Below are 72089 nucleotides of genomic sequence, written 5' to 3' on the forward strand. Positions count from 1 at the left end.
ATGGGTATTCGAAGCGGATCTTTCATTTGCGGATTTGAAGACCGATGTTTACTTCGAGGGGGAGTTTGGTCATGATTGCGCGTGCTCGTTGGAGATTGAAGATGGACATCCAATCCTAACTTTGAGGGGGAGAATGTAAGGGTGCAAAGTCACTCTTGGATGTCATGAGGGCTTACTCCTTTGATTGTGCATAATGAGTTGTCTTTCCTTTATAAGGAAGTGAGTGACACTCATTTTATCTAATGAACATTTTGAGAGATTAGTTTAGAGAGAGAATATTTGCAAAACCCACTTTGTACTCTTTCTATGAAACTAATGAGAGCTTAAAATAATTATTTACTTCTTGTGTTCATGTTCTTGATTTTACTTGATGATTTACTAAATCATTCTTAATTCCGCACATGCCATCATAATCAACATCACTACAAGATGTCTACCTCAAACAACGCTTCAAACTCAAACTCTTCTGACTCTTTCTCCCTCATGAACTTATGTGGGAGGTTCATTTTCGATGGGTCGAATTTCAATGACTGGATTCGAAACATTTTCATGGTCATTCAATACAAAGAAAAGGAATATGTCCTCAAAAAAGAGCTGAAGGAGATTGATGAAGAAACTGCTACTCCTGAGCAATTGGCTCAGTATAGGGCTCATGAGAAGGACACGACAAAGGTGTCGTGCATCATGCTAGCCACTATGACTTCTGAGCTTTAGAAGTCCTACGAGGACTTCTAGCCTTACGAGATGCACCAAGACTTGATGGAAAGGTACCATCAAAGTGCTTGACAAGAAAGGTACAAAATTGTTGCCTCCATGATAACAACAAAAATGAAGGATGGAGAGTCCATCATGGCCCACTTGCAAAGGATGCAAAGGTATGTGGACTGCTTGCTGAAGTTGAATGTCAGCTTTGATGAAGAGTTGGCTATTGACATTATCCTACACTCTTTTCCTCCTTGTTATGATCATTTCAAGATGACGTATCATATGAACAAGGAGGAAGTCACTCTAAGGAAGCTTCAAGACCTACTAAGAACTGCTGAAAGTAGTTTAAATGGAAAGTCTGTTGTACCCACTCCTGCTATTGCTGCCCCAGTCCTGGCAATTGGACATGGGAAAGCGAAGAAGAGGAAAACTCCCTCAAAGAATCACAAGGGAAAGTCTCGTGATGGATCCTCTTCAAGTGGGTACAAATGTGGTTCTGCTACTCCCTCATCCAATCCAAAGGAAGCAGAGTGCTTCCATTGTCATGAAGTAGGGCATTGGAAATGAAGCTGCCCTAAATACTTGCAGGACATTAAGGATGGGAAGATAAAGCCCACCTTCGCAGGTATTTACAATATTTTGTCTATAAACTCATCACATGATAGTTCTTGGGTGCTTGATACAGGATGTGGTTTTCACATTTGTTCTGATTTGCAGGGTCAAAGAAGAAGTAGGGATGTGGAGCATGGGAAGATGAACCTGATAATGGGAAATAGGAGATCGTCGCCTGTGAACAAGATTGGTGTTTATTCTTTAGTGCTTAGTAATGTGTTAGGATTAGATTTGAATAATTGTTGCTACTCGCCAGAGATGACGAGGAATATTATTTCCTTTCATGGTTTGTACATACAAGGTTTTAGATTTTCGTTTAATAATGAAATTGGTTTTATTAATGCTTTCTATAATGGTACCCTTTATTTTGAAGCATTACCTTGTAATGGTGTAGATGAAATTGTGATGGTTGTTGATAATTTAGGAAATGATGTGTTGCATATTGATTCGTCTAATGGTCTAGACAAAGCATTCTTATGGCATTGTCGTCTTGGACATGTCAATAAGAAACGCATGGCCCAACTCCAAAAGGATGGAGTCTTGGAGTCTTTTGACCTTAGGTCAGAAGATACGTGCGAATCTTGTTTGCTTGGAAAGATGACGAAGTCACCTTTCACTAGTTCTGGTGAAAGAGGTTAGGGTTTGTTGGATCTCATACATACAGATGTATGTGGACCCTTCAGATCCAACACAAGGGATGCGAATCGCTTCTACCTGACTTTTACTGATGATTATAGCAGATATGGATATATCTACTTAATCAAGCATAAGTCAGAAACTTTTGAAAAGTTCAAAGAGTTTAAGCAAGAAGTAGAGAATCAATTGGGCAGGAAGATAAAGATGCTCAGATCTGATAGAGGTGGTGAGTATCTTAGTATCGAGTTCCACGAGTATCTTAAGGAATGTGGAAATGTTTCACAATTGATGCCACCTAGGACACCACAACTTAATGGTGTAGCTGAGAGGCACAATCGAACCTTGTTGGACATGGTTCGTTTCATGATGAGTCGAGCTTCGTTACATATCTCATTCTGGGGTATGCCTTATAAACTGCCGCTCATATCCTTAATCTAGTCCCAACTAAGAAGGTTGCCAAAACACCTCACGATATGTGGACAGGGAAGGTTCCCTCGTTAGCACATATCAAGGTTTGGGGTTGTGAGGCTTTCGTAAGACGAGAGACTCACGAAAAACTTGAACCTCGTAGTGAGCGTTGTATTTTCATCGGCTATCCACATAAATCCTTTGGTTATTTATATTGGATAAGGTGTCTAAGTCCATAACTTTATTTGGTATATACTTGACCCGACCCGGCATGGTCCATTTGGGTTGCACTTCACCCGAACTATTGTATGGTTAAACCTTTGAGAATTGTATGTTTATGATTTATTAATATATTATAAGTTATAATATATTAATATGAAATCATATCATTTAATTAGTATTTGATCATAAATTAATTTAGAATTAATTTGGTGATCAAAAAGATGACTAATTAAATATGGGCTCTTGTATTTATATAAGTGTGGGCTAATACTCATTTGGAATGGGCTTGGCATGCATGGGAGTCCATGGATAGTCCATGGAGCTTTTAACCCATGGATCCTTGGAAAGGAAGAGTCATGGGTATTAGGGTTTACATGGATGTAACCCTAATTCCCCACACTATATAAAGGAGCTTATGATGCTTGAAATGGCACTACTAAGTGTGTGTAAGAAGGTGGCTGATTTCTATAAGCAAACATACACTCTCATAGTTTTTCCAAAGTTTGTGGTGATTTGTGACTTCCATTTGAGGCATCCACATTATTGGTGCTTGGCTCTCAAACTCCAAGGAATCAACTCACTATTGAAAGGTGTGTAATTCATCTAGCTTTTATGTTTAAAGTTCCCCATGCCATGCTAGATAGGTTATGAACCTTGGAAAAACAGATTTGCATGTATTCATAGTAAAACATAGATCCAAGGTTTCTAGTGTTGCATGTACACCATAGGAGTTTTAGGATGCTCAAAACCCTTCAGTGGTATCAGAGACTAGGATTGTTTTCTTGAATACTTGATGCAAACTGTTGAAATATCGAAAAATTGAGTTGTCTGGGCAGTGGACTCGCCGATTCCATGGGGCGACTCGACGAGTCCAATTGAAAATTCATCCTACTCGTCGAGTAGGTTCCTGCACTCGACGAGTAGGAGGCTCTGACTGTAGTTTTTCGACTTTTGCTGCTGGAAATGGACTAGAAACATTACCCTAAACTGTTTTGGTGTTTTAAAACTTGTTTTAGATGGTGTAATGGTTATGCTAATTCATTTACAATGGCTAATATCAAAATTCCATGTTTTATATGTGTTCATATGATTCTTGAAGTTTTGATATGATATTCATGTTCTTATGAGTTATTGTTACATCATAGGAATTACTTGCTAAATTGTTTAATGATTAATTCTTGATCAATTATGTGTTTTAATGGAATCCATAATTTGTCCTCAAGTTATGGATTTCCAAAGGTCACTTTCTTTAATGTACATTTAAAACACATAAGTTACATAAAAATGAAGAGTCTCCACTTTTATGAACCATTAACTCATAAGTTATGAAATGAAAAGTTTTGAATAGTTTCAAAACTTGCCCTCAAGTTTTGGAATTTGTAAAGACACACACACTTTAATTCCAACCCTTAGGATTTTAAAAGTTAAAATCGACCCTTATACTATTATAAGATTAATGGTTAATATTTATATATATGTATAAGATCAAGTTGTTTTACCATTAGTAGGCCTCATTCACGAAGCCGGTCTATAAGGGGGTATAAGGTTGTTGCCTATAAAATGACAGCTTAATAGGTGTCCACTCTCACCCACCGCTTCCTTGACTGGTGGAGGGTCGTTAGCCGAACGGGTAGGACAATGACTTTAATTCTCATTAAAAGTATAATGATTATTATAAAGTAACTAAATGTTTTTATAAATTCCCAATCTTAGTTACTTTAGGAAAATGTGAAAATGGTGCTAACCCATGAAATTCACACTTTGTACCTTACCAAGTCGTTGGTGGAGCGTGTGTGGTTAACCGGCACACTAACTTGGATTAGTAAGGATAACAAAGGGTGACTTAATGTTTATCATAGATCGCTGGAGCGCTTGTGGTTAACCGGCACACCGATTAGGTGATAATATTAAGGATACCAAGTGAATTTGCATGGTTATTCACACCTTGTTTTGTGATCCTCGGCATCCCAGTCACAAAACTTGAAGGGCACAATCGAGATTGAAACATGTCATTGAAAAGTTCAATGAATCTCAAAAGAATGTAGGAATTTCAAAACCAATTAAAACCTAATAATTTATTTCGTTTTCATGGCGGAAATTGGTGAATCGTCATTCACATACCTTCAAATATGTTATAACTTAGATTACGACTTCCGTCTTCTAAGTTATAATATATTGTGTTGGGTCCTAGCCTTAATATTACATTTGGGTGTCTTATTAAGGACTCTATATATCTAATCTAAACTTGTTTTTCTTCTTTTCAGATGTCTTCCAACAATGCTTCGGGTTCTAACCCTACCGGCTCCTTCTTCAATGGTTCCAACTTTATGGATTGGATCCGGAACATCAGGAGGGTCACTCGTTATGAGGACAAGGAATATGTCCTCGACAAAGAGCTTAAGGAACTCGATGAGACTACTGCTACTCCTGAGGAGATCACTGAATACAAGACATGTGAGAAAGATGCCACCAAAGTGGCATGCATCATTATGGCCACAATGACAGCCGAGCTCCAAAAGTCCTATGAGGACTATTACCCTTTTGAGATGCACCAGGACTTGATGGAAAGGTACCATCAAAGTGCTCGTCAAGAGCGGTATGAAATAATATGCTCCATGATAACAACCCGGATGAAGGATGGTGAACCCATCACGGGCCACATGCAGAAAATGCAAAGGTATGTGGACCGTTTGTGAAATTGAATGTGAACTTCCCAGAGGAGTTGGCAATTGATATCATTTTGCACTCCCTACCCTCGTGTTATGATCAATTTCGCTTAACATACCACATGAACAAGGAGGAAGTTACACTCAGCAAGCTTCAAGGACTTCTGAAGACCGCCGAAAGTGGTCTTAAAGGTAAGTCGATTGTTACTCCTACTTCTACAGCAACCCCTGTTTTGGCTATCAGGCAAGGCAAATGGAAGAAGAGGAAGCACCCTTCAAAGGGTACCAAGGGAAAGTCTCTTGATGGCTCCTCATCAAGTGGAACCAAAGGTGGCTCTGCTACTCCTTCTGCCATCCCTAAGGATGCTGATTACTTCTATTGCCAGAATAAGGGGCAATGGAAGCGAAACTACCCAAAGTACTTGCAGGATATCAAGGATGGGAAAGTGAAACCATCCCATGCAGGTATTTACACTATATTGTATAATAACTCACCATATTCTAACTCTTGGGTCCTTGATACAGTTTGTGGTATTCACATCTGTTCTGATTTGTAGGGCCTAAGAAGAAGTGAGGATGTGGAGCACGGGAAGATAAACTTAATCATGGGGAATAGGAAGGCTTCACCTGTTACCAAGATTGGAGTTTATACTTTGTTGCTAAGTAGTGGGTTAAAGTTAGATTTTAATAAAGGTTTTTACTCGTCTGAAATGGCAAGGAATATTATTTATTTTCATGGCTTGTACAAACAAGGGTTTACCTTTTCATTTGATAATGAATGTGGTAGTATTAATGCTTTCTTTAATAATGTTCTTTTATTTAAAGCATTACCTTGTGATGGTGTGTATGAAACTGTGTCGGTTGTAGATAACCTAGAAAATAATGTGTTGTGTATTGATTCCTCTACTAGCTTGGATAAAGCATCATTGTGGCATTGTCGTCTTGGATATGTAAGCAAGAAACGCATAGGCCAACTCCAAAAGGATGGAGTCCTGGAATCATTTGACCTAAAGTCAGATGATAGTTGTGAATCTTGTTTGCTTGGGAAAATGACAAAATCACCCTTCACCGGTACTTGTGATAGGGGTGAGGGTTTGTTGGACCTTATACATAAGTTAGATATGGTTATGTCTACTTAATCACCCTTCAAAACCGCCACAAGGGATGCTAATCGCTATTATCTGACTTTTACTGATGATTATAGTAGATATGGTTATGTCTACTTAATCAAGCATAAGTTAGAGACTTTTGAAAGGTTTAAAGAGTTTAAACAGGAAGTAGAAAATCAATTGGGCAGGAACATTAAGATGCTTCGATCCGATCGAGGTGGTGAGTATCTTAGTACAGAGTTCCTCGACTATCTTAAGGAGTGTGAGATTGTCTCACAATTGACACCTCCCAGGACACCACAGCTGAATGGTGTGGCTGAGAGGCGTAATCGGACCTTGTTAGACATGGTTCATTCCATGATGAGTCGAGCTTCGCTACCAATCTCTTTTTGGGGGTATACCTCAGAGACTGCCGCCCATATCCTTAATCTAGTCCCTACAAAGAAGGTTGCCAAAACACCTCATGAGATGTGGACTGGGAAAGTTCCCAACTTGGACCACATAAAGATTTGGAGTTGCGAGGCTTTTGTGAGACGCGAGACTCACGATAAGCTCAAACCTTGAAGTGAGAGGTGTATTTTCATCAGCTACCCACAGAAATCCTTTGGCTACCTCTTCTACAAACCCAATGATAATGTGGTCTTTGTAGCAAGGAGCGGAGTCTTTCGAGAGAGAGAGTTCATAAGCCAAGGAAATAGTGGGAGGAAAATTAACCTTGAAGAAATTCAAGAGTCAAGTGGTGAAGGAACCTCAAACCATAGCAATCAACCTGAGGAAGAAACTCCTGTTGATTCGACTGACGAATCTGTACCTTAGAGGCGTTCCACAAGAGTTAGGAATGCACCTGAGCATTACTATGGTTTCCATATTACTGCGGAAGGTGATACACTTATCAATGATAGTACACTAGTAAATCTGGATGGATCTAATAGCTACACGGAAGCTATGGCAGGCCCTGAGGCTGCTAAATGGAAAGAGGCTATGGACAGCGAGATACAGTCCATGTATGACAATCAAGTTTGGAACTTGGTTGACAATGTACCTGGTCGTAAGACAGTCAGGTGCAAATGGATCTTCAAGAAGAAGACCGACATGGATGGTAATGTACACACTTATAAGGCACGACTGGTTGCAAAGGGCTTTTCTCAATCTCCGGGAGTTGATTATGATGAGACCTTTTCACCAGTAGCAAAGATTAAGTCTATTTGGGTTATGCTAGCCATTGCTGCATTTCATGACTATGAAATATAGAAAATGGATGTTAAAACCGCTTTCCTTAATGGGAAGTTGGCTGAGGATGTTTACATGAGTCAGCCAGAGGGTTTTGTCAGTACAGAGTACCCTAATAGAGTGTGTAAGCTTGAAAAATCCATTTATGGATTGAAACAAGCACCTCGCAAATGGAATCTTTTTTTCGATGAGAAAGTCAAAGAGTTTGGCTTCTCGAGAAGTGAAGATGAGTCCTGTGTATATGTTAGAGCTAGTGGGAGTATAGTTAGCTTCTTGGTGTTGTATGTGGATGACATACTGCTCAAAGGAAATGACAACCCAACCTTGCAGGAGGTGAAGTCCTGGCTTGGGAAGTGTTTTGCTATGAAGGACCTTGGAGAGGCTGCCTATATGCTAGGGATAAGGATATTAAGAGACAGGAGTAAAAGACTAATTGGACTTAGTCAGAGTACCTACTTGGATAAGGTGTTAAAAAGGTTCAACATGCAGAATTCCAAGAAAGGAGAATTACCGATCCAAAGCAATGTCAAACTGAGCAAGGCTCAGAGCCCGAGTACAGAGGCTGAGATAGCTGAGATGAGTCGATTACCATATGCTTCCGTTATTGGCTCGATCATGTATGATATGTCTTGTACCCGCCCTGATGTGGCCTTCGCTTTGAGCATGGTCAGCAGATATCAAGGGAACCCTGGCAAGGCTCACTGGACTGCGGTAAAGAATATTCTTAAGTACCTACGGAGGACTAAGGATTGGATCCTTACCCTTGGTGGGAGTGATGACTTGAGAGTAGTAGGGTATAGTGATGCTAGCTTTCAGACTGATAGGGATAACTTCCGCTCTCAGTCGGGCTGGGTCATTAGTCTAAATGGAGGGGCAATTACTTGGAAGAGTTCCAAGCAGGAGACGGTAGCTGATTCGACCTGTGAATCAGAGTACATAGCAGTGAGTGAAGCGAAAAAGGAGACGATATGGCTGAAGAACTTCATTGGAGACCTTGGAGTTGTACCAACTATTAAGGAGCCTATGGAGATTTTCTGTGACAGCAATAGTGTGGTTGCCTTAGCCAAGGAACCGAGAGATCATGGCAGATCCAGACATATTGACAGAAAATATCACTTCATAAGACATAAGATAGAAGAAGGACTCCTCGTGGCAAAGAGGGTATCATCAGAAGATAATCCTGTAGATCCCCTCACGAAGGGACTGACGAGGGTTAGGCATTTACAGCATGCGAGGCGCATCGGGCTGAAGGATGATATTAGTTTTATAGATTAGATAGCTATTTCTGAAACTTGTAAAATGTAATCGACATTTGATGATGAATAAAAGGTGTGTTTATTTATGAGTAAGGTGTTACTGTCTTTTGTCAATTATTTACTATTGTTTCAGCTTTGCATGTTTTGACTTCCAGAATAAATTACTTTATTCAAACTTCCACAGTCGGTCATACGTCGGAAGTAGGTATGAATTAAGACTGTCATGAATTGGGCTTGTAGATGACTAAAGGTGTTTAGCCATAACAAACGTTGCTACAACATTCATGAGTGCTCATAAGTTCTGAGTATTGGAATAAACCCACGCTTACTTGCATCGCTTCATGGAATTTATCTCGAGTGATCGTGAGACGGTAATATCATATAAGTCTTCAAACATAGAGATATGGGTTGTTGCCTATGAGTTGGTTGTGCATTGATTGCACGAAAATGCATCAGTAACTTGATGTTATAAAACGTGCCTTTGTGTATAATTCAACAAGTAGTAGAACAAGTATATGAGTCGAAGTTTATCTGTTCCTTCTAGTCCTTGGAGGATTAGAAGCGATATCTGGGCCCCTCGATGATTTTGTTTTGACCTATGTACCGGGCCCGGTCAGAACCTAATTGATGTGTTCAATTTAGTTCTATGTCAAACAAATCGGAAATCGGGAAACAAACTGTTGGACAATAAGTACGACGTTGTTCCATGTATTTGTCCGGCTGATATCTTGAAAACAGAGGATTATATGATCACTTATCTAAAATAGCGCTTCATAGTTCAACAGAGTTTTAAGAGCTACAATTGTCGGTTGGTTCCTGAAGTAATATAGGCAAATATAGTTATTAGACTTATCCAAGTGGGAGACTGTTGGATAAGGTGTCTAAGTCCATAACTTTATTTGGTATATACTTGACCCGACCCGACATGGTCCATTTGGGTTGCACTTCACCCGAACTATTGTATGGTTAAACTTTTGAGAATTGTATGTTTATGATTGATTAATATATTATAAGTTATAATATATTAATATGAAATCATATTATTTAATTAGTATTTGATCATAAATTAATTTAGAATTAATTTGGTGATCAAAAAGATGACTAATTAAATATGGGCTCTTGTATTTATATAAGTGTGGGCTAATACTCATTTGGAATGGGCTTGGCATGCATGGGAGTCCATGGATAGTCCATGGAGCTTTTAACCCATGGATCCTTGGAAAGGAAGAGTCATGGGTATTAGGGTTTACATGGATGTAACCCTAATTCCCCACACTATATAAAGGAGCTTATGATGCTTGAAATGGCACTACTAAGTGTGTGTAAGAAGGTGGCTGATTTCTATAAGCAAACATACACTCTCATAGTTTTTCCAAAGTTTGTGGTGATTTGTGACTTCCATTTGAGGCATCCACATTATTGGTGCTTGGCTCTCAAACTCCAAGGAATCAACTCACTATTGAAAGGTGTGTAATTTATCTAGCTTTTATGTTTAAAGTTCCCCATGCCATGCTAGATAGGTTATGAACCTTGGAAAAACAGATTTGCATGTATTCATAGTAAAACATAGATCCAAGGTTTCTAGTGTTGCATGTACACCATAGGAGTTTTAGGATGCTCAAAACCCTTCAATTTGTTTTATAGACCTAGTGATAACGTGGTCTTCGTAGCACGAAGGGGTGTCTTTCATGAAAGAGAACTCATATGGCAAGAGGATAGTGGGAGGAAAATTAACCTTGAAGAGCTTCAAGAGTTAAGCGATGAAGGAACCTCTAACACTTGCGCTCAACCTGAGGATGAAACTCTTGTTGAACCGGTTGACGAGTCCTTACCTCTAAAACGTTCCATTAGAGTTAGTGTTCCACCTGTGTTGTATGGTTTCCATATAACAACTGAAGGTGATACGTTTATCAGTAATAGTATACTGGTAAATTTGGATGAACCTAACAACTACAAGGAAGCCATGGCGGGCCAAGAGTCTGCAAAGTGGAAAGAGGCGATGCACAGCGAGATTCAGTCCATGTATGGCAATCACGTTTGGAACTTGGTTGACAATGTACCAGGTCGTAAGACGGTCGGGTGCAAGTGGATCTTTAAGAAAAAGACCGACATGGATGGAAAGTGCACACATATAAAGCACGATTGGTTGCGAAGGGCATTACTGAAACTCCTGGAGTTGACTATGACGAGACCATCTCACCAGTAGCCAAGATCAAGTCTATAAGGGTTATGCTAGCCATAGCTGCGTTTCATCATTATGAAATATGGCAGATGGATGTCAAAACTGCTTTCCTTAATGGGAAGTTGGCTGAGGATGTTTACATGAGTCAGCCAGAGGGTTTTGTAGATGAAAAGTACCCTAATAGAGTGTGTAAGCTTGAGAAATCCATTTATGGATTAAAGAAGGAATCTCGCAGATGGAATCCTTGTTTCGATGAAAAAGTCCAAGAGTTTGGTTTTTCGAGAAGCGAGGATGAGTCCTGTGTATATGTCAAAGATAGTGGGAGTATAGTTAGCTTTCTGGTGTTGTATGTGGATGACATACTACTCATAGGAAACGACATTCCAACCTTGCAGGAAGTTAAATCCTGGCTTGGAAAGTGTTTCCCTATGAAGGACCTCAGAGAAGCTGCTTACATTCTGGGGATAAGGATTTTGAGAAATAGGACTAAAATACTGATAGGACTTAGTCAAAGTACCTACTTGGACAAGATGTTGAAACGTTTCAACATGGAGAATTCCAAGAAAGGAGAATTGCCTATCCAGAGCAATACCAAACTGAGTAAGACTCAGAGTCCGAGTACCGATGCCGAGATAGCAGAGATGAGTCAAGTGCCATATGCTTCCGCCGTTGGCTCGATCATGTATGCTATGGCATGTACTCGCCCTGATGTGGCATTGAGCATGGTCAGTCGATATCAAAGGAATCTTGGTAAAGCTCAGTAGTAAAGAACATTCTTAAGTACCTACGAAGGACTAAGGACTGGGTCCTTACCCTCGGTGGGAGTGATGACTTGATAGTGACAGGGTATAGTGACGCCAACTTTCAGACCGACAAAGATAATTTCCGCTCTCATTTGGGCGGGGTATTTACCCTGAATGGAGGAGCAGTAACATGGAAAAGTTCCAAGCTGGAGATTGTAGCTGATTCAACGTGCGAATCAGAGTACATAGCAGCAAGCGAAGCGTCGAAGGAGGCAATATGGCTAAAGAAGTTCAGTGGAGACCTTGGAGTTGTACCAACTATAAAGGAGCCTATGGATATTTTCTGTGATAATTAGGGTGCGGTCGCCTTAACCAAGGAACCAAGGGATCATGGCAGATCCAGGCACATCGACAGAAAATATCACTTCATAAGACATCAGGTACAAGAAGGGCTCCTCGTAGTGAAGAGGGTATCGTCAGAAGAGAACCCAACAGATCCCCTTACGAAGGGATTGAGTAGGGCTAAGCATTTTCAGCATGCTAGGAGCATTGGCCTGAGGGACGATATTAGTTTTAGTGATTAGATAGATAGTTAGAAACTTGTAATAAATAAATGTAATTGACATTTTATGATTAAGTAATAAGAGTTTTATTTATGAGTAAAGTTTACTATCCTTTGTCAATTGTTTATTTTGTGTTTCATATTTGCATGTTTTACTTCCTAATAATAAGATTATTCGAATTATCCACAGTCAATCATACTTTGGAAGTAAGTTATGAGGTTAGACTGTCATGAATTGGTTTGTAGATTATCTAAGGTGTTAGACATAGCAAAAGCTTGCTGCAACATTCATGAGTGCTTTTGAAATAAGATTTGAGTATTGGATTAAACCCACGCTCATATGAATCACTTCATGGAATTCATCACAAGTGATTGTGAGACGATAATATCATATAGTCTTCAAACCAAGATATATAACTTGTTGCTTATGAGTTGGTTGCACATTGATAGTACGAAAACGCATCAGTAACTTGATGTTATAAAATGTATTGTTGTGTATAATTTAACAAGTAATTAGTACAAGCATATTAGTCGAAGTTTATCTATTCCTTTTATCCTAAGAGGATTAAAAGTGATATATTGGGCCCCTCGATGATTTTGTGTTGACTTATGTGTCGGGCCTGGTCATGACTCAATTAATGTGTTCAATTAAGTTCTATGTCAAACAAATCAGAAATCGGGAAACAAACAGTCAGACAATAAGTATAACTTTATTCCATGTCTTTGTCTACACGATATCTTGAAGAACAGAGGATTATATGATCCCTTATCTAAAGGACGCGTCATTGACTACGTCAGAGTTCGACAGCGGCTTTTAAGACTACGATTGCTAATTGGATTTTGAAGTTGCATTGGCAGTTATAGTTATTAGACTTATCCAAGTGGGAGACTGTTGGATTATGTGTCTAAGCCCATAACTATAATTGGTATGTACTTGACTCGATAGTAGCGTGGTCATTTTGGGTTGCCTTCAGCAGAGCAATTTGATAGGATGGATATTTGAGAAAGATGTTATTTGTGATTTATTAATATATTAAAAGAATAATATATTAATTGAGAAATCATATTACTTGATTGGTATTGATTAGGAATTAATTTAGTGATCAAAAGAGACTGATTAAATTAACAGGGACTGATTAGGTAAATCAGTAATACTTATAGTTTGGGCTAATGATCCATATTAATTAAGGATGGACAGAATCTATGTGAGGGTCCATGAAGATTTCATCCAAGGGCCTATCATATGGTTTATTGGATTGCTTATGGCCTAAGCAAGTGAATTAGGGTTTCCAAGTTAAAACCCTAAGGATCCTACATTATAAATAGAACCCCTAGCACTCCCAAAATCGGCCAATGCTTCAAAGAGAATAACCTAGCCGTTTTTGAGTGCCTCCTAACCTCTCTCATATTCTTCCAACTTGCTCTTGGTGTTTGTGACTTATTAGAGGTATCACATTTCAGGTACTAAGCTCTTAAAAGGTCAAGATCTACAAGCTACAACAAAGAGGTATTCATCTAACTTGTTTTATGTTGTAAATCTCGAAATTGTATGCTAGTTAGGGTTTATGCTTTGGATAATTAAAATTGCATGTATAACTTGAGAAAACCTAGATCCAAAGCATTAGGGCTGTATGTGCACCATAGGAATGTTATAGTGCTCAAAACCCATCAGAATTTACCTTGTATGATCTATTAGGAGGTGTGTAGCATCTACTTTTTAACGGTGTGAGCTTGTTAGCATTTGACCGCATTTGCAAGGTGAGTCTTCTCATTATACTATATAGGATGTTAGCTATCTTTACGACTCGTGCATGTACGTTGGACGGGGCCCGTTATATGAATAGGGTGGGACCCAAAACATGATCTGGGCATGGCCCGTATGCGAGGCCTGTTGTGTATGTTGGGCGAGGTTCGTATTGGTTATGTGGTATTTTGGGGAACTCATTAAGCTTTGTGCTTACGGTTTTGTGGTTTAAATGTTTCAGATACTTCTGGTTCCAAAAGGAAGGGCCTTGCATGATCGCACAACATCCCCTAAACTTTATTATGCACTATTTCTTTGATTCACTCTGATGTTTGAGAATATTTTATACTTTGTTTGGTGTTGGAACCAAATGGTTATGTTGTTTTGGTGTTTTGAAAATGAATTTTTTGCTAGTATTTTTGGACTTTACATGAATGAAGTGCAAAGCTGACCAAGAGTGGGGGGGGGGGGAAGTGGAGCATTGTAGTTAGACCTACCTAACTACTAAGGTTAGTACATGGTGATGTTTGTCCAACATGATACATGTAATAATTTTTGAAATGTTATTTATGTATTTTTAAATTGGTATGTGTTAAATTCCATGAAATCTGTAGGATTATCTTGTTTTTATGTAGAATATGTTACTTCATATGAACTATCGCCATAGATTGTCGATTTGTCTAGACATTGTAACACATTATTGGGATGGTACCTCCGTTCATGAAGTAGTGACATATCTCAATGTGGGAAACGTTTAGGAACAATATGGTATACACTGGGAACAAGCTTCGGACTAGGTATAAACCTTGTAGGTGAAATGCATGATCGATAAACGAAACATGTTCTACCTTTAAGGTAGATATGGACCCATTGAGGGGACCGTAGAATCGATATTGACTGGTTTCCTGCATTTTAAGGGGATTGCAAGTTTTGGCTTGGATTTTTTTAATTGTTTGTTGGGAATTTGTATTAATATTTTGAAATAGCATTTTGGGTCTCAAGACCCATGTACACACCAGACGGTATTGTGTCACATATCACTTTTTATTGACATGTGTTCTAGATGAGAATTTGAAGTGAGTTACTATGTACTTTACAGAGGTTGTTTCTTTTGGAAAAGACATAGATCATACGGTTTAGCATGGGCAAACATTGGAACTAATTATTTTTCTGTGGGTATTTTTATACTTATACTATTGTCTATGGTTGTTTATCTTTTTGTAAACCTCAAATAATTGATCATGTATGTGTGACATATATGGACTTTCTTCCATTTTATATGACATTAGTACAACATATAATGTCTATATTTAATTATATTCATTGTAATAAATAATGAAGTGTTGCACTTAACTTGTAAATTTAATAAAAGGATTGTGCCCACAATTTCCATAATGGGAATTCAAGAAAACATTTGAAAACATTGTATGGTTCCACATAATATTAGAAATTTAATTTTTCCAAGTCTCCGATATATCCATATGGTTTATATAGGAACCATATAAATGAACTCATACTTACTTCCTAGGATATTCCATATGCAACCAACAAGATTTTAATGTTCCTATCCATGGAAACTATGATTAACACGATAACCTTGAAGTCACCCTTAAGATGAGCACCATCTATTATGATTGTTCTCCTATATCAATTATGAAACAAAAGCAACTAAAAGTATTGATGCAAGGTTAACAAATTGTGAAAATATACATCCATATATGGAAATATAAATAACACCTACCATGAAACTAGTTGTGAGGAAAATGTACTCAAATTTATCTTTATCGTCCGCCCAAATGTAGGTCATGCTGCAAGGATTCTCCTTCTTCAAATTATAACAAACGAACCTTCTTGGCACCCTTCAAAAGTTTTAGAGTATAACACTTTGCACTCCAGCATTTTTTGTATGAAATATCATTTTTGTACCTCGCGTTGAAATCATGTGATTTTGTTCCCCGATAAACTCTATTATGATTATTTGATAATTTGTCTTTCTAGTAAATTACCAGAAACCATTTTGTTCCTTGACAGTTATTTAGGTGCAACTGCGTTCTTGAACAAGTTTATTCATCAATAAATTTATGCACTTGGAACAGTTCAACGAACTTAAGCAAGGTAGCCGAAATATGCCTAGTAACTACACATTTTTCCTCAAGCCTCTCTTTTTAGAGATATCCATCATGTACCGAAAACCCTCTTCATTACCTTTCAACCTAAGAGTGAATTGAATATCTTTCTTGATTTTAAATGTTTGCAGGTATTTGATTTTTTGTTGTTGGCTTTTGGGTGTATGATGGAGTGTGGTTATAAATGAGGTTTGGACAAGGTGATGGATGAGACATACTCTAAATAACCTTTTTCAAGGTCAAATATACCTAAACAATGTTCTATTGGCTCCCTGTGAGGAACTAAACTTATATCATTAGCATGGGGAAGTATTTGCCGGTATAAGTATCCTTACATGTAAGAACATTATCATCATATATGTATGTATAATTTTCTAAGGACACATACTAAATAGGTTCTACTTATGCTTTTACTGGATCAGTTATCACATGTCCCTCTTCACTAGATGGGTTTGCACCAAACGCTCTTACGAAATCAAAGTATCTACCTACAACTGATTAATTTAACACATTATATTTGTGTATATGGGCACCATGACCGTCTACCATACACATATATAATTGTTTTTATGTACCATGAACATCATCATTTAGGTTATTGATATCATTATCATCAATTATTTATATAACATACTGCAAATTAGGATGTTTGAAAAACAAACTTATAGTATAACTATCTTTTGAACCTATTTTTAATAGAACCGAGTACAACAATCAAATATACATACATAGGAAAAGATACATCATAACCTTCATCTTTGACCTATGATATTTAGTTTTATTATTGATCATCTATCATGAACCTTCCAATGCAAACGACAACGAAAAATGATGAACTCAATTTGTTGAAAATACTTGTTCGTAAAAAAAACATATACAACCCTATCTTTAGTGATATTAATAAGAATATTTTATAGATCGTTAGATAGATTAATAATCATTGGGAAAGAAATTTCGAAGTGCAATTCTTCATATATCATTTTCATAGTACATACACCTATAAATGGGGAGATGATTCATACAACAATTTCTCAATCTCACCTATGAAATCCTAACCTAACCTATGAAATCCCTAATTCCGCATTAAGAATGTAAATTTTCTAAGAGGCCATTACGACATAAGAGACCTCACTCCAAAATGCGCTTAGAACATTGAATTTTATTAAGTATTTTCTCGTAGGTATCCCATTTCACACGGCTCTACGAAATTTGTGGTTATTTATAGAATTTACTAAATTTTTTATTTTGTGTTAGTAAAAGTAAATAAATTAAACCCGGTTATTTTAATATTTTCATTGTATTAAATTATTAATTGAAAGTTATAGAATGATAACATGGACAATATTCGAGCTGTCTTATCAAAAATCCTTTATATGGACCAAAATATGAGCTGTCCCATCTCAAAACTTTGATGGCACCATATGTGCTTACAAAAGAAAAAAGTAAATAAAAAGTTATATTAAAAAAATTACAAAACGAAGAGAGCGTTTAACCGAACATGGCGGGCATGTGGGTGTGGTGAAAGTTTATCATGTGGCCATTCACTCATTCATGTGCGCATGATTATAAACTCCCACAATTAGATAAAAAAACTTATAACTGCTATAAGTACTCTAACCAATTTTACCACCTTAAAATCAATCAAATCAATTTTTTATTTTTGATTTGATATTATTTTTTTCCTTTTTCTTTTTGATTTTTTCCTTTTATTTTATTATTATTATTATTATTATTATTATAAATTTCAATAATCAGAAAAAATTCGGACAACATTTTAAATTTCGGATGACATTTTAAAATTCGGTAACATTATAAATTCGCACGACATTATAAAATTCGAACGACTTTTTTGTCCGTAATTAAAAAATATAAAAAAATATTTAAAAACCGATTTTATATAGCCGCTTGAATTTATAATGTCGTCCGAATGTTAAAATTTTGTGCGAAATTTATAATAATAATAATAATAATCAAAATATAATAATAATAATAATAATAATAATAATAATAAATAAAAAAGAATTAAAAACAACAAAAAAATAAAATAGGAAAAAAAACAAAAAAAAAACAACAAAAGACAAAAAATCAAATCAAGGGGGTGGAATTGGAAAATGAAGGGGGTACTTATAGAAAAAAATTTCAATGAAGGGGGTATTTATTCTATAATCTAAATATTATATTTATTCTTTTTAAATTTTAAAATCTAATATTTATTCAAATTTATTTTTAAACTTTTTTAATCAGTTTTTATATTTTATAGTCATTGTAAAATATCAAAAAAAAACTTATTGACCAAATTGCCCTTAACTATTAAAACTCTTTTGCAATACAATGCGTTGATCGAGTTCCCGTTAATGCCTCCTCATGCTCCTCCCTTCAAACTCCTTTGAAACCACTTTCAAATTAAAATATGTCTCCTCTTTAATACCTCTCACCCCTGCATGCCCACCATGTTGGTATGATAGATCTTTGACCTCTAATTCAATTTGTTTAAGATCCTTCTTTAAATTTCTAAAATCCCCTGTCATCTACTTTCCAAAACATCATTAGGGCTCTCAATTTTTAAATCGCCATCACATTTTGAGAATTTGAGTCATCAATATTCGAATTCTAAGTAGGTTTCTTGATTTTTGAATCAGATGCCAGTTTTTTTATGGGGGTTTGCATCGGAGTAGACGATTCAATTCCTTTCTCAGCCTCTACATATAAAGTGAAGGCCTTTCCTGCAATAATTTCAACATATTCAAAAACCCATTATTTCTAGAAAGTGCCAAGCTCTATTGCAAACCCAAATGAACAATGAAATATGGGAAAACTGTAACGTCCCATTTTCATAACAAAATTTATCATTTTTAATTAAGGTAAAATCATAATTTACATTAAATCCAAGTTATAAAACCCTTTTTTTCTTCCAAAAATACAACTGTTTGAAAATTAGAGTAATATAAATAATACTGAGTCTCCATTGTTCCTGATGTGTGTGTACAGCCATGCATTCGCCTTTCCAAAATCACCAGTGGCACCTGAAATCATTTAATCCACAACTGTAAGCCAAAGCTTAGTGATTTCCCACAAAATACCACACACAACAATATACATACAATCCATGCACACACATGAGCCTTCAATCTGTCTGGCCCGCCTCGCAAGGACGCCAGCATGCATGGACCGCTCTTGAGCCTATAGTGTGATTGGGATTCCTTGCAAGGCCTAAAGTGCACGTAGACCACTCTCTCTCAACATAAAACTAACCCATCACCGGCCTACAAAACACCGTTGGCCCGCCTGGGTATGTTGGCCTACAACACAAAGCAGGACCTCCTCAACCCACACCACCACAATATGTTGACATATGAAACAACAAGTAATCAAGTAAACGCATAAATACAAGCAACTATCTACCCTAGTCCACCTGACTAACAACTCACTACTACATATCATGCCTCATACAACACACTATGCCATTATTGGCATTTCTCTAAGAAATGCATAACTATATGCAACCAGAGGTGAGACGGACATTCGAACAGGTGATCCCACTCTAGAGACACAAACAAAAAAGGAACGGGCAAGAAAGACTAGATCAAGAGTTCTCAAGCTGTCCTACGTGACTACATGCAGCCCCGAAGGCATTCCTCTAGACCATCACCACCCTACTAGTACTCTAACCAACATATCACTACTCCTATATCCTAACATACAAGGATATAAACTGTAGTACATAGTATAGTGAGGAAACTCACCTGAATCAAAGACCCAAGGAAACACAGTAATACGCTCACCCCTACACTGATCGCTTTCGTGAACCGACTAGTACCAAACCAAGTTGGAACCTTAATCAATAACCTAGTCCTGTAAGTTTTACCCAAGGTCAAACTGGTCATAGAGTCAACAGTCAACAAAAGTCAACGATCAACATTCACCACGACATGGAGGACTCTTGGTCACGTCGTGGGAACATTCAGACAAAACATTCATGAGGACCTCAATTATCACGACGTAACAGGCATATCGTCATGTCGTGGGAACTAATTATGGATAACTTAATGGATTAAACCCTTAATCTATTAAGCCACACACTCATCTCCTCCAGAAGGCTTCTTTACACCCAAATATCCATAAAAATTGTTGCTTTACAGACATGCATGCATGAGTTCAAAACTCTATGCAAGTGTTGAGCTTAAGTTAGGTCACAAATGATGAAAAAAATGTCAAAACCTCATGCATGAATTCAAAACTCTAGCAAACATCAGATCTAGCACATCTAACTATAAAGGGACTCTAATGAACCATAAAGTTGCCAAATTTCTTAGAATCCTAACACTTCCACTAGTCTAAACATGGAGAATAATGCATAAAAATCTAGATCTAGCAACAAGGAATCATAAAGTTTGGAGCTTGATTACTCACAAAGCTCCGAAGAAATTCTAGAAGCTAATGATGAGACTTGAAAGCTACATCTATGCACCAATGATGCTCCCTTCTTCTTCAAGACACCAAAACACCACCAAAAGCTCAAGAACTCAACAATGGAGACTAGAGTTTCGTTGAAATGGATGGAGGCTGAAGAGGATGCCTTAAACCTTGAGTTTAGGGGCTTAAATACAAAAGAAACCATAAAAGATCATGGGCTTGGGCTGCAGCTGATGTCACGTCGTGACCTTCCTTTCGTCACATCGTGACAGCCATCCCAGATACGCGTTCATCCCATTGGCATGTCACGTCGTGATGCTCCATTCATCACGCCGTGACACAAGGTTTTTTTTCCCAAAAACCTTACCTTTGATCATTCTAAACCCTCAACTGATTTATTCTGGCAAACGGGTGCTATAGAAACGCTCAAGATTTCTTGCACCGGGTGACCAGATAGACCATAAACCAGTAAAGTTGCTAAACCTTTGGTAAGCATAGAAACATAATCAACATCAAAAATCAAATTTTTATTGTTGGAATTGAAATATGCTCGTAACCAGACCTGAGAAACACAACATACGATCTCGTTTTCATTAGGCGTGAACTGGTCTTCAAGGGGTTGAAGTTTTTTCCATAGAATTATAACTGTTCATATTTGGCTCTTGGATCCTATACAGATTGGACTACATTGACAATTTCTTGTAGCTTTTTGGGGAGTTCTTCGATGGGTTGGTGGGTGTCTAGGTCCGATGAAGATAGGGAAGTCAAATTCAGGGTAAATAGTCTTGTGGGTATCAACCAGATTGCTATCATTTCAATAGGTAAAAGATTTTTTTGGGTGGTAAGGACTCGATCTCCATCTACGTGTTGGGTTAGATAGTCGACTTTATGCATCCTTGATGTCCCTTTATGGTTATACGTTCCAGATCTAGTGATCTATGAATTCCTTGGTCTTAATCAATATTTTTGGAACTCATTTCTTTCATTAGTGACCTAGTATGGAAAGGACATGCATGTCCATAAGCAATGATTTTTATGATGTAATTGGGTGTTAGAAGGACTCGTGGAAAGTACGAATGAGTAGCTTAAAGGATTAAGCTTTCAATGAAGAATGTAGCAACCTGTCAGTGGCCACGACATTGAAAAGGGCTTGCCACAACATGGTGATACTCTGAATTGCAACTATCTTGACCTAGAATGCCCACAACATGGGCAAGAGGTCTCCACATCGTGGAGAGCGTTGACTTGGTTGACCGTGCACTTTTGTTGACAACTGACCGTTAAATTTTGACCAGTTTGACATTGGGTCAAACTTGAAGGAATTCAGTTATTGATTAAGGATCTATATTTTTTTGGTGCTAGTCAGTTTGCAGGAGTGATCAATGTAAAGAGCGAATGTCTTGTTGATTTCCTTGGGTCCTTGATTCAGGTGAGTTCTGTCACAATAGTATGTGTTACTATATATATATATATATATATATATATATATATATATATCCTTGTATGTTAGAATATACGAGTAGTGGTATGTTGGTTAGAAGACCATGGGTCGGTGATCGTCTAGTTGAGTGTGCTAGGGGTTGTATGTAATCATGTAGGATAGCCTGAGACATCATGATCTAGGCTTTCTTGCATGTTCCTTGTTTGGTTGTAGCTCTAGAGTGGGATTAGCTACTCGAATCTCTATCTTACAACTTATTAAATATAGTTATGCATTCATTAGTGATCTGTCAGTGGTGACGTTGTGTACTATATAAGGCATGATATGTGGAAGTGAGCTGTTAGGAAGGTAGACTAGTGTAGTAGTTGTTTGTGTTTATGTTCTTGTTTGTTTGCTTGTTTAATTTATATGTCGACATATAAGCTAGTGGGTTGAGGCGGTCCTGCTTTGTACAGTAGGCAAGGTGCGAACCAGTTGTATGTTGTAGGTATGGAAGGGGGACCATTCATGGATTGGAGACCCAAGAGAGGATCCAGGTATACTGTAGGCCTCGCAAGGCGGTGTAGTCAGATTGAAGACTCGTTTGTGTGCATGCATTGTATGTGTATTTTGGTGTTTGGTATTTTTGGGAAACTCACTAAGTTTTGGCTTACAGTTGTGGATTAATTATTTTTCAGGTGCCATTGGTGATCGTGGAAGGAGAAGGCGTAACAGTACACACTCATCAGTAACATTGGAGATTCCGCAAATATTACGTTACTTTGATTTTCAATCAATTGTATTTTGGAACAAGTGAGTTTTCTTAACTTGTGTTGTATGAAAATGGTGTTTTACCTTAGTTAAAAATGAAAATTTTGTGTGTGATAATGGGACGTTTCAAGTTGGTATTAGAGCCCTGGTTTAAGAGATTTGGAGGAACACTGGTTTGAATCCAAACTCAAACTAGGATCCAAGAATTTTCACAAAATGATTTTTTTGAAAAAAGAAATTCTAAATGATGACGTCATCGGACTACTAGTTGAACGCATCAATTTAGTCTCGGCTGGGCCCAACACTATAATGTCAACATCAATCATCGAGGGGCCCAAAGATATCGCTTTACCTGTTAAGGAAAAAGGAACAAATTATATTGACTATATATTCATGCACTTTACTTACCAAATCATTCATGGAATTACTCTTTATAACATCCAGTTACAGGATGTGTTTGGGAAAACCAATGAACAACTAATTCACAACCTACAAACTATATATGTATACTTTAACGAGAGTAGATATTATCGTCTTAAAATTACTCGTGATAAAATCCATGAAGTAATCTCTAAACGTGAGTTTATCTGATTGTTTAAATCCCAATTTTTCAAGTACTCATGAAAATTGTAGCAATCCCTATGCAATGTATAATCTCTATAGACAATCTACAAACAATTCATGACATTCTTAATTCACTACCTACCTCCAAAAGTATGAATGATTGCGGAATTCGAATAATCAATTATTCAGGGAGTAAAACATGCAAAAATGGAACACAATAATAAATAACTAAAGAAGGAAATACAAATACTCATAAATAAATCTCTATTATTTAATCACCAAAAAAAATTACAATTTATTTTGTTTAAAAGTTTCAAAGTCCCAACCTATCAACTAATTACTAAAAATAAATGCTCATATCATGTTGGATGTGCTTAGCCTTGCTCAGAGTCTTAGTGAAAGGATCTGCAAGATTATCTTCTGATGAAACTCCTTTCACCAGGAGATGTCCATCTTCAATTCTATGTCTGATGTAATGATATTTCCTGTCAATGTGCTTAGACCTTCCATGATCTTTTGGTTCTTTGGTTAAAGAAAATACGCCGTTGCTAGCACAAAAGAGATCCATTGGTTCCTCACTAGTTCAACATGACTCCAAGATTCCCGATGAAATTCTTCAACCATGTTGCTTCCTTTGACGCTTCAGTCGCGACTATGTACTCTGATTCATAAATAGAATCAACCACTGTTTTCTGCTTGGAACTCTTCCATGTCACTACTCCACCATTCAATAGTAACACCCAACTAGATTGCGAACAAAAGTTATATATGTCTGTACAAAAGTTGGCGTTACTGTAACTTGTCACTCTCAAAGTATCATTGCCACCAAGAACCAAGAACATTTTTTTGGTTATTCACAAATACTTTAAAATATTCTTGACATCTGTCTAATGGGCTCTGCCAGGATTTTCCTGAAACCGGCTAACCTTGCTTAAAGCATAATACACATCAGTACGATGAATGGGTAAATCCCCTATCTTGGAATTTTCCATACCAAAACGCTTTAATATTTTATCCAAGTATGTACTCTGGCTTAGTCCAATAAGACGTTTCTTTCTATCCCTGTAAATCCTTTCCCAAGAATGTATGTTGCTTCCCATAGTTCCTTCATAGCAAAATATTTTCCAAGCCAAGATTTTAATTCTTGCAAAGTTGGAATATTGTTTCCTATAAGTAGTATGTCATCTACACACAATACTAGGAATGTCATTACACACTCACTAGCTTTGACATATACACATGAATCATCTTCACTTCTAGAGAATCCAAACTCTTTGACTTTCTCATGGAAACAAAGATTCTAGCTGCGAGATGCTTGTTTTAATCAATAGATGGATTTCTCAAGCTTACACACTCTATTAGGAAATTTGTCATGTACAAAATCTTATGGCTAACTCATGTAGACGTACTCTAGTTAACTTCCCAGGTAGGAAAGCAGTTTTAACATTCATGTGCCATACCTCATAATTGTGAAAGGCAGCTATGGGAAGCATTATCCTGATAGATTTGATCTTAGCTACTGGTGTGAAGGTCTTACCATAGTTAATCCCTTGACGGGCGTTATGTTGTTGTTACGCAGGCTGTTTGTAACGTCCCATTTTAAAAATAAAATTTTCATTTTTAATTATGGTAAAACTTCACATTTATAAGATCCCAGTTAAGAAAACCATTTATTCGAAAATACATTTGTTTAAAAATCATAGTAATATAACAAACGTGGAATCCCCATGGCTGCTAATGAATATGTACAGTCACCATCGCCTTCCCACCATCACCACTGATACCTAAAAAACATTTAATCTACAACTGTCTGCCATAGCTTAGTGAGTTCCCCTAAAATACCACACACCACAATATATATTCAATGAATGCCCACACATGAGCCTTCAATTTGTCTGGCCCACATCGCAAGGCCTACAACATGCCTAGACCGCTACTGAGCCTACAATCTTATTGGACCGCCTCGTAAGTCCTACAGTCGCATAGAGCGCTCTATCTTTCAGCAAACAGCTGATCCACCATTGCTTTACAATACACCGCTGGCCCGACTAGGTATGTTGGACTACAAGATAAAGCAGGACCGCCTCAACCCACCCCACCTCAATATGTCGACATATGAAACAAATAAGAAATCATATAAACACATATGTACAGATAACTATATGTTGGATTTGGTGTCTAAGCCCATAACTATAACTGGGATGTACTTGACCCGATTATAGCATGGTCCTTTTGGGTTGCCTTCACCAGTGCAATTTGATAGGATGGACTTTTGAGAATAAGGTTGTTTATGATTTATTAATATATTACAAGTATAATATATTAATATGAAATCATATTATTTAATTAGTATTAATCAAGAATTAATTTGGAATTAATTTTGTGATCAAAAGATACTAATTAAATATATGGGGATTGATTGTGTAAATCAATGATTCTAATAGTGTGGGCTAATGATCCATGATTATTTAGGATGGGCTAAACCAATGAGATGATCAATGGATAGTCTATGGAGGTTTAACCCATGGAGCCTAAGTAATATGAAAGGTCATTATGGTTTGGAAAGTGTAACCCTAGCATTTGTTACACTATAAAAGAAACCCCTCATGTCCAAAATCGGTTACAACATTGTGCCACAACATTCTTGGAGAGTGATATTGTTTTTATGCAAGTAACTTATTCTCTCAAGCCTCCTCTTGCATATTGGTGTTTGTGAACCATTAGAGGCATCACACTTGGGGTGCTCAAGCTTTCAAAGGTCAAGAACTACAAGTCCTTCTAAAAGGTAAGTCATCTAACTAGTTGTATTGTTCATTTGACAATTTGTATGTTAGTTAGGGAGAATGCTTTGGAAGATTGAAAATATGCATGTATAATAGAGAAAACATAGATCCAAAGCATTTTGGGTTGCATGTGCACCATAGGAGTGTTATAGTTCTCAAAACCCAACAGTGGTATCAGAGCCTAGGATTGGTTTTTGTTATACTTGATGCTTGTTAGTTTTCCAAGTTGAAAAAATCGATTTTTTTTGCATCTGACTGATGAAATCGCCAAGTCCACTGGCCGACTCGACGAATCCACTCAGTAACAGAGCAACTCGGCGAGTCAGTTCATGCACTCGACGAGTTGCAGGCTCTGTTTGCAGAATTTCGAGTTTCTTGGTCTGGATTGGATTGGGAACACTACCACAAACTGTTTTGGATCATTAAAATGTTTTTTTCTAATTTGATAGTGCTTGTACTCATTCAACCAAAAGATAATTGTCAAAGTTTTGAGGAAATTGTTGTTTTTATATGATAAACAAAGTTGCTTGCAAATTGTTGAATAGATATTATCTTGTTTATGAGTTTAGTTAGATCAATATTGAATTATATGATAATATTAGTTGTTAGAAATTGATCTAAATGAATTTTAATGACCTCCATAACTTGTCCTCAAGTTATGGAAAATGAAAAGTCTCATACATTAAAATGACATTAAACTCATAACTTATGGAAAATGAAAGGACAGTTGTCAAATATTAAGATAATAGGTTAATTATTTGTATTATTTGATATGAATTGCCTTGCTATATGAGTTAAATTAGATCAATAGAATATTATATGATAATTTTCCTTGTTAGAATTGATCTAAATGTTCCTTAATGAGTTCCATAACTTGTCCTCAAGTTATGAAACATGAAAAGTCTTATCATAAATGGTTTAATGAACTCCATAACTTGTCCTCAAGTTTTGGAAAGTCAAGAGTCTTTTCATAAAACCAACATTAAACTCATAAGTTATAGAATTGAAGAGTTTTGAAAAGTTTCAAAACTTGCCCTCAAGTTTTGGAATTTGTAAAGTCTCACTAATGAAACTTTAATTCCAAACCTTAGAGTTTTAAAAGTTAAAATTCAACTCTTATACTATTATTATATTAAAATTTAATATATATATATATATATATATATATATATATATATATATATATATATATATATATATATATATATAAGACAAGTCGGTCTTACCGTTAGTAGGCCTCATTCACGAAGCCGATCTATAAGGGGGGTATAAGGTTACTGCCTATAAAATGGTGGTTTAATGGGTGTCCACTCTCACCTACCGCTTCCTTGACTGGTGGAGGGTCGTTAGCTGAACGGGTAGGATAGGACATTAATTCTCCCTCATTAAAAGTATAATGATAAATATAAATTAACTAAAATTTTATTAAATCCCCAATCTTAGTTACTTTAGGAAAATGTGAAAATGGTGCTAATCCATGAATTACACTTTGCACCTTGTTAAGTCGTTAGTGGAGCATGTGTGGTTAACCGGCACACTAATCTGGGACTGACAATGTGTGGCACAGGGTAGCTTGATGTTAATCATAGATCAATGGAGCGTGTGTGGTTAACCGGCACATTGATTAGGTGATTTGTAACATTGAATGTACCAAGCTAATTTTCATGGTTATTCACACCTTGTTTGTGATCATCGGCATCCCAGTCACAAACTTGAAGGGCACAATCGAGATTTAAACATGCCATTGAAAAGTTCAATGAATCTCAAAGGATCTAGGAATTTCAATCCAATTAAAACATAATAATCTATTTCGTTTTTCATGGTGGAAATTGGTAAATCGTCATTTACCTACCTTCAAATATTTTACAATTGGATTACGGCATCCCTCTTCGCAATTTTAAAATATTGCGTTGGGTCTTAGCCTTAATATTTCGTTTTGGGTGTTATATTAAGGACTTAAATCAACTAACTTGAATTTCTCCCTTCTAGATGTCTAGTTCAAACAATTGTGGTCTTCCCGAATCTTTTGTAAAAAGCTTTCCACATGAAGACTTGAATTTCTCCCTTCTAGATGTCTAGTTCATACTTCACTTCCTCCACCTCCTCCAATTATTCTCCCTAACCCACAAGTTCGAAGACTTGAAAAGTTCAAGGTTACCCAAGCCCTATTGGCTAGTATGTGTGCACATGTCTTGGATATGAAATCACACATTGACAAGTTGGGAATGTTGGGTGTCGTTTTCCCAAGGAAGTTGGCAGTTGACTTGGTTCTTCAGTCACTTCCCGAGTCGTATAGTCAGTTTGTTAAAGACTACTATATGACAGACCGCGACGTGACCCTTATTGATCTTACCTATATGCTTATTTCTGCTGAATCAGCAATGATTTGGTGCAATGATCAAGCAAATTTGATTGGAAGATCTACTTCCCAAGCTGCCATGGACACAGGCAATGACATAGATAGTCCAGAAAAAATCCCTTCTCCTATGGGAAGGGAATTGGCTATGGTCAAAAGATTTGACCATAAGAGAAAAGCCAGTTCTGAGATAGTTCCATGTGCAAATGCCAAAGAATCCACTTGTTTCTACTGCCATTTGAAGGGACATTGGAAGTGAAGCTGCCCAGAATACCTGAAAGATCTAAGAGAAGGTAAAGTCAAAAAGGTTTGACTCTACTTCAGGTAAGTCCACTATCTAACTCTATTAAGTTCCTATTTGTAGATTCTTAATACATGATGTGATAAGATTACATTTCGATGTTTTGTAGGATCAATGGAAGCTTAAAGGAAAGGCATGTAGAGTCTGATCATGAAGAGATGGATTTCGATCGCATGGTTCGATGATCGGAACTTTGAGCTGCTGCTTAGGAGTTATGATAAATTGCTTAGAAATATGTAGTAACGTAGTTTTCATTTGTATTTTCATTGTAAGGAAAAGTTTTCCGCACCTTTTATAAATAAATAAAATTTTGAATTTTTTATCTTATTTATATTTCCTTGCAATGACATATGTGAAAATTGATGTTTGTATTTTTTTTAACAATATGGATTTGATTCTTTCGTTTGTGGTAGTGTCAAAATATACCAAATAAGGGAAGATTCTCATCACCTAAGTTTCAGTTGGATAGAGACTTGGAATCATGCAAATTGTATTGCATGATGAATGAAAACTTTCATCTTTGGGGAATTAAGACTAATTCATTATTCACATGTATATGTGAGTCAAGTGAAGGACTAGGGGATCGGGTACACTTGGTTGTGCGCTGGTCAGGTCCACCACAAAGAACGATAAGACTATTCGTTATGGTTTGCTAAAGTTAGTAGATATGGTTATGCTTACAAGATTAAGTATAATTATGAGTCATTGAAAAGTCTCAATGTATATCAGAACGAATAAGAAGAATCAAAGTCGGCAGAAAGATAAAAGTTTCTCCAATATGAAAAGATGGGAGAGTACTTGAGTATCGTGTTTTATATCATCTTAATGATTATGAAAAACCATATCACAATTTGATCCTCTAAGGACGCCTTAGTGCATTTGTTTGGCTAAGAAGAGGAATCATGAATTGTTGAAATGGTTAAATCAATTAAGATGAATCATACTTTGTTCCAAAATCAAATCTTAGAATCATACTCCAAGATTGTATATTGAGTGACATATCAGCAAATGTAGAGTAAAATGTTTTTTACTCTTCTACATTTGAAATTGGTAAGTTGTGATGTTTTGGATAAAACAAAGATCAACTAAGACCGATTGTCAAAAGTGTTCGTCTTGATAAGAAACCACACTAACTCTTGAATATTTGTTGTCAAGTAATGTTTCTTGACAAAGAGAATCTTATATGTCAAGAGGTCAGTGGGAGTCTTAAAGGTCTTGAAAATTTTCAAGAACTAATCAAGAGTAAACTTATTGTTAATCACTAGTACACGACTTGAGGTTTGTAACCTATCGTGTTGACATATTCTTGTTTCTGTGGCCATTCCAGTTAAAGTTGACTATGCAGGAGAGTTCTATGAGTTCTCAGTTGTTTGCATAACAACCTGGAAGCAATGGCAGGCCCTTGTGCTGCCAAGTGGCAAGAAATTAAGATTCAACAAGTTCTGTCCATATGAGTTTGGATTTGTCACTGACCTTGTCTTGTGATTATGGTTTTGACAAATTCACATGGATAGGAACACATACACCTTAAAATCTAAGTGTCATTAGGTTTCTCTCCAATTCATGAAAAAGATTGTGAGGAAAAGCTTTCACTAAGTAGATTTTAAAGAGTTAGAATTTGTGATATTTGCATTCTCAAATTCGATTATGACTACAACATCTCTCTTCATAGTTCGAATTATGAGAAATGGCAAAAGGTCTAAACATTTGAGACTTATTGCTATAAGTTCTAAAATTTTTTAGACACACATGTGAGCTATCTAAGGAAAGGTGTATGAGTTTGAGAAGCTTAGATAAAGGCTTATCAAAGCATCTCGTGTCAGAAATCTGAACTTTTGTAAGAAAGTCAATAAAGTATTGATTTCTAGAAGTCCAGCTGATTTCTGGATTTATGTCACAGCTAGTGGGAGCATAAATGTTATGCAAGTAACAAAATAATTGTTATGCTAGTGGGAGCATATATATTATGGTAAGTGTTGCAAGTTAGCAATGTTAATTATAGAAAACAAAGTTTTCAATTCGCAAAGTTGCAGGGTTGAAAAGTTGTTTTGCTATAATTAAGGGAGAGGAACTTATACTTCATTTCAATTCTAAAAGTTTAGATTGAGTTTTTAATCAAATTTAGTCAAGGATTTATATGAATACCATGTTGAAATGCTTCAACATTGGAAATTCTATATGTGGAAATATTATAGCAAAAGACTGGTCAAGTATGATGTCTTTATGTAAGACATTATGAATCGTATCCCATATGCTTCGGGTATAGGATCGATTGCATATGTTATAATATTCATGTGTTCTAATTTTCCAAATGCCTAGGGTATTAAGAGGGAAAAAGGACTAGAACTGGATATGACTAAAGTTATTAAACAACTGCTAAGAACAATCCAAGGTTCGCCAAAGATTGGTTGCTTATGGATAGTTGGAAGTATAGTAACGGATGGACCATATTGACATTATTATGAATAGACAGGATTATATTAACAATAAGTTGTCATATGGAAAATATGGAAATGTTTCCATAATGGGAGTTGGATATCAAGAACCTATGAGAAAGTTAGAAACTTTTATGCAAGAAGGATGTTCAAAGGAATGTGCTTTGAATATGAGACTTCGGATCTATGGAATTGCCTTGTAACAATCTCCAATGGAAAGCTTTGTAATTGACAAAGTCTCTATGACTTGTGTAGATAGTCATTGCAAAAGGATCACTGCATATAAGTTTAGAATCTAACAAATTACAGTAAGTGGCAAGAACTTGGTATTCTTACGCTTACTATAAGGATTTGGAATTGTGAAATGAGTATCATTGGAAATGTTTACAATTGATCTATTTCACAAAGAAAGGACCTTAGATAAACATAGTGTGCATGCTTGGAGCATGGGATAACTATTGTTTTAATTCAAGTATTAGTTGATAAAGCGAAACAATATACAATGAATAATGTGTAATCAATATGGTGATTAAATAAAAGGTGTTTTATTTACACTCAAAAGTTTTGGGGCCATATAGGATTAGTATTATTCTTGTGTTTCACTTTGCATGTTTTGACTTCCCGAATAATAAGATTATTCAAACTATCCACAGTCGATCATACGTTGGAAGTAAGTATGAAATAAGACTGTCATGAGTTGGCTTGTAGATTGTCTAAGGCGTTATACATAGAAAAAGTGTGCTACACCATTCATGAGTGCTCCTGAAATAAGATTTGAGTATTGGATTCAACCCGCTCTCACCTGAATTACTTCATGGAATTTATCACGAGTAATTGTGAGCCGATAATATCATATAATCTTCAAACTAAGATATATAAGTTGTTGACTACGAGTTGGTTGTGCATTGATGATACGAAAACGCATCAGTAACTTGATGTTATAAAACGTATCGTTGTGCATGACTTAATGAGTAGTTAGTACAAGCATATAATGTCGAAGTTTATATGTTCCTTTTATCCAAAGAGGATTAAAAGCAATATCTTGGACCCCTCGATGATTCTGTTTTGACTATGTGTTGGGCCCGGTCAGAACTAAATTAATGTGTTTGGTTATGTTCTATGTCAGACGAATCGGAAATCGGGAAACAAATTGCAGGACAATAAGTATGAGTATGTTCCATGTATTTTTCCGCATAGATATCTTGAGAACAGAGGAGTATATGATTACTTATGTGAAGGACGCGTCACTGACTAGGTCAGAGTTCGACAGCGGCTTTAGAAAGCTTACGATTGCTAAGTCGGATCCTGAAGTTGCATTGCCAGTTATAGTTATTAGACTTATCCAAGTGGGAGACTGTTGGATTTGGTGTCTAAAACCATAACTATAACTGGGATGTACTTGACCCGATTATAGCATGGTCCTTTTGGGTTGCCTTCACCCGTTCAATTTGATACGATGGACTTTTGAGAATAAGGTTGTTTATGATTTATTAATATATTACAAGTATAATATATTAATATGAAATCATATTATTTAATTAGTATTGATCAAGAATTAATTTGGAATTAATTTTGTGATCAAAAGAGACTAATTAAATATATGGGGATTGATTGTGTAAATCAATGATTCTAATAGTGTGGGCTAATGATCCATGATTATTTAGGATGGGCTAAACCAATGAGATGATCCATAGATAGTCCATGGAGGTTTAACCCATGGAGCCTAAGTAATATGAAAGGTCATTAGGGTTTGGAAAGTGTAACCCTAGCATTTTCTACACTATAAAAGAAACCCCTCATGGTCAAAATCGGTTACAACATTGTGCCACAACATTCTTGGAGAGTGATATTGATTTTGTTCAAGTAACTTATTCTCTCAAGCCTCCTCTTGCATATTGGTGTTTGTGAACCATTAGAGGCATCACACTTGGGGTGCTCAAGCTTTCAAAGGTCAAGAACTACAAGTCCTTCTAAAAGGTAAGTCATCTAACTAGTTGTATTGTTCATTTGACAATTTGGATGCTAGTTAGGGAGAATGCTTTGGAAGATTGAAAATATGCATGTATAATAGAGAAAACATAGATCCAAAGCATTTAGGGTTGCATGTGCACCATAGGAGTGTTATAGTGCTCAAAATCCAATACTATCTACCCTAGTCTACCTATCTAACAGCTCACTACTACATACCAGACCTCATACAGTACACTATGCCACTACTAGCATATCTCTATGGAATGCATAACTATATGTAACCAGAGGTGAGATAGACATTCGAACAGGAGATCCCACTCTAGAGCCATAACCAAATAAGGAATAGACAAGAAAGCATGGATCAGGAGTTCTCAGGCTATCCTACATGACTACATATAACCCTAGGGCACTCTGTTAGACGATCCCCATCCTGCTAGTACTGTAACCAGCACACCACTACTCCTATTTCCTAACATATAAGGATATACACTGTAATACATAGTATAGTGAGGAAACTCACCTAATCGAAGACCCAAGAAAACACAGCAACAAACTCACTCCCGACACTGATCACTCCCACAAACCGACTAGTCAAGGTCCGGTACAGCTGACTTGACACGAACTCTCAAATCTCTGTCTTTAGCATACTCATGTATCGCGACATATGCACCTGCTCTTAAGTGGCATGCACTGAGCAAAAAAGGGCTTTCTCTGTGAGCATCTTGGGGATCTCCATCACTGACTCTGTCGTATGCTTGAGCGAAAGGTACTCCTTTGCGAGTCGCTCTCTCTCCATAAGTGGAACATACTCTGTATGGAACATCTCCACAAACCGCTCCTAAGTCACTGCGTCATACTATGGATGTGAAATTATCTGGGTCACAAACTCCCACCAATCCTTCATACCCCAGCGAAGAAGATTCAACAAAAAATTCACTTTCTGGTCCGTGGGGCACGAACACGTGTAGAAACATCCCTCCATATCAGATATCCATCTCAAAGGAATACTATGGTCCTTGTCACCTATGAACTCTGGAGGCTTCGTATTACAGAACTCCTGGTACTGTATCATCCCACCTCTCTGAAGTCATGCCGCAGTGGCTACGATGATGGCAGCTTGTGTGATGGTGGCATAGCGCCCCTCAAACTCCTCAATCAGCACGGTCTTAACCAAACGAAACAGCTCTAGAATCGCCTCCATGATCGCCACGGCCACCTCGGCAACAATGATCTTACATATCTCATCATCCCTCGGGCCCATCCTCTCGGTGCAGCCAACACCTGATCATGAACCTCTGATAGCCTCCATACTGAAACACACAACAGAAAGGTCAAACATTATGACACAATGCTCAACACACTATGCCTTTACCTATTAGTTCCTTAGTAGCATCGAGATTCCTTCTGACTCTCATACATATCCTTGCTTTCAGTAGTACGGGCCCATAATACCTTCCATACCTATCCGTAGTCGACCTAGAATTCATATTAAGGACCTAAGTCACTACACTAGACCACCCCTAGGTGTACTTTCACCCACATACACCTAAGGGATGTAACTAACTTTCTAGGCACTCCTCCTAGGATTCTCTTCAAGCACGCTTCCGCACTGCTAGTTTCCTAGTACATGCTAGTTGTACACAATACAAGATTAGATACACTGTCGAATAATTGAAATCTACCCTAAGAAGACAACCAAACAAGGAACATGAAATAAGGCTAATTAAATCATTATAAGGTTATGTAATCCTAACCGTATACAAATATACAACGTACACTTAGCGATTCACATAATCAAATAGCATTTAACAAGAAATTCCCTAGGCCATAAGGCAACACAGAAATCAGGCAATACTATCATTAAATTATTGAAGGAATCCATAACCTATCCACTAGCATGTATTTCTAACAATTCACATATCATCAAGTTGAAATTCAACATATATAACAAGTATGAGTATTTTGGGAATCACTTTATTGTTTAGGATTTGGCTGACTATACACATCACATCTCCTTGTAAAACCGAGGTCGAGTCAGAGGTCCATGTTCACGATCCCAAGCCATCAATCAAACAAGAACATAACAAGAGACCACGCCCATGTCTCTAACCCAACCGTTTTATTAAAATTTCTTTTTCAGAAACATTTTGTGAAAATTCTCGGATCCTAGTGTGAGTTTGGATTCACACAAGTGTTCCTCCAAATCCCTCAAATCATGGCTATGATACCAACTTGTAACGTCCCATTTTCAGAAAAAAAAAATCATTTTTAGTTAGGGTAAAACTTCATATTTATAAGATCCCAGTTAAGAAAACCATTTGTTCCAAAATACATTTATTTAAAAATCAAAGTAATATAACATTAACGGAATCTCCATGGTTTATGATGAATGTGTACAGCCATGCCTTCTCCTTCCTACGATCACCGTCGGTACATGCAACATATTTAATCCACAACTGTAATCCAAAACTTAGTGAATTCCCCTAAAATACCACACACCATAATATACATTGAATGTGTGCACACACATGAGCCTTCAGTGTGTTTGGCCCACCTCGCAAGGCCTATAGCATGTCTGGACCGCTCCTGAGCTAAACGTCTGATTCGCCTGCCTCGTAAGGCCTATAATCGTCTGGACCGCTTTTTATTTTAGCAAACAACTGATTCACCACTAGCCTACATCACACAACTGAACCCGACCGAGTTTGTTGGCCAACAACACAAAGTAGGACCGCCTCAACCCACACACCTTAATATGCCGATATATGAAACAAACCATCAATCAGATAAACAAACAAAAGGATAGGCAACTATCTACCCTAGTCTACCTCTCTAACAACTTACTTCCGCATACCAGGCCTCATACAGTATAGTATGCCACTACTACATATCTCTAAGGAAAGCATAACTATATGTAACCACATGTGAGATTGACATTCGAGCAGGAGATCCCATTCTAGAGTCTCAACCAAACAAGGAACAGGAAAGAAAGCCTAGATCAAGAGTTCTCCAGCTATCATACGAGACTACATACAACCCCTAGGGCACTCCACTAGACGATCACCATTCTACTGTTACTCTAACCAGCACATCATTACTCATATATCCTAGCATACAAGGATATACATTATAATACATAGTATAGTGAGGAAACTCACATGTATCTGAGACCCAAGGAAACACAACAACACGCTCACTCCCTACATTGATCACTCCTGCAAACGGACTAGTAACAAACATAGTTAGAACCTTAATGAATAACCCAATTCCTTCAAGTTTGACCCAAAGTCAAATTGGTCAAAAAGTTAATGGTCAACGGGTCAACGACCCCACATCGGGGCAAGCTCTTGGCCACATCGTGGCCAAAAGGACAAAATAGTTGATCATTAGAGCACCACCATGATGTGGCAAGCCCCTACCCACGTCGTGGCATTTGGTAGAATACCAAATTCTTCATTAAGTGCTTAATCCTTACAGATTTAAGCCCAAAACTTTAGATCTAATGTTTTTCAATGACTTAATGGATAAAATTTCCAATTTTATCCATTAGGACCCCATTTAAACACTAAATCTACAACCCTAAGTCCATTAAGTCCTTATTGAGGCTATAACTTGAGCATGAACACCAAACATGGTCCTTTTTCTTCTTCAACGGAAGTCTAATGACCTAGAAAAGCCATCACCAGATCTGGAGTTCTTCAAACGCCAATAGCATCCAAGGAAGGGACCAACATCTTAAAAAAAAGGACTCAAACTTGCACCAAGAAAATAATTTAATATGAGATATTTATACCTTCAATAACTAAGAAACCTAAAGAAGATAGTGGATACAAGTTCACTCCTTGATCCCTTGCACCAAGATGGACTTCTTCTTTCCTTAAGCTTCACCCAAATTCCAAAGAGTAAGCTCTAAATCAAGAAATCAAGCCTTTAATCATGCATGGAGGCTAGGGTTTCATTTGGAAGGGATGAAGTCTGAAGAGGATGACTTACAACTTGAGTTTAAGGGCTTAAATATGGAATAAATCCTAAAAGATCATGGGATTGGGCAGCAGCAGATGCCACGTCGTGGCCTTCCTCTAGCCACATCATGGAAGACACCCAATACCTGATACATGCATTTGACATGCCACATCATGGTTCCTTATTCACCACATCGTGGCATAAGGTTTTTCCCCAAAAACCTTACCTTGGCTTCCCTTAAGCCCTCAACCAATCCATTCTCGAAAACCGGTGTTACATTGTTGCCGTTGCAACCACTGAAGTTGTCGTCACTACAGGACTTTAGAGAGGTGGGACGATGCAGTACCGAGAGTTCAGTAGTGTGAAGCCTTCAGAGTTCAGAGGGGACAAGGACTCTTTTATCTAATTAAGATGGATATCTAATGTAGAGGGATGTTTCTACACATGCTCGTATCCCACAGAACAGAAAGTGAAGTATGCGCTAAATCTTCTTTGCTGGTGAGCGAAAGATTGGTGGGATTTTGTGACCTAGACCTTTTTGAATGTAGAGCGAGCCGCAGTGACTTAGGAGCGGTTTTTGGAGATGTTCTGAGAGGATTATGTTCTACTTGTGGAGAGAGAGCGAATGGCATATGAGTATCTTTCGCTCAAGTAGACGACAAAATCAGTAAGGGAGATCACCAAGGTGTTTACAGAGAGAGCCTTTTTTTGCCTGGGGTATGATGCTTTAGAGTAGATGCAGATGTCGTGATACTTGAGCATGCTCAAGAATGAGATTATAGAGTTCATGTCGACTCAACAGTACCGGACTTTGGATGACCTTGTAGTCGAACTCCAGGATGAGCTTATAGTTACGGGCGTGGTAAATGTGGGAATTTTCATGATGGAAGGTGTCGATCTTTTGCATGTCGCAGATGTGGCAAGGAGGGACATTTTGGCTAGGATTGTAGGCAGAGTACGAGAGTTTGTTTCTATTGCAATCAGGTGGGCCACATCAAGGCCCATTGTCCCCTTATCATTTTTGTTGAATTGTCGAACCCTACATGTTTAGTGTGGCAGATGCTAGATGAACGTCAGGGGAGGGCTGATGTACCGAAGGCTGAAGGAAGAGCTCATTAAATTGTTGCAGAGCATCCAAGTGTGGCGACTATTTTTATTGCGAGTATGTTTCCAATTTATTTTATTTTGCATTTATGTATTGAGTTTTGTTTCTAGAAGATTTCCTTTGGGAGGATCACGGTCTTGTTTATGTATTTTCGTTGAGGCGATACTAGGTTCTTGGTAGACTATAGTGTTGGGGTGGCATATAATTAGAACTTTCAAATTGATCCCTCTACCTGTTCTTGTTTGATGAAGGTTTTAGGGTTAAGTTGAATGGTTCGAAGGACTATCTTACTCCATTTCAGTTTATTCCTTAACGTCAGGAATGCGTAGTGCTCCAGTTAGTTCGGGTTGGATCTTTGGTTTTGGGTTGGCCGCGTTTGAATGATTTGTACATCCCAAGTGGGGAAGAGTTGAGATTTCGTAGCAAGATAATTTCATACCAGGGTGTAGTTTTTGGCCAAATTCCTCAAGTTCAAGACTTTCGCACAACTGCTTAATCTTCAGGGTTCTGCCTTGGGGTCATTTCGAGTTGGAAAATTTCCTATCGGGCGTCATCATGCTTAAGGGTCCTAGGGTGTTAGGAGCTCAGGTCAAGTGTTGCCATGAGGATCTCATTGTCTGTTCTTCTTTAATTAGGACTTAGGGGTCCAAGGATGGATTGAACTCACATGTCTGGTGTGTTGGCCTTTGTAAGGCTGAGTGGGGTTGTTAGTGGTTGACAGATCAAGGGTAATCCCGAGAGTCGTTAGTAGGTAACGGATTGGAAGTAAGCCTGAGAGTCGTTGGTAGGTGACAAATCAGGGGTAATCCTGAGTGTCGTTAGTGGGTGATGAGTCGGGAATGACCCTGAGATTCGTTAGTCGGTGACAGATTGGGGGTATGCCCATGATTCGTTAGTGGTTGGTGGATTTAGGGTAGGCTTGAGAGTTGTTAGTGGTTAGCGGATCAGGGCTGCCAGAGCCAGGTGGGTATATAGTCTAGTTTAGTTCATGTTCGATTGGTTTCCATTCAGGTTTTTTCTACTGCATTTATATGCGAGGTTATCAGCGATGGTGGTCAGCCGTGGGTTCCGTAATTTGGTTTATATGTAGGACGGCGCGAGGCCGGGGAGATTTTAGTCAGATCCAATTTGTGGATTTTTGGTCAACATGGTTGATTATAGGATGAAATTGTTTACCATATTCTCGGGCAAGACCTTGGAGTCTTCAAATTATGGTTAGGGAGTTAGTTTCTCGCAATGAGGTTAATGGTCATTACTCCGTTGGCTGCATGTTTTCATTAGAAGATTTATCGGCAATAGTTTAGAAAATGGTTGTCTGGTTAGGGCATCTATCCAGTGATGCGGCGGTAGAGGGATCGACTGTTAGGCGTCTAGTGAAATAATACACTTTGCTTTGTTTTGGATGGCCTTGAGGTGGAAACTGCAAACCATACTGAGGGAGTAGTGTTGACTAATGCAATTGTAGTGGGATCGCGAGGACCCGTGAGAGGATCGTGATGGATATAAGAGGTAGTTGTAAGACAAATTTCGATGACGAAATTTAAATTAAGTGAGGTAGAATTATAACACCCATTTTCCAGAATAGAACCGTTGAGGACTGGAGGGGATCAAAAGTAAGATTTTTGGGAAAAACCATGTGCCACGTTGTGGTGAATGATATGCGACGACATAGCATTGCAATTTCAAGAAACACATTTTTTGATGGCCGCCACGACGTGGCAAGAGGGATAACATGACGTGGCTGCTGGTACAGCCCAAGCCCATGATTTATAGGGTTTTCTCCATATTTAAGGACCTTAAATTTAGGTTTAGGTCATTTTCTTCAGCCTCTACCCTCTTATCTCGAAAACCCTAGCTCTATTTGAGTATTATGTGGTTATGGTGTTCTTGAAGTGTTAAGCCTTGAATTGCAACTTGAAGAAGAAGAATGTTCCCTTTGAGCAAAGATCCAACATGCAAACCTCCTCACCGCCTTCTTGCACATCTTCTAGACTTTTGTAAGTCCCTAAGTTTCTATCTTTATGTGCTATTATTATAGATCTAGACTTAGAAGATTGTTCTTAATGATTCAAGGTGGTTTGAGTGAATAGATTGCATAAAGTTGGCAACTTTATGGATCCTTGATGTCCCTTTATGGTTATATGTTCCGTATCTAATGATGTATTAAGTCCTTGGTCTCAAGCAAGAGTTTTGAAACTCATTTCTTTCATTAGTGACCTAGTTTGGAAAGGAAATGCATTGGATATGCATGTCCATAATGAAATGATTTTTATGATGTAAATGGGTGTTAGAAGGACTCCTGGAAAGTATGAATAAGTGGCTTAAAGGATTAAGCTCTCAATGAAGAATATAGTAATCTGCTAGTGACTACAACATGGTGATACTTAACATCGCGGCCATCTTGTCCTGGCATCCCCACGACGTGGACAAGAGGTCTCTACATCGTGGAGATCATTGTCTTGGTTGACTGTTGACTTTTGTTGAACGTTGACCATTAACTTTTAACAAGCTTAACCTTGGGTCAAACTTGAAGGAATTAGGTTATTAATTAAGAATCTATCTTTGTTTGTTGCTAGTTGGTTTGTGGGAACGATCGGTGCAGGGAGTGAGTGTGTTGTTGAGCTCCTTGGGTCCTCGATTCAGGTGGAATCACATATCTGACTGTCTATCTCACATCTGATTACATATAGCTATGCAATCATTAATGATCTGCCAGTGGTGACGTAGAGTACTGTATGAGGCTTGGTATGCAGTAGTGAGTTGTTAGACATGTAGACTAGTGTAGATAGTTGCCCGTGTTTATGTTTTTGTTTGTTTTCTTTTTTGATTTATATTTCGACATATCGGGTGGTAGGTTGAGGCAATCATGTTTTTGTGCGATTGGCCAAGACACTTGGGCGGGCCAACGGTGTGATGTAGGCCAGGTGCGGACCAATTGTATGTTGTAGGCATTGGAAGGGGACCAGTCGTGGACTAGAGGCCCAGGGGAGCGGTCCAAGTGTATTGTAGGCCTCGCGAGGCGGTCCAGTCAGACTGAAGACTCGTGTGTGTGCATGCATTGTATGTGTATTGTGGTGTGTGGTATTTTGGGGGAACTTACTAAGTTTTGACTTATATTTGTGGATTAAATGTTTTTAGGTACCACTGGTGATCGTGGAAAAACAAAGGTGTGACTGTACACACTCATCAGCAGCATTTGAGATTTCGCATTTATTACATTACTTTGATTTTCAGTCAATTGTATTTTCGAACAAATGAGTTTCTTAACTTGATTTTTATGAAAATGGTGGTTTATCTAAATTAAAAATGAAAATTGTTTGTGAAAATTGGACGTTTCAAACAATATGGTTAATTAGCTCTTTTTTTGTTGATAAATTAACATGATTAAAAAATATAAAAATTGATTAAAAAATATTTAAAAATGTTAATTTCTCTTAGGTATATATGATATTTTAAAAGTTAAGATGTATAAATATGTTATTTAGATTCTAGGTTGGCCAAATATGATATGTTGATGTTTAATAAGGATAAATACGAAATTCTCCTATTCATAAACGATCCTATAAGTCAAAAGGGTTAAATACTTATCTTGAAGGTTGTTATCCATGTAAATTCATTTGAACCAAAGCCTTGTTTATTATTATTATTATTGTTATTATTATTATTATTATTATTATTATTGTTTTTGTTGGTGTTAAAACAAATAAAATTTAAAAGTTTGATCGGCACATAAGAGTTTTATGGTATATATAATAATTTATGTTTAGAAATTTATATTGTAGCCAACTATCTAAAGAATAAATTGTTGTATATAAAAAAATATTTAACAATCATTGTCCCAAAAAAAAAATAGAATGTTTAAAAACCACCAAAAATGGATTTGAATACCTCAAATATCTTAAACCATTAATATATGAGATATATTATTCTATTGGTAATATAATCTTAGTATATTTTTTAATGTGTTTATCTTGAACAAAACTAGTAAAATATGATTCATCTTGAAATCTACACGCCTTTTTTTAAACATGTATTAAACATTCTGTAATTTCAACTTGAACCCGTTTACTCATTACGATGGCTATCAACCACACCCATATTTGTATTTTTAAAATTAACCTTCAAAAAGAAAACGAAAACGAAAACGAAAACGAAAACAAAAAGAAGAATGTACTCAAAGTGTTGCAAAGCCAACTTAGTGCATTCTTTTTCATTTCTTGTTCTTCACACATGAAAACATGTGCTATTTGATCTTTAGATGATTGACGAGTAATATAAAGGAGACTAAAGTACTTATCATATGATTGAAAGTAACTGGAAATACCGTTTTTCTCTTTAAAGTTGTACTTGCTTTAAAATGCTTTGATGTCAACAATAAAATAGCTAAGCAATAAAATCAAATTATATTTTAATGTCAGGATATAGACGAAAATAATTGTCACGAATAAAGATTAATCTAAATGACAAAAAATTTATGTTCTCGGAAATATGATCTTGTATCTAGATTAAGTTTGTTGGAATATTTTGAACTAACTTTTATGTCATATTAAAAATATATTTTTACATAAAAATATTTTGTAGTGACAATTCATATTGAAATTCCAGTGCTATTCAATAATTTCAATAACAAGTCTAAAATCTGGCTAATAATTCTGAAATTTTGAAAAAAAATACATTGTTTTATTGAAATTTATAAAAAATTGGAAAAATTATACCAATTGTTAAGTAAATGAGATATAATGGTTTAAAACATGACATTTCATTGAAAAGCCGATAATATTAGGCATTTATAAAATTATCATTTGAGATAGATGATAAGAATTTTTAAGAGTTTGATACAAATGAAAACAAACACATTATTGTTATAAATTCGACGTAATTAAAACAAAATTAACAAAATAAAATCAAAAATTTTATGAAACAAAGAAGAAGACTTAAGAAGATCTTGAACACTTAGAAGATTGTATTCAAAATGATGTGTTTTTATTTTTCATATTTGATGGGTATTTATATTACATACCATCATAAAAATAGTAACTCAATAAGTAAAGAGAATTATTCATCCACATGCTTTGTCTAGTCTCAATAATTTGATAGATTTTATAACACTCTCCCTTAGATGACAATTTTTCTAATTTGAGTTCAACCTTGAAGTACCGCCGCGTTAAAAACTATGCTAAACAAAACCCAGTGGGAAAAAACTTTAACGAAGGGAAAAATACCTCACTGTATGGTTGACTACCCTCATTTAGACATCTATAACATTGTATGTTATGCATATGTCGCATTCTGACGCCATGAACATGTTTTCTGTAGATTGCATTAGGAAGTGCTTTCGTGAAGAGGTCTGTTGCATTGTTGCTGGATTAAAACATATTCTATCTCAACCTTTTGATCTTTTATAAGCTCTTGAATGTACACAAAAAAAAATTGGAGGTATATGTTTTTTCATGTCGCTCTTGATATATCCTTCTTTCATTTGAGTGACACATGCTAAGTTATCTTCATAAATAAAAGTTGGACCTTTATCTTTATCAATTCCACATGAAGACAAAATGAGTTGTCTCATTGATCTTAACCATGTACATTCTCTGCTCGCTTCATTTAATGCAATTACTTCAACATGATTTGAGGGTGTGGCAATAAGTGTTTGCTTTTGAGAAGGTCAGAAAACTGCGGTACCTCCATTCGTTAATATGTATCCAATCTGAGACCTAGGTTTATGAGGATAAAACAAATAGCATGCATCTGCATAATCAATCAAGCATTGTTGTGAATTGTTAGGAAAAAATAACCCTAAATTAGTAGTTCCACTAAGGTATCGAAAAATTGCTTGATCCCATTCTAATGACTTTTTGTATGGGATGAATTGAACCTTGCTAGCAAGTTTACAACAAAAGAAATGACAGGTCTAGTATAATTGGTAAGATACATAAGAGCCCCAATTGTATTTAGATATGGTACTTATGGACCAAGAACTTCTTAATTTTATTCGTGGGGACAAAATGGATATTTTTCAATATTTAATGATCTAACAGTCATCAGAGTGCTTACATGATCGACATTGGACATATTGAAACATTTCAAGACTCTTTATGTATAACTTGATTGATGCACAAGTATTCCGTTAGGAATATGCTCAATCTGGAAAACAAGACAGTATTTGGTTTTTCCAAGGTCTTTATTTAAAATTATTTCTTTAAAAGTTTAATCACTTCAAGGATTTCTTTATTCATTCCAATGATGATTAGATCATCAACATAGACAACTATGATCACATACCTAAATGTTATTTTCTTAATAAATACACATGGACAGATAATGTTATTATTATAACATTTACTTGTCAAATAATCACTTAAACGATTGTGGAGCATGTGCCGCAAATTGTTTTAACCCATACAAAGATCTTTGTCATGTTATAGAATACATTTCTTTGGGTTTTGAACTGAATGCTTCAGACATTTTAAATCCTTTAGGGATTTTCATATAAATATCACTATCAAGTTATCCATACAAGTAAGTGTTGGATTAGGTGTCTAAGCCAATAACCGAATTAATATAATCTTGAATTATTAGCAAAGTCTTTTTGGGTTGCCCTCAAACCTAGTAATTGAATATGATGACTTTTAGAGAGAGAGAGATATATATATATTGATTTATTGATTTATTATATGATTAGTAAATAGAAATAAATGAATTTATTAATATGTTATGAAAATAATATATTAATTAGAAATAGTAATATTTAATTAATAATTAATCAGAAATTAATTAGATTAATTGTATTAATTAAAAGTGCAAGGGTTAAAGTGCAATTATTCAATAGTTGAAAAAAAAGAGTCCAGAACATTCCTTGGAAGGAGGTGGACGAAATTAGGGTATTCCAAGGCATCTGAAATATTCCTAGCGGATAAATAGGAAGCTGGATAATTACCAAATTGAATAAATATTATTTTATTCATTTAGGGCTATCTAGGATTTCCAAGTTTCACTATATAATGACCCCTAGCCTTCAATTTTCGGCTACCACTTGATCCTCAAGAGTTTTAGGCTGAAAATTTGACATCTTGTCTCCTCTCTCAAAAGGTTCTTGTTGCTAGTGTTAGGTGTGAACCATCAGAGGCAAGACATTTGTGTTGCTAGCTTCCAAGTTATTGAAGAAAGGATTCTTGGTTGTTTACTATAGCAATCAAAAGGTATGTTGTTGCTTCTACAATTTTCGAAATTACTTAGGGTTAGAGTGTTCTTGTTGTTTAATAGAATGTTACATCAATAGTGTTATGACTTAGATCTTTAAGTTGCATGTACACTTAAGTGTTAAGGATTTATCCGCGTTAATACATGTAAAACCCATTAATGTTATCAGAGTCAGGTTGTCTAAAAATTGAATGTACATTACTTGAACTTGAACAAGGAGCATAAACAAAATCGTCATTTTGTTTCGACACCACGACATGGTGGTCTTTTTCCACGACGTGGTGATCTTGATTTACGCATTTTTTCTGATTTACCACGACTTGGTGGACCCTTAGATCAGCTAAATATCTTTTTTTGGCTTAATTCCTAAATTGATTAGGATAATTACCTTAGATAATGTTTTTAATTGTATAAAACTGAATAATTATCTTTTCTAATCAGATATCCTTATCTTGAATTTGTAAATTATCCTTATGTTTTAATTATCTTTAACTATTTGATTATTTAAAAGATAAAGATCAAAAACATAATTGGTTTATTTTAATTTAAATTAGTTCCTTAATTTCGAAAATTTAATTTAAACCTTGTATTTTTGAAAAATTTTAAAATATACCTTATATATAATATTAAAAGTTAATTACTATATGTATAAGATTAAGTCAGTCAAATCGCTAGTACGCCTCATTCACGAAGCCATACTATAAGGGGAGTTTAAGGAAGCGGCCTATAAAATGACCGTCATTGGGTATCCATTCTTACCCACCGCTCTCTTGTGTGGTGGAGGTTCGTTAGCCGGACGAATTTGATAGGACATAACTTCATTAACAGGTATAATGACATACAAAGTAGCTAAACATCTTTTATAAAATCCCACTCTTGGTTACTTTAGGAAAATGTGAAAAGTATGCTAATCCATAAAATTGCACATTATACTTTATAGTAGTTAGTGGAGCGTGTGTGGTTAACCGGCACACTAATAGTGACTACAAAGAGTAATAATGGACATCTCGAAAATTATCGTTGGTTAATGGAGCATGTGTGGTTAACTGGAACATTAAAATGAAATGATAAATGACATCGAGAGTGCCAAGCTAATTTGTATGGTTATTCACATCTTGTTTATGATCCTTGGTATCCCAGTCACAAATAAAAGAGCATAATCTGATATTAAACTTGTCATGGATAGATTCAATGAATCTCAAACGTTTTAGGAATTTCATAGTTCGAAATTGATGAATTGCTTCTACCTACCTTCACAAAATTTTCAATAAGATTACGGCATGCCTCTTCTTAGTTGTGAATTGTTATTTTGGATCCTAGCCTTAATCATTTTTATGGGTTAAAATATTAAGGATAATTGTCATCTAACTAAAATTATCATTCTTTCTCTATATAGATGTCTACTCATGTTGATGCTTCTGCTCCATCATCTTCAACCCACCACTCGGGTTTCTCCCTACTCTCCATCATCTCCAAAGTAACTTTTGATGGCTCTAACTATAATGATTGGATGCACAACATCAAAATGGCTCTTCGCTTCGAGGGCAAAGAATATGTCCTTGAAGAGAAACTCGTTGAATTCGATGAAGCTACTGCTACTCTTGAACAAATAGCCTCCTACAGAAAACACTACGACGATGCAACAAAAGTTGCTCATGGTCGCCACAATGACTCCTGAGTTGTAGAGGTTCTATGAGGACTACTGGCCTTTTTAGATGAGCAATGACCTTGTGAAAAGTACCATAAGAGAGCTCGTCAATAGAAGTTTGAAGTGGTCAAGTCCCTCATGGATTGCAAAATAAAAGAAGGAGGGTTTGTTTGCAACCACGTGTAGAGAATGCAAAGATACATGGAGCGCCTGGTCAAGCTCAATGTAGAATTTGATAAGGATTTGGCCATTGACATGGTCCTAAACTCCTTGCCAAGTTGTTATGAACAGTTTATATAAGCTTATCAATTGAACAACACAGAAATCACATTGGCTCGACTCCATAAATTGCTACAGACTGCTGAGTTGGGATTAAAGGGGAAAAATTCAACCCCTCCTGTTAATTCTCCTATTCTCGCCATTGAAAAAGGTAAAGGGAAGAAAAGGAAGGTTGCTCCCAAAGCTAACTGGAAGAACAAGGCCCATGCAGGGTCATCAAGAAATGGGCCAAAGGCGAAGCCCAACTCAGACATTCCAGTTGTTAGTGACCCTAAATAGGCCATCAGTTACTATTGCCATGACAAGGGCCATTAGAAGAGGAGCTGCCCCAAATACTTGCAAGACATCAAGGATGGCTAGGTGAAGCCATCGTCGGTAGGTACATACACTATTCAAACTAATAACTCACCATCTACTTATTCTTAGGTCCTTGATACAGGATGTGGATTTCACATTTGTTCTGATTTGCAGGGGCTAAAAGAAAGTGAGGAGGTGGAGCATGGAAGGATAATCTGATCATGGGAAATAGGCGATCTTCACCTGTTACCAAGATTGGGACTTATCAGCTCATGCTTAGTAGTTATGTTAGCATTAGTTTAATTGATTGTTGCTACTCGTTAGAAATGACACGAAACATTATTTCATTTCATGCATTGTATAGACAAGGTTTTCGCTACGCCTTTAATGATTTGAATGGTTCGATTTTAGTTTATAAAAATGGTGTTTTTATATTTGAAGCTTTACCTTGCAATGGTGTGTATGAAACTGTGACTTGTGTTGATAGCTTAGGCAATATTGTATTTCACATTGATTCGTCTAATGGTCTAGACAAGGCATGCTTGTGGGATTATTGTCTTGGGCACATTAACAAGAAACGCATCGCCCAACTCCAAAAGGATGGAGTCTTGGAATCTTTTGACCTAAGGCCAAATGATGAATGCGAATATTGTTTTTTGGGCAATATGAAAAAATCACCTTTCACTGGATCTTGTGAAAAGGGTGAGGGTTTGTTGGACCTCATACACATAGATGTGTGTGTAGCCTTCAGATCCACTACTAGAGATGTTAATCGATTTTATGTAACAAATGATTATAGTAGATATGGCTATATTTACTTAATCAAACATAAATCAGAAACCTTTGAAAAGTTCAAAGAGTTTAAGCATGTAGTCGAGAATCAATTAGGCAGGAAGATAAAGATGCTACGATCTGATAGAGGAGGAGAGTATCTTAGTATCGAGTTCCACGACTACCTCAAGGAATGTGGAATAGGTTCATAATTGACTCCTCCTAGGACACCACAACTTAATCGTGTGACTGAGAGGCGCAATCGAACCTTTTTGGACATGGTTCGTTCCATGATGAGTCGAGTCACTCTTCCTATTTCCTTATGGGGGTATTCCTTAGAGACAGCCGCCCATATCCTTAATCTTGTCCCTACTAAAAAGGTTGCCAAAAACACCTCATGAAACGCGGATATGGAAATTTCCCTCGTTAGCACGTATCAAAGTTTGGGGTTGTGAAGCTTTTTTTAGACGAGAGACTCATTACAAGTTAGAAGCCAGAAGTAAGAGATGTATTTTAATTGGATATCGACAAAAGTATTTTGGATATTTGTTCTACAGGCCTAGTGAAAATGTGGTATTTTTAGCACGGAGAGGAGTCTTTCGCGAGAGAGAACTGATATTCAAAGAGGACAGCGGGAGCACAATTGACCTTGAAGAGATTCAAGATTCAACCAATGAAGGAACCTTACAAGACAATAACACTCAACCAGAGGAAGAAATTCTAGTTGAGCCAGTTGACAATTCATTACCTCTTTGTCGTTCCAATAGAGTTAGCCTGCCACCTGAGTTCAATGGTTTCCATATAACTTCAGATGGTGATACGTTTATCAGTGATCAAACACTGATAAATTTGGATGAGCTAGCTAACTACAAGGAAGCAATGACAAACTCTGAGGCTGCTAAATGGAAAGAGGAAATGGACAGCGCGATCAAGTCCATGTATGACAACCATGTTTGGAATTTGGTTGATCAACAACCTGGTCGAAAGATAATTGGTTGAAAATAAATCTTCAAGAAGAAGACCGACATGGATGGAAATGTGCATACTTTCAAGGGTTGACTGGTTTCGAAGGGCTTTACTCAAACCCAATGGGTTGACTATGATGAGACCTTCTCAACAGTGGCTAACATAAAATCTATTAGGATAATGCTCACCATAGTTGCCTTTCATGATTATGAAATTTGGCAGATGGATGTCAAAACTGCTTTCCTTAATGGAAAGTTGGCAGAAGATATTTACATGAGTGAGCCAGAGGATTTTGTTGATGCAAAGTTTCCCAATAGAGTGTGCAAGCTTGAGAAATCCATCTATGGATTGAAACAAGCATCTCGCAGCTGGAATCTTTTCTTCCATGAAAAAGTCAAAGAATTTCTTTTTTCTAGGATTAAGGATGACTCTTGCGTGTATGTCAAAGCTAGTGGGAGTATAGTAACTTTTCTAGCGTTGTATGTTGATGACATACTACCCATGGGAAATGACATTCCAACCTTGCAAGAAGTGAAATATTGGCTTGGAAAGTGTTTCACTATGAAGGATTTAGGAGAGGCTTCCTATATTCTCGGGATAAGAATTTTGAGAGATAGAAAGAACAGACTAATTGGACTTAGTCAAAGTACATACTTGGACAAGGTACTAAAACGATTTAGTATGAAAAATTACAAGAAAAGAGAGCTACCTATTCAAAGCAATGCCAAATTGAGTAAGAATCAAATCCCAAGTACGAATGAAGAGATAGCTGATATGGTCGATTCCCTTATGCTTCGGCTGTAGGATCGATCATGTATGCTATGACATGTATTCGCCCTGATGTGTCCTTTTCTTTAAGCATGGCCAGTCGCTATCAAGGAAATCATGGCAGAGCTCATTGGAAAACAGTTAAGAACATTCTCAAGTATTTGCGAAGGACAGAGGACATGGTTCTAGTCCTTGGTGAAAATGATACGTTGAGAGTAACTGGGTATAGTGACGTCAACTTTCAAACAGATAGAGACAACTTTCGTTCTCAATCTGTCTAGGTATTTACATTAAATGGAGGGGCAGTTACTTGGAAAAGTTCCAAAAAAGACACAGTGGCTAATTCTACCTATGAATCAGAGTACATAGCGGCAAGTGAAGCATCAAAGGAAGAAGCATGGCTGAAGAACTTCATTGGAGATGTTGGAGTACTCCCAACCATTCAGGAACCAATGGAACTTTTCTGCAATAATGAAGGAGCGGTTGATTTAACCAAAGAACCAAGAGATCATGGAAAATCAAGACGTATCGACATAAAAAACAATTTATCAGCCATAGAGTTGAAGAAGGTCATCTCATAGTGAAAAGAGTCTCGTCAGAAGATAATCCTGTAGATCCTCTCACAAAGGCTCTGAGTAGGATTAAGCACAGACAGCACGCAAGGAGCATTGGATTGAGAGATAACATTACTTTTATTAGTTAGATTATTAGTTTTAAACTTGTAACCAAATAAATGTAATTGACTTTTGGTGATTAAATAATAGAGATTATTTATGAGTTTGCTTACTGCCTTTGTCAATTATTTATTCTTGTGTTCTGTTTTGCATGTTTTAATTCCTGAATAATTTAATTATTCAAATTCCACAGTCACTCATACTTTAGGAAGTAAGTAGTGAATTAAGACTGTCATGAATTGGATTGCAGATTTTCTAAAAAAGTTAGACATAGCAATTGTATTGCTACAACATTCATAAGTAGTTAGAAATGGAGATTTAAGTACTGGATAAACCCACACTCATAGAATTACTTCATGGATTATATCACGAGTAATTTTGAGACGATAATATCTTATATTCTTGAAGCGGAGATATACGAGTTGTCATTTACAAGTCAGTTGTGCATTGGTGTTGCGTAAACGCATCAGCAACATGATGTTATAAAACGCAGTGTCATGTATGATTTGGTGAGTAAAGGATACAAGCATATAAGTAAAAGTTTATCCGTTCCTTTTGCCCTAACAGGAAAAGCGATATCTTTGGGCCCCTACGTGATTTGGTGGTGACTTATAGTGCTGGGCCCAGCCACAAATTAATTGATGTGTTCAATTTGAAGTCTTATGTCGTCATCACAAATCAGGAAATCGGGAAACAAAATTTTAGACAATAAGATTGATTCTAATCCATGTCTCGTTTCTATATGATATCTAGTAGAACGGAGGTATATTTGATCACTTATCTTAGGACCAATGTGTATGGAAGCACTCTTTGCTGTTTAATTTAGAATTTATACTGGTAATTGTAGTTATAGACTTATCCAAGTGGGAGACTATTGGATTAAGTATTAAAGCCAATAACTGAGTTAGTATAATCTTGAATTATTAACAAAGTTCTTTTGGGTCGCCCTCAAACCTAGTAATTAAATAGGATGACTTTTAGAGAGAGAGAGAGACTGATTTATTGATTTATTATATGATTAATAAATAGCAATAAATGAACTTATTAATATGTTATGAAACTAATATATTAATTAGAAATAGTAATATTTAATTAATAATTAATCAGAAATTAATTAGATTAATTTTGGGATTAATTGCATTAACTAAAAATGCAAGAGTTAAAGTGCAATTGTTCAATAGTTGATCAAGAAAGAGTCCAGAACCTTCCTTGGAAGGAGGTGGATGAAATTAGCGTAATTCAGGGCATCTGGAATACTCCTAACAGATAAATAGGAAGCTGGATAATTACCAAATTGAATAAATATTATTTTATTCATTTAGGGTTATCTAGGGTTTCCAAGTTGCACTATATAATGACCCCTAAACTTTAATTTTCAGCTACCACTTGATCCTGAAGAGCTATAGGCCAAAAATTTGACATCCGCTCTCCTCTCTACAAAGCTTCTTGTTACTAGTGTTAGGTGTGAACCATCATAGGCAAGACATTTGTGTTGCTAGCTTCCAAGTTATTGAAGAAATGATTCTTGGTTGTTTACTATAGCAATCAAAAGGTATGTTGTTCCTTCTAAAATTTTCGAAATTACCTAGGGTTAGAGTGTTCTTGTTGTTCAATAGAATTTTACATCAATAGTGTTATGACTTAGATATTTATGTTGCATATACCCTTAAGAGTTAAGGATTTATCCGCGTTAATACTTGTAAAACCCATTAGTAAGTTGTAATAACAACGGTAAGACACATCTCTAAATTTTCAAAGACTTCCAGGCTAATTAAATATCTAAAAATGGTTGTATCCATTACATGAGAATAAGTTACCTTGTACTCAATTCGAGGTATTTGAGAGAAACATTGAGCCACGAGCCTAACCTTGTATCTTACAATTTTGTATTTCTTATTTGTTTTTTCATATGAAGATCCATCTATACCCTAATGATTTCACAACTCCATGTGTGAGAATAATGGCCCCAATAACATTTCTCTTGTTAAGAGAATTTAATTCAACTTACACAACCTCCTTCCACTTAGCCCAATCATTTTTGCTTTGACATTCATTGATAGATTGTGGTTCAGGATCATCATTCATAATATCACATTCAACCGAATAATAAAATATTGCACTTATATTATCAATTTTATCTTTGTCACATACACTATTTGTGTGACCATAATTTGTTGCAACATCTTCCTCTCCTGGGGGAATTGTGATATTTCGTGTTTCTCTAGGAACACTTTCCTCACAATCTAGTGCATTTTCTATTCCTTTTCTTTTTTCGTGGGTTCTTATCCTTAGAACCAAATGGTCTTCCACGATTCAGTCCTGTGTTAGACTCTTGAGTGACTTTATACCCAAATTGTTCATTTGGAATTTCATTTTAAGCTGGAACATTGACGGTTGGTATATATGATTTAGTCACCCTTTTAGTATCAGTAAATGCACCAAGGAATTGATTTACCATTTCTTGGAAATGCATTATCTTTTGAACTTCAATTTCATATTGCTTTATGCGAGGGTTAAGATATGATAAGGAAGGTTCATGCCATGAAACATCCTTTTTTGGAACTTTCTTTTTTCCTCCTAATGGTGAGAAATTTGCCTCATTAAATTGACAATCGACTAGGAGTGCTATAAAAACATCACCTGTTAAAGGTTCAATAAATTTATAATAGATATTGATTCATAACCAACATATATTTCCAGTATTCTTTAAGGTCCCATTTTTGTTCGTTGGGGTGCTGCAACAGGGACATATATTGAACACCCAAAAATTCTCAGATGGGATATATTTGGCTCTTGGCCGAAAGAAAGATGTAGGGAGAATATACATGATATGAACTTGGCCTCATGTGTATCAATGATCCAGAATGTAAGATTGCATGGCACCAAACAGAAACAAGAAGTTTGGTGCTCATTATCAATGGTCTAGCTATTAGCTAGACATGTTTAATCAATGACTTAGCTAAGCCATTTTGTCTGTGTATATCAGCAACTGGATGCTCAACAACAATTTATACAGACATACAATAGACATTAAATGCTTGTGAAGTAAATTCACCAATATTATCAAGTCTCACTCTCTTGATAGTATAATCAGGGAAATGTTCCCTTAATTTAATAACTTAAGCAAGAAACTTTGTAAATTCTATTTTATGAGTTGATAATAGGAAAACATGAGACCATTTGTTGGATGCATATATTAGGACTATAAAGTATCTAAATGGTCCAAATGGAGGATGAGTCAGTCCATATATATCACCTTGAATTCTATAAAGAAATCTAGGTGATTCCCTTTCAACTTTCATTGGAGAATATTTATAATTAAATTTCCGAGGGAACAAGATTTACATGGTCTTATGTTAGTGGATTGAGGGAACCTCTGGTCCTTCAGTGGATGCCCATGCACATTCTTAATTATCCTTCATAACATTGTTCATCATGGGTAGCCCAACCTATCATGCCATAAACTGAATGTCCCAGGATCACAATGTTTTTCTTTGACTACCATATTTGATTCAATCATATATGTATATGTGTAACGCAGACGAGAATCAAGTGTTGGTAGTTTTCAAGAACATGGATTTGTCTATAATATACATATATTTCTTATTTTCAATGGTAATAGTTTATGTGTCATATCCTTTGAAATATATGTCATTGAAACTCATTAAATTCCTACTAGACTTTTGAGAAAATAAAGCATTTTCTATACAAAAGCTTAAATTTGGTAATATAAAATTGGCTCTCCCAATTCCCTCTATCAAGTGTACAGGACCTGATATTTTATGTATGACTGCTTTTGTTGGTACTAATTCTGAAATATGTTTCTTTTATTTCAGAATAGTGTGTGTAGTTACCACTATCTACTATACAAACATCTCCAACCTTTTCTTGGTGTTGTGCTCTAGTTTGACTCATATTAAAATTCACATATGAAACAAAATAATGAGACAATATACATAATCATAATAATTCTTATAAAGAAATCTCCTTTATTATACGAAATATATTACATGAAAAACAAAGGAAGGAAAAACAAGTTTACTAGAACCACAAAAGAAATTTTTAGTTTATGTCTTCCATGTCATTTCATAAATCAACAGCAGTTACGGAGTGCATTCAACATTATTAATGAGCTTTTCTTCTTTTCCTTATCCTTTAATGGTATCTTGATAAGGTTGACAAAGATGTATAGGTGAGCGACATGTCCTTGACTAATGGCCTGTGCTACCACATCTATAACATGAACCATCAAATTTTTTTGATGTCGCATCATCATGCCTTGCCACTTTGGCCTTGTTATATGTATGTACATTGTTTCTTTGTGGAGATTGGTAATTACTCATTTTCTGGCCATGACCACAATTATTACCTTGTCCACGACCAAAATTATGGTTCAGATTTTGGCTTTGGTTTCGATTAATATAGTCACGGCCTCATCCTCGATCACGACCACGTCCTCGTCTACATGTATTGTTTCGATGACCATCAGTATTTTTAGTATTCGTGTCTTTTTCTTCAGGAAGTGCTACTGATCCCATTGGATGAAACTCATGGTTTTTAACCAAGAGCTCATTGTTTTGCTCTACAACAAGGAGGCATGCATTTAGTTCATAATATTTTTTGAATTTTGCAACTGGTATTTTTGCATCAAGGTAATGTTTTTGCATGAAACGTGAAGTAAGTTTTCCCCAACATATCTTCATTAGTAATTTCGTGTCCACAATATTTGAGTTATGAACATAATCTGAACAAAGATGAGTTGTATTCATTTACTTTCTTGTTGTCCTGAAACCTCAGTGTTCTCCATTCATCTCTAGCATTTGGAAGTATAACTTCCTTTCGATGATCAAATCTTTCTTTCAAGCGATTCCAGAGAATGTTTAGATCAGTAATATCAAGATAATCAAGTCTCAGTATTTCATGAATATGCTTACGAAATAAAACTTGTACTTTCACTTTTTCTTGTGCCGAACACTCATTAAATTTATATATAGCATTTGGGATTCCCATGGACTGAAGATGCATTTTTACATCTATCATCCATGGCATATAGTTTTTTCCCACTAACTTCAAGTTCTTTAAGCTCAAGCTTTGCAATGTTGGACATATTGTAACAATAAATTTTAAAACGAAATAACAAGATGAATATTAGAATCCATATATATCAATATGTATTGCAAAAAGAAGAAGTGGGAGAAGAATCATCTCATACAAGACTAGGAAAGGATAAAATAAATCAGGATAAAATACATCTAGTGTGAGATTGAAAATTAGGATGCCAAGTGCTATAGTCATTATAGTTGCGAGAATCAAAATTGGATGAATCATTTTGATCTTGATAACGTTAAAAAGTGAGAGAAATTATGTTTGTAGTAGAAAGAAATATGCCATTGGTGTCATTTATAGTAGAAAATATGGTCGTTGTTTTTATCGTTTACAACCGTTTCATATACATAGCCGTTGTATGAATGACTGTGGAGTTTCGAGTAAATTAATTACTCAGGAAAAACATGCAAAATGAAACACAATAATAAACTAATTTTCTGTGGTATCATACTCCCGAATAAAAATAAACCCCTATTATTTAATCACCATAACAATCACAGATTTATTGATTATATAAATGTTTTCAGTAATCGACATAACAACTAAACTTTTTATCTTTTCTCATGCCTATGCCCTTAGCATGCCTATCATGATTTATTTCGGTCATTACTATCACGAACGAATCTTCGTAAAGATATTCATTTCAAAATTAGATCTCCATCCTCAACTATATATTGGATATAGTGGAATTTCCTCCTTCTATGCATTAACCTTCTGTGATCTCAAGGATCATTAGTCATTGTGAATTCACCTTCACAAAATATTTCTAATGGCAATTTGTTACTCAAAACAACTCCAAGGTCAACTATGAAGTTTTCTACTCCAGGTACACTCCTTGGATATTTCACTTGCACTAATGTAATCCGACTCATATTGTTGAGTCTACCACAATCTCCTACATGAAACCTTTCATGTTATTACACTACAATTCAAAATGAATGTCAATTTACACTATGAATCATTGTCATCCTTAAAAATATGTGTTACTACAACTCTTGTTAATTATGTTCTCTACTGTATACAAGCAACCAGTCCTAGGTATCTCTCAAATACCTTAGAATGCCCTTGATAGTTATCCAGCGATTCAGTCGAGCAAATTTATGATACTATCTTACAATGCTCAAAACATCTGACACATCAAAAAAAGCAGAAATCATAGCATACATGATCGATCATATATCTGAAGCATATGGAACTCGACTTATCCTATCATTTTCATGACTAGAACAAAGGACTTTGAGATTCACTCAACTCCTGACAATGATGCATAGGAACAATCCTATTCCTAAAACTTTCCATGTTGAAACCTTTCAACACGTTATTCATATATGTGTTTTGATTAATTCCTATTAAACATTTCGATTTATACTTTTATATCCGAAGACCAAGTATGAATGTTGCTTCTCCTAATTCCATCATAGTGAAACAATTCACAAGCTTTTGCACTTTGCAAGTTAGGGACAATGTTTCCTATTAGTATTGTCAACAACATGCAACACCATGAAGACAACGACATCCCCACTAACTTTGACATGTACTCAAGATTTATTTGGACTTCTAAAAGGGCAATAATCTTTGACTATTCTCACAAAAGTATAGATTCCTTGCCAAGCGATGCTTGTCTAAATCTATGAATATATTTCTCAATCTTACACACCTTGATTGGAGACTTTGTATGTTAAAACTCTTTCAGGATGTGTCATACATCCTTTGAAAGTTTCTCGTTAAGGAAAATCATTTAAACATCCATTTTACCATATCAAAGAAGACAACAATGGTAACAAATAACCAAATACACCGTTTCTTAGCTATTGGTGAGAATATTTCCTCATAATCAATTTGTTGAGTCTGAGAAAAACCCTTTTCCACCATACTAGCTTTGAATGTGTGTACATTTCAATCCTTGTTAGTCTTTATATTTAAGATCTAATTGCAACCCACTGACAGAAGACTAGGCATTGAAATAACCAATTTCAAACATTCTTATCCTTCATGGATTGAATTTCGCTATCCTTAGACCCTTCTCATTGGAAACCTCAAGGTCCACCATTGCTTCTAAGTAGCTATTACCTTATCCAAATTTATTAGTGTTTTATCACTAACCAATGTTTCACCTTCCGTAGTTAGATGAAATTCATAATATTAGATTGGTGCACTACCTCTACTAGATCTGCGAAGAGGTAAGGCAATGCCGTTTGAATCAACTGGTATTTCAATCTCAAGTTGAGAGCTAGTGCCAACTATAGGTTTATTTTCGGTCATATCTTGAATTTATTTGAAGTCAACATGACTCCCACTAACTTGTTGATATGTATATGTTCTTTCTCTCAAGGAACACTCCTTTTGAGATACAAGCACCACATTCTCATGGGTCTTTAAAACAAAAATCAGAAGTCTTTAGTGAATACTTGACAATGTAACACTTCTCTTATCTCGATTCAAGATGGTCATTGGTTTCTCGTCTAACGAAATACCTCACAACACTAGACTTAAATGTGAGGGAACTTTCCAAGTCCAAATTTCATGAGGTGTCTGCAAACCTACTTAGTCAGTTACAAGTTTCAAAACATGCTCTACTATTTCAAGTGTATATTCCCAAAAAATGTAATTGGTAGCGAAGCACGACCCATCATAGATCGAACCACATATCATTCGATTCTCCCTTTTTAGCAACAACATTACTTTATGGTGTCCATGGAGAAGCCAATTATGGAAACCATTCAACAATATAAGATGATTGTATAACTTGATGCCAATGCATTCTGATTTTCTTTCGGATCGAAAACACTTTTATCTTCTCGTCCAATTGATTCCTTACTTTGTTTTAATACTCTTGAGTTATTCAAAATGTCAGATTTATGCTTAATCATATAAACATAATCAAATCTACAATGCATTAAATGAAAGTGGGTTTGTAGACATTTCCGAAGAGTAATAGCAAATAACTTGATCTTTCTTAACTCCTCTACTAAGCACAAACTCCATGTAACACCCCATTGTTTCCTTACAGTATGAACGAACAGTTACGTAACTAGACATTTTTGATAGAAGACTATTTAGGATAAATATTTTGGATGAAATTCATAGTAATCGTAAAAGCGAGAACATACAAATAAAGAACGCCTCAATCTGACTTCGTATGAGGAAGTTATGATTTTTAGAAGTTTCAGCGGAGCAGTGTGCGACATAGAAATCGAAATAGAAATCGGTTGATTGTTAGCCGAAACTCTCTAAACAAGATGTGAATATCTCGTTTATATGATTTCGTCGATATAAAGACAGTTAAGAACGGATATCACACGAAAGAGTTATAATTTTTATACGAGTTTTAACAGTCCAAGCCCTTTAAAAATATAACTTTAAAAATAAATTGAGAATTAGAAAACAGAGTCTAAATTAAAGTTATATATCTCGTCAATAGCTACGTGTAGATATACAGAACATTGCAAACGGAGCTCGTATGACGAAGTTGAGGGATTTACAAATTTTGTGTTTTGCACGACATGTAGAGCGCGCGACGTGCACTTCTAGAAGGTGGGACGCGGACCACCAGAATTGTTACAGGTGGCAGAAAGGAAAAGGAGAGACGCTGCAGAAGCATGTGACACACCTTTAGCAGCACGTGGCACACGTCCCTAAAATTTGCCTGTAAATATTGCCATATGCCTCCCTCATTCCACACACCATCACAGTCGGGTTTCTCTCTCTAGATAACGTTTTTCCCTATATATTTCCAACTTTTCGGTGCTCTGAAGTATTCCCAATAAGGCCCTGGAGCATATGAGAGATAGAGCTATCAGGTCAAGGTTCTGCTAGTGCAAATCCCGGTTTTTGCTAGAAACTCTCTGTAAGTTAGGCTACACTTACTAAGATTTAAGTGTAACTTATATTTATATTCATAGTCATTGTTATGAATGTATAAATAAGATTTATTAGTAGTTCCATTTATAATACTGATTGATCTGCTTACAAGAGAGGTATCTCGAATGGTCACATTGGCTTGGTTGTTGGATTTCAGAAAGGCTATATACCGAAATGGTCCTGCCTCCCAACTGTTCTTCGTGGCTGATCCTTATTTGATAGAACTCTCAGTATTTATTGGGATTAGTGAAATCTCTAACTTTCGTTACCAGATTGTTATAAAGATTAATAAGTTATAGTGTTATAGGTTAATAATTGGTAGGCACATTACCTGCCGGTTGGATCGCAAGTAGAATCACCCAGATAATTGTCAATCGTCTGAGTAATTGTCCAGGTGACTTACCTCACTATATTGTGTATTACAATACATATCCATGTGTGTTAGGTCATAAGAGCTAGTAGAGTATGGCCGATAGTATATTTCCTCGATGATCAATGTTAGTATACTCGAAGTTATTAGAATAGAAAGTATATCCTCTGTGTACCTGTATTAGCAGAGCCTACAAGTGTAGTCTCTATATGTGTAATATGGTTATGTATGTCGGGCGGGGCCCGTTAGGTATATTGGACAGGGCCCATTATGTAGTTTGGGTGGGGACCGTTTATATTCTCATTGAGCGGGGCTCATTTATATGCTTATTGGGCAGGGCCCAATATATTGAAAGGTCTAGTATGCTCAAGAGTCATATTAAAGTGGTACTGCTAATTAACATATGATACTAATGGGTCACACTAACAACAACTTGATATAATTGATTATTTATTAGAAATTGATTTTAATAAATATTCAATAAAACTCTTATAATTAAATTGAAAATTATTTATTTCATGGAAATAATAATTTTCATTAGCAAGTAATATTACATAATTCATATGGTATGAATTCATAAGTTGTGTACAACTTTTTGGACTAGTTGAAACCCTTTTGTCTTTTACTCAAAAGACAAAGTTTATATTTTATAAACCTTGAGTTTATAATATTTAAACTAACTCTCCTCTTTTATATACAATTTTCGGAAATTGATGAAAAGGAAGAAAGGTATGGCTTTTCCATTAGTTTATTCAAAAGAAATCAAACATGGGAGACATGTTTATGACATGGGGACATATGTGCTTAAAGTGTTAACACCTAATGGTTAATACTTTCACTTTATGCATATAAATAAGAGGCTTGCATTCTTGAAATATTTTCTCATTTCTTTCCTCTTAAAACCGTAACATGCTTAGAGCATGTTACTCTCCCCCTTTTGTTGTTTCTTCAAGAAAACTTGCATCTTCATGCCTTCTTTAAGTTCATATTGGTTATGAACTTAAAGCTTAAGGGTTTAAGAGTTTTGGACTAGCATCCACATCAAGTTGAGTCATTGTTGGTGTCTCAAAGGTTTCACATTCTTCAGCAACTTCCAAGCCTCCTAAGAGGACCCAAAAAACTACAAAGGTTGTTATTTCTTCACCTCTTCTTTGGTTGGTGTTTAAATCTTTCTATAACTTGCAAGAAGCTCCTTGGTGGGTATAAAATGTTTATGTTATTTCAAAATTAAAGTCTTCCGTTGCCATATTTTTGTAGTTTATGAAACTATTTTTGAACTAAAACCCTATAATTGGTATCAGAGCCACCTTGCAAGTTTAATTAGATTTTTTGATTTTTGGAAATCTTAGTTTTTGGAGAATATGGATAAGTTGTTTTTGTATAAAAATAAGTTCTTACATATTTTCTATGACAACTTTATAATTGTTATTTTTTTTATGTGACAAAAGTTTCATGCATCTTTTGTCATTTAAAGTTGTCTTAGAAAAACAAAGGTTATTTTATGTGTAAGTTGATGTATATTATGTGCATAAACTACACAATGACCATTATGATTGTTGTGTTTGTTGTTTTTATTATAAAATGGTTGTAATAATTTATTTATTCATATGGTATGTAATAATTAAATAGATTAGTTTTTATTGTTTATTTTTGTAAAGTAATAGATTAGTTTTTATAAATAATTTATTTGTACAAAAATGTAACAAGAAATCAAGTTGGAACGTTTTTTTGAAGACAAAAGGAAAATATGTCGAGTCAACATGTGCTGGGCAGAAGATGACACTTTCTGAAAAGTGTCATGAATGCTACACATGTGCTGAACAGAAAGATGACACTTTCTGAAACGTGTCATGAAAGCTGCAGTTTTTCCTTTAAAGAAGTCTTTCAAATCTTTTGCAAGCAATGAGTGTTTACTCAAGTGGGAGCTTATACAACAACATTACAAGAAAATTTTTGGTCCCCTTAAATGTCCCTTTAGGAATGGACTTGACATCTTTTGTGGTGGCTCACAAAATGTCATTAGTTGGTTATGTTTATGCATTTTATGCATGTTTGTGTTGTTTATTTTATGCAATTATTATATGTGGTTGATAAATTAGTTTTCACATGCTAAAATAATTTGGACAAAATAAACATCACATGGAGTTTGGGTTTTTAAAATTGGACATAAGATGTAACAAGTTATTATTTTAAAAAATAAAACGCGGTTTTATAAAATCGTTAATAACGGCAAATTTTGAAATACTCCATTATAAGTTGAAAATGGTGATTTTTGTAACTTATACAAACTCCATATATATAAGTAATAAAATGAAGTTTTATTAAAGATATAAAATGTTCAAATGCACTCAAAATTAATACCGGTTATTAAGATTGAATTGCGTCAAATTATATAAAAACTAGCTTTTTATATAGAACCTTAAAAGGTGATTTTCTTTTGAAAATTGATACCATGGTTTATTATATGCATGTAATAACCATGATATCTGTAACACAGTAAATTTTCAGAAAAAATTTTCATTTTAAAATCACATAATTCTCATTAACACTTTTCACAAAAACCCTAAAGTGTAAAATTATCAAAAACACATATCCATAAATTGTTGAATGAAAATTCAGGATCCTCAAAACATAACTCCATCTCGTGTGTACAATCAAGCCGGAACCTTCCCGCGACCTGAGAAGTACCTAAAACACATATCACATCACACGGTAAGCACAAAGCTTAGTGAGTTCCCTAAAGTACTACACATATCTCATTAGCCTCTCATGGCTACAACTCAATTAAGACACTCCGGTCAATGTGTCTCAGTGGGACCCTCCGGTCCCACAACTCGGGTGGACCCTCGAGTCCGGTATCTCAGTGAAGACCATTCGGTCTCACAACTCGGTTTGGACCCTCCGGTCCTAACTCAATAAGGCACATAAATAATACACAACATAAATCACAAAGAAATAATGCAGGATATCACAATACTCAATATAAGCACATAAGACCCTCCGGTCACACAAAGGTTACCACTCTAGGTAAGTATAGTGAGAAGACTCACCTCGGATGATGAACAACTCCTATAGATGCTGCTGCTGCACACCAGCCTCTAACACTGAACCAAAACCCACAATTTCCCAATTAAGATCTAAGACCAAACCTCAAGGTCATTGGGCCCACCAAGGCCCAATACTAAATAGGCTCTCCCAAGGCCCAACTTTTAAACTTAAGTCCAAATGGCAAGTCCAACACAAAGTCCCAAGACATACACAATATTTCTCTGATCAAAATCTCCAGTACAACAAGCCCAAAATCCAGGCCCAACACTTAAGGCCCAAAGTGAGTTTTAGTCCAAAAAGCCCACAGCAAGGTTACACAGGGCGTACCTACCTTGGTACGCTCAGCGTACACACGAATCCAAATCGAGCCATCGGGGACACTTGATCAGTACGCGGGGCGTACTGGATTTATGCTCGGCGTACGTCCAAACTTTCTTTTTCCCACCCACTTGGTCTTAACCCGTTAAGACCACAACTATACTCTCAGATCTGGACTCCCTAAAGGCTCGTACTCCAGAAAGTTCATGACTTTAAGCCTTTGCATAGCTGATAAAGTCCCAAACCCAAATACACTCACTCTTTACTCCCAAAAATGCTCATATCTCATGCATGGGGTGGATTTAACGTCCAAGACCTCATTTTTATGAATCCTCTCCACTAGAAACACTTAAAAGGACAGATATTAGGCTCTGGAGTTCAAGAATTCATAAAGCTTCAAGCTCAAAAAACCCTAAAATGGACCATAATATGCTCAAATCAAAAAGGATGAGAAAGCTTTGAGCATTATACCTTCAAATGATGTTCGAACCACAGAAAAGCTCAGATCCAAAGCCTGGATTCCAACTCCATTCTCTTCCATGCTCCTTCTTCACTCCAAGGGTACCACAAGAACACTTAGAAGCTCACAAATAGACACTCAAGCTAGAGGAACGGATATTAGGGTTTTGAGAGGGTTGAAGGTTGGAAATGGTGGCCGGAAATGAGGCCATCATGTTCTTTATATAGGGACACATCCCTCATTTAGGGTTTTCACCCTGTGCCTAGTACGCCCAGCGTACTCTCTGGTACGCCCGACGTACTAGGTGGCTCCTCTTCAAAAGCACACACATGAGTACGCTAAGCGTACACACACATACGCCCCGCGTACTCAGCTGCCACCTTTCTCAAATAAGGGGCCTAACTTACCAAAACTTCAAACTATCATATCTTCCTCGTTATAAGTCCGTTTCCAGTGAACCTCATATCCACGGAAAGGTGGCGAGAAGTCCTACGCCTCTAGCAACTCGTTGCAGCCCCAAGGCTTCCTCATGCCTGGGTTGCAACCCACGAACCCTAAATCACGGACGATCCGAAACAGGATGTTACAATATCATATGTTTTTAAACTAGAATTATAAAACATATAAATACCCTTTTTTCAAACCTCAAATCTATGCAATCCTTTTGAAGAACACTCGCACATCTCTTGTATGCACTAGTGGGATAAAGGATACCTAACCGCTTAGTGTTGTCTTTTGATGGCCGGGATGTTTTTGCGATTTCTATAACCAAGTTATAGTCCGATTACACCAATTATTCAAGTTGGATGATTTGATCTGAAATCTTTTGTGATAAAGGATACCTAATCAAGAGAGTTTCGAGGCATAGATGAGATCAAACATGTCTAATTAAATTTGTTATTAGAGATCCCATAAATCTAGGAATTATTTAGCAAGATATAATTGATAATCGATATCTACCGGGTTGAATTCAAATGGATGAGATAAAGGATACTTAACCATTTATTTGTTTTGTAACTTGGATCCCAGACTTTGATAATTAATGTTTTTGGAAACTAAAAAGGTATTAATTATTAAAGATTAAATATTGAAAATACTAAATGAATTTGGTTAAAATTTTGTAGTTAAATAATCCATTCTCATTATCATGAATTGTCATTTTTTTAATGACTTAATTAAACAATAACATTCAATAGATACATCTTCAATTAATGGGTTCATGTTGTAAGAGAAAATCTCGTGAGAGATATGAAATTGTATACACTTAAAGGTCCAAGTCCTAAACAATTTGCTTTAAGCAATAAGCCTGAAAAATGATACCTAGTAAAGGAATCACTGTGATGCTAAAGATGCTTCTAATATCAAGCTAGGAATAGTTATTCATGACTTCTAGGAAGTCTTGGATAATTTAAACACATATCTTATGATATAACAGGTCAAGCAATATTCCAATAAACACAGTTTTATTTTATTTAAAGCTAGTTTAAACATTGGAATAATGCAAGGGTAAAAGAATCACCTTGTGCGATCCAGGAGGTCCATGTTCTATGGACTGAACACCTTTAAGCCCAAGAAATCTACTAAAGCCCACATAGATGGATCTTGTTTCTTTTGTCAAGAAACTGGACAATGGAAGAGGATTTACTCCTCTTATTTGGAAAGAAAGTCTGGAGGAGACTAGTACTTCTAGTATCTACTAGATAGAACTCATACTTTTCATATAACACTTAGGTACTTGGTACTTAAATGTTAATCTAATATTTATAAATGGCTTGCATATATTTACTGAAGAGTACCAGTTGAGCACAATACGAATCAAGTATGGTCTTGATTAAAATTTATCCCTCTAGCAAGGCTAGAATGAGTAAATAATTCTTCTAGAAAGAATCAATTACATGGATATCCATACACATTTAAAGCAAGACTTGTAGTAAAAGGATTTTCTCATAATCATGTCATTGACTATGGTCCTCATCATACTCATGACATTGACTGTGATCAAACCTTTTTCACAAGTTGTTATCATCAGATTAACAAGGATATTATTTACTATAAATTCATATTCTCAATATGAGATATAGTAAATAGATTTTAAGAAAGACCGTTTTTTCTTAATAGACATCCACTGCAAGATATCTATATAGATTAGCTTGAAGGTTTTCTTAATCCATGTTATCCTAACAAAGTGTGTACAACTTGAGATCCACTTGTGGATATAAAGAAAACATCTCAATGTCGCAATCATCATTTTAATGTAAAACCACAAGGTATGTTTTTACATCAAAATGAATAGAACATGTGTGTTTACTAATAACTAGTGGGAACATAGTGAAATTCCTAATCTTGTATGAATGAGACATACTTAATCATTTGAAATCACATTCTGACTAAGCAAGGTCGTTTTCACCTTGACTCAGAAAGTGTTTCTAAAATGAAAGACTTAGGAAGGAGAAGTTACAATCTTGGAATGTAAAATCTATAAGGGATAGATAAAATGAATGTTAAAAGTTTCATGTCCTTATACATTTTTTGGCAATATCTTAAAAGGGATCAAGACACAAGATTCTTTTGGAGAATTCTTGGAATTGTTATATGGCACTATTTTGAGATAGCCTCAAAAGTACATAGCTCATAGGCTTGAACTAGATGAAATGATTTATATTCTATTTGCTTGGCAAATAAATTCATCATTTACGCCATATTATGCATAGGACATGGTATTTGATCATGTTGTAAGCATGTCATAGGATACTAATTGAATACATGGTTAAGTCAGTGGATGACTAAGAGAGCATTCTAAGAGTACTTTTAAAGAACTAAGAGAATTCATATGAGACAATTAGTTTAGAAAGGATCTTTATGGATAGAGCTACCCAATATGTTAATTTCTAAACAGATATAAATAATTATGAATTATAATTGGATTTTGACTTCGTTATTGAATGAAAGTAAGTTTTGTTGGAATGAGGTCCAAGCAAAACATAATGACACAATCTACTACAAAATAAGAATACACTACTTTAGAAGTTGAATCCAAATATGATTGGATGAATTGGATCATTGAAAAACTATGTTGATTTCTGCCATTCAAGGATCACATAGAAATCTTTGTGGCTTCAAGAGTATACTTAATCAAGCTATGATACACTATGTCACGAAAGAACACCAATCATATTCTCCAAGATATTTAACTATACTTAGAGTAAAGTTAAGTATGGAGATGATTGTATTCACAGTATTCACACAAATTAAATTTTTGTCATATCCATTGATAAAATCATTATTTTGAGCTAAGTATGAATGGTCACACTTCAAATTTAAGACTTTATTATTCTAGAAATGGGTTTTTGATTTTTATTTAGTATTTGGATATTGGAACATTATAACAACAACTATTAGATAATGTTATGATATATTGGGATATAGTCATCACATTAGTACTTGTTGTGTTCTATATTAACATGTTTAATCCATGAATAATGTTATTATTATAAAAGTTCATAGTCGGTTATAATTATGGGAGCAATTATGAAGTAAGACTAATATGAATTAGATTGGTTGACTCGCACTAGATAAAAGTATGAAAGTGGTTGTAACCAAGTTTCATAGGTACTTGTCATAGAACTAGTATTTAACCGATCCGCATCAAGATCATCTCATGGATCGCTATCATGTATGATACTTGATTAAAAAGGTACTATATTTGTATCCTTAACACCTGAGATACATAGTGGGACTTAAGTGTAGGGAGTACTATGCTTTGATATGATCAAATGTTGTTCCTTAACCGGGCAGTTATAAAAGCCATTTTCAGGTATGGTGTGAACTATGCAAGAGGCTTATGTACTCAAGATGAGATTTGTTCCTCTTATGTGTTGAGAGTTAGATATCTAACGCGCCTTACCAAAAGTTGAACAACCAATGAGATTGATCACGACTCGTATCTCATGTTCAACATGATGTCTGTAGCAAAGGGATAACTGATAAACTTACCTTATACACCAATTGTAGCTTTGAGATTTTTGGGAATTGGCGTTGATAGAATGGCACAAAGTCGTATGTTGTTGGGGGCAGTGAAATGTTGCTAGATGTTCACCACTGTCTGTATCAGTCTAATATGAGTCTTGCGCAAGTGGGAGATTGAAAGGCCTAGTATGCTCAAGAGTCATATTGAAGTGATATTGCTAATTAACATTTGATACTAATGGGTTACACTAACAACAACTTGATATAATTGATTATTTATTAGAAATTGATTTTAATAAATATTCAATAAAACTCTTATAATTAAATTGGAAATTATTTATTTCATGGAAATAATAATTTTCATTAGCAAGTAATATTACATAATTCATATGGTATGAATTAATAAGTTGTGTACAACTTTTTGGACTAGTTGAAACCCTTTTGTCTTTTACTCAAAAGACAAAGTTTATATTTTATAAACCTTGAGCTTATAAAATGTAAACTAACTCTCCTTTTTTATATACAATTTTCGGAAATTGAAGAAAGGTATGGCTTTCCCATTAGTTTATTCAAAAGAACTCAAGCATGGGAGACATGTTTACGACATTGGGACATATGTGCTTAAAGTGTTAAGACCTAATGGTTAATACTTTCACTTTATGCATATAAATAAGAGGCTTGCATTCTTGAAAGATTTGCTTATTTCTTTCCTCTTAAAACCATAACATGCTTAGATCAGGTTACTCTCCCCCCTTTTGTTCTTTTTTTCCTCAAGAAAACTTGCATCTTCATGCCTTCTTTAAGTTCATATTGGTTATGAACTTTTTGCTTAAGGGTTTAAGAGTTTTGGACTAGCATCTACATCAAGTTGAGTCATTGTTGGTATCTCAAAGGTTCCACATTCTTCATCAACTTCCAAGTCTGCCAAGAGGACCCAAAGAACTACAAAGGTTGTTATTTCTTCACCTCTTCTTTGGTTGGTGTTTAAATCTTTTTATAGCTTGCAAGAAGATCCTTGGTGGGTATAAAATGTTTATGTTATTTCAAAATTAAAGTCTTCCGTTGCCATATTTTTCTAATTTATGAAACTATGTTTGAATTAAAACCCTACATATATGTGTTATGGTTTTTTGTATATTGATGAACGCACTAAGCTTCGTGCTTATCCAATTGGTTATAAATGTTTTCAGGTACTGCATTGATTCGTGAGAAGGAAAGTTTCGACTGTACATACATGCATTCCCAACATGTTCTGCTAAATGTACTTATACTCTAATATTTTTGAATAAATTAAAATGATAATTTTGCCTTGAAAATTGGGATGTTATAATTTGGTAACAGAGCCCTAGTTTTAGAGAAATGGATGAACGCTCGTGTGTTTCCACATTGAATCTAAGGATCTGAGTAATTAATAAATCTTTATATAAAAAGAATAATACAAGGAATGTGTTGTGTACGGTCAGACAAAGCTCAAAAAGGCAAGCGAGTCCCAAAATATCCATAATTGTTATGATTACTGATATGAGAAATGTTAAAAATTGCATGCTAGTATGTTGAGTAGGGATCTTTTCAGGAATTGACAGTTAGAATTGTCTGATGCTTAAGATGCCTTATAGCCTAGAAAATTGCTTATTGCTTGCTGCTTAGGACCTATATTAATATTAATTAGTTGTTCAACAAGTACGTTAGGTTTCATGCTCCCAAAATTAAAAAATTTTAGATTGCCTGATTTGACGGTATTGCACAACTCTCGTTTGAGTCTAACCATCGTAGTGCCAGGTCTTTCAATTCAATAGACTGTTTGACTTTAGAGGCATGTAATGATATTCCTCCGATAATTAGTTAATATTGGTAGAAGTTCTTCCTCGGATAATAGTAGAGATAAGTGGAAAGGAATCCTTTAAAGAGAGTCTAGGAAGTTTAATATATGCTAAATAGGGCATATATCCGTGAGGTAGGGCATCCGTAGAGACTCAAAATCCTAGTGAAGTCTAGGAATGTAATCATTAGGTCCTTGTAACATTTTGTGTGAAAGGACCTATCAGTAGCAGAGTATAGTGAATTGGAAACCTTGGGGCAACTCTTAGATCTAGTATGGATAGGTGTGGAAGGTAGTATGGGACCACATTATTGGAAACATAGGATCCATACAAGAATCAAGAAAAGCCATAAACTTGCTAAGGAACTGGAGAGGATTCGAATATCATTTTTGAGTTAGTTCAGTTCGTATTAACCTATCCATGTTATACCTTCAGTATGGTGATGATCACTAGAGCAAGTAGTTTGGGTTGTGGGTCAGAAGGCTCAGGACAAAGCGAGACTGATATATACAATTGGATAGAGGCAGCGGTATCAACAACTATAAGAGAGATGATCCCAGAAGTGTTCATAACTATTAAGACTGAACTAATAGCCTTGCTTAATGAATGGTACGTTGTCGTTTCTAGTACTACTACCGACGCAACCACTGCTGTTATTGCTACTACAACCCTATTTGGAGAAAAGGAAATGCCCTATTGAGAGTTCAATAACACCAAACCGCCTGAGATTGATGGTGTCAAGGATCCAATTGTTTTCATTAGGTGGATCTCGGATGTGGAAGGATGATTTTACACTTGTGCTTGGCCGTTGAACCTGAAGTTCACATATGCACGAAATCTTCTACGTATAGGAGCAAAGGACCGGTGTAACTTTGTCACTAAGAACTATTCACCTGCTGAGAAGAGCACAACGACTTAGGAACAGTTTGTTGAGAAGTTCATGGGAGAGTATGTTCCACCGATAGAGAGGGAGCGACTCACTCAAGAATATCTATCACTAAAAAAACAACTGAATCGGTGACTAATATCATCAAAATGTTCACCAAAAGGGCCCTGTTTTGCCCATAGTATGCCTCGTCAGAACAAGTATAGAAGTCTAGATAGTTGAGTTTGCTCAAGATGAGATCAGGGAGTTTGTATCAAACAATCAATACAAGACCCTAGTAGAGATGCAGGAGTATGCCAAAAGAAGAGAGATTGAGTTGGAAACTCAGTGGAAGAAAAAGAGGCAGACCCTAGCTCCGTCTTAGCTAACAACCAATAAATTCAAATATGATGAATCAAGGTATGGGGGACAGAAGGGTTCTCAGTGCAACAAGTCAGGGAAACCTCACGAAGGAGCTTGTCGTGATTTGATATGCATCAAGTGCAGCAAGGAAGGACATTACGACCGAGTTTTTAAGCAGGGAGCACATGGAGTGCGTATCTGTTTCCACTGCAACCATATAGGTAACATCAAGGCCAACTGTCCTCTTCTGAATCCAACAAGTGCAATACAAACTCCAGTACTTACAACTTTAAGGATAACCGATGGATAGCAGGGAAGAGTTAAAGCTCCAAGGGCCAAAGGGCGATCCTTTCAACTCACGAAAGAGGAAGCGAGGGAAGCACCGGAGGTTGTAGCTTGTTGTATTGATCGGGAAAATCTTCAGCATAACTGTGAAAAACATTGAAGAAATTGATAAGTGCTTTTAGACTCTAACTAAAACCCTATGTACGTCGACGATATTATAATAAAAGTGGAATTTTGACTTTACATTGTGACTTGTATTAAGATAGTAATATCCTCATACCCCATTTAGTTATATGTATGTGTTTGTACATTTCAAAAACAACGTGTGCTTGTCAAAACCTTATCTTGTTTTGGTCATGCTATTGATGTGAAAAAATTATACCTATCAACTTTTAAATTTATAAACCTAACTAACGTAACTAATTTATGCATCTATAGGTAGTGTGCCTAGTCGGATTATAGAACAGTTTAGGTAAGTCGGGTGTCAAACATAGGGAACATAATTTAACTAATAAAATAATTACTAAAAGTTAGACTAAGAAACACACTTTAAATGAGGGGTTTTACTGATTTTGCCAGATCAGGAGAACTTAAATCAAACAATTACCAAATATCAATACTAAGCAAAGAAAACTATTCAAATTCAATAATAAAGAGTACTTTCGTTAGATCCGAATACTCACTTTTCCCTAAGGTGGATTTCTTATTAAATTACTATTGATGGTTACCAAATTATTATGT

At 35.9% G+C, this 72089-nt stretch overlaps 1 pseudogene; it reads right to left on the bottom strand.

Moving 5' to 3' along the window:
• Positions 1-18552: 18552 nt before the first annotated feature.
• LOC145122363 (sufE-like protein 1, chloroplastic/mitochondrial pseudogene) lies at positions 18553-21427 on the bottom strand (annotated as a pseudogene).
• Positions 21428-72089: the final 50662 nt, after the last annotated feature.

Source organism: Lactuca virosa, chromosome 6 (genome assembly GCF_052849685.1).
Source record: "Lactuca virosa cultivar CGN04683 chromosome 6, Lactuca_virosa_CGN04683_v6, whole genome shotgun sequence".
Classification (NCBI taxonomy): domain Eukaryota; kingdom Viridiplantae; phylum Streptophyta; class Magnoliopsida; order Asterales; family Asteraceae; genus Lactuca; species Lactuca virosa.